At 35.2% G+C, this 72089-nt stretch overlaps 6 protein-coding genes and 1 long non-coding RNA gene across 8 annotated transcripts; all 7 read right to left on the bottom strand.

Moving 5' to 3' along the window:
* Positions 1-33340: 33340 nt before the first annotated feature.
* On the bottom strand, positions 33341-34397 carry LOC104889701 (hypothetical protein). Its single transcript, XM_010674987.4, has one exon. The coding sequence runs from the start codon at positions 34264-34266 to the stop codon at positions 33580-33582; it is 687 nt and encodes a 228-aa protein (XP_010673289.2). The 5' UTR covers positions 34267-34397; the 3' UTR covers positions 33341-33579.
* Positions 34398-38766: 4369 nt separating this feature from the next.
* On the bottom strand, positions 38767-46877 carry LOC104889699 (probable aldo-keto reductase 2). 2 transcript variants are annotated; one of them, XM_057393210.1, is made up of 8 exons: positions 46647-46877; positions 45149-45355; positions 44706-44878; positions 44322-44427; positions 43526-43855; positions 40179-40324; positions 39925-40027; positions 38767-39308 (listed from the first exon to the last, which is right to left on the bottom strand). In XM_057393210.1, exons 1-8 carry the CDS (start codon positions 46860-46862, stop codon positions 38970-38972), a joined length of 1620 nt encoding a protein of 539 aa, XP_057249193.1. In that variant the 5' UTR covers positions 46863-46877; the 3' UTR covers positions 38767-38969. The 2 variants fall into 2 exon arrangements, with proteins under 2 accessions (XP_057249193.1, XP_010673286.2); XM_010674984.4 differs by lacking the exons at positions 43526-43855; positions 44322-44427; positions 44706-44878; positions 45149-45355; positions 46647-46877 and adding exons at positions 41053-41253; positions 41890-42183 and having other exon boundaries at positions 40179-40351.
* A 3242-nt stretch (positions 46878-50119) lies between these two features.
* LOC104889700 (auxin-induced protein PCNT115) lies at positions 50120-54210 on the bottom strand. Its single transcript, XM_010674986.4, has 5 exons — positions 53901-54210; positions 53111-53311; positions 52316-52488; positions 51805-51907; positions 50120-50599 (listed from the first exon to the last, which is right to left on the bottom strand). The coding sequence occupies exons 1-5, from the start codon at positions 54114-54116 to the stop codon at positions 50258-50260; spliced, it is 1035 nt and encodes a 344-aa protein (XP_010673288.2). The 5' UTR covers positions 54117-54210; the 3' UTR covers positions 50120-50257.
* LOC130590671 (uncharacterized) lies at positions 50922-51798 on the bottom strand. The gene is made up of 2 exons (XR_008968528.1): positions 51459-51798; positions 50922-51264 (listed from the first exon to the last, which is right to left on the bottom strand). It is a non-coding gene; the product is annotated as an uncharacterized LOC130590671 (long non-coding RNA).
* A 1706-nt stretch (positions 54211-55916) lies between the features above and the next one.
* LOC104889698 (probable aldo-keto reductase 2) lies at positions 55917-61263 on the bottom strand. Its single transcript, XM_010674983.4, has 5 exons — positions 60825-61263; positions 59546-59746; positions 57304-57476; positions 57047-57149; positions 55917-56441 (listed from the first exon to the last, which is right to left on the bottom strand). Exons 1-5 carry the CDS (start codon positions 61026-61028, stop codon positions 56103-56105), a joined length of 1020 nt encoding a protein of 339 aa, XP_010673285.1. The 5' UTR covers positions 61029-61263; the 3' UTR covers positions 55917-56102.
* A 2319-nt stretch (positions 61264-63582) lies between these two features.
* Positions 63583-67592, bottom strand: LOC104889697 (probable aldo-keto reductase 2). Its single transcript, XM_010674982.4, has 5 exons — positions 67302-67592; positions 65462-65677; positions 65021-65193; positions 64794-64896; positions 63583-64166 (listed from the first exon to the last, which is right to left on the bottom strand). Exons 1-5 carry the CDS (start codon positions 67524-67526, stop codon positions 63831-63833), a joined length of 1053 nt encoding a protein of 350 aa, XP_010673284.2. The 5' UTR covers positions 67527-67592; the 3' UTR covers positions 63583-63830.
* Positions 67593-69748: 2156 nt separating this feature from the next.
* On the bottom strand, positions 69749-70939 carry LOC125495936 (uncharacterized). Its single transcript, XM_048640702.2, has one exon. It carries the CDS (start codon positions 70764-70766, stop codon positions 70257-70259), a length of 510 nt encoding a protein of 169 aa, XP_048496659.1. The 5' UTR covers positions 70767-70939; the 3' UTR covers positions 69749-70256.
* Between the last annotated feature and the right edge of the window lie 1150 nt (positions 70940-72089).

Genomic DNA, 72089 nt, shown 5'->3' with positions numbered 1-72089 from the left:
TTGACAATTTGAACATATTCATGAAGCACCAAAACAAAAAAACAAAAATACAAACTCTATTCAAAAATAGTAACTAGAAAGAGAAAAGATGATGAATGCAAAGAAACATAATAATGTTGAGGTTGTGTTGCTGCTTACTCTTGCTATCATTCTGATGGTGGCCACAGGTGCGGCTGCCCAGAGTTGCATTAAGAAAGGCCATGGGTGTAGCCCAAATCAGTGTTGTAAAGGACTAAATTGCTATATTATGCGCGACGATCAATTTGTTATTGGCACTTGCCAAGACTGCCCAGCTCAAGGGGAAACTTGTGGTTGGTTACATCGTGCTTGTTGTGGCGGATATAAATGTGACGGCTTTTTCAGTGGTGAATGCCAAAGAGTAAGACGTATTGGAGCCTAATTTTAAAATACCCGCATATTGCATTTGCCTGCCTGCTCACTTGCTACGCCCGCCTACCTAAATTCATCATCACGTACTACTACTTGTTTTGCTTTATGTATTTTGCTTGTGCTTTTATTCTTATGATGCATCGTTTTGTATCTGTTGTTTGATGTATTTTTTTTTAATGGAGTGTGTATGTGTGTTTGTTATTTCCCTTTCTTTTAATTTTCAATAAGTTACATATTTGTTTCTCTCTCTCTATATATATAATATATATATATATATATTATAATTTATTGTTGAAACAAAAAATTCATGTATATGATAGAATGAAGGATGTTAATATTAATAATGGTTGAATGAACTACACTAATTAATATATTAATAAAAGACTCTATAATTAAGTATCCCAACTACCTTGAAGTGATACAAAATAATTCGTACCCCAAACTAATCAATTAAATGTACACAAGGAAAAGTACACCCTATAAATACCATAAACCTTTGCCAAGTATCTATGACTTCCTTGAACTCAAACCTACTCTCGTGGAATCGTGCAAATTAAAAAAAATTAAATGCGACACTCTAACTTCCCATCAATTCATTCTACCTACTCTCATGGAGAGTTTCATGCCCTTAATTGAAATACCCAATTTTCATCAAAATCCAACTCCCGTTGTGTTCAAGACAAAGAAATCAGAACAATACTAGCTAGTTATCCCTAATAATCTAGTATTGGAATATGCACAATCAATCAAGCAAGAATAGTTAAACAATTAATTGGGAATTTAAAGAACTAATCATGAGTTGAATCATACTAAGGTTCAACTTAACCATAGATAAAAAAAAACTACTCAAGCATAATTGAAATAAATAAATAAGCTAAACAACAATGGTTAAACATCATAATAGAAAACAAAGATAAAAGAAGAAGAAAATTAATACTTGAATTAATAGAAAAAAGGTAGAGTCTTGAAAAACAATGAAGATCTACAAGTTTCTCTTTCTAACTTCTCTCTAAAAACGCTAAAAAAATGTATACAATAAACTACTCTCCGTCATTAAACTAATATAAGCGTATTTATAACTTCCTAAAATAATAAAACTGGCAAAATAAAACGCGACATGAAGCAGACCAACACAGACGTTTCAATAATGACATGGACGTGTTGACCTGTAAGGATATATAAACTAGTATATGAAAATAAGCTCATGCCTTATCAAACTCTCCCAAGCTAATCATTTGCTTTTACTCCAGCATACCAAAACAATTCACAAGGGAAAAGTAAATCAACAGTGAATAATTTGGCTAACAATAATGTGGCAAAATAATTATTCTCCACACTTATTTAATACTACATTACTTAATACTTAATATTTAATAGTAGTATAATAATTTTTAAATATAAGCAGCAAGATCTGATCTGATCTGATCTGAACTTATTTTTTCTGATCTGATCTGATCTGATTAGATCTGAAATAAGCAAAATAAAGGTGAACTGAACATAGCCTAAGTATATGTTTTTAGCTTATAAACGTTGTACATGTAAAGCCTAAAACAAAAATTGTATTTTATTTTTGGGGGTGCCTGGGTCACCCAAGACCCTTATTGGATCTGCCTCTGGTTAACAAGTCTTTTTTTTTTTTTTACTAATTCAATCAAAGTTAAGAGCATTCACTAACATATGTATGATGAATTGGTGACGACGTTGTTGGATCGGAGTGGTATATTATTGGGTTTGTTTGACAATATTAGCTGAAAATAAATTAAAACTGATAAGTTATAAGTGAACTGAAATTAATAAGATAAAGCTAAAGCTGATTCGGATATCTGATCCAATATTTGAGCTTTCAGATTTTTTGGATCGGATACAAATAGTAAAAATATTATTTTTGCTATCTGAAATATCCTAATTTTGGAAAGAATTTATAACAGGACTTTTTGCTCTTGAAATGGAAATATTGATCGCCTCTCACGTTGCCATGCGTAGCATACTAACAGTCCTCGTCGGATTTTTTTATGATAGCCTTCTTGAAAAAAGGCCACCGTAAGAAATTAATATTAGCCACAAGTTTGTCCACGTTAGCAGATGACATTTACGGCTAATAATAATAGATATAATCACATACTCTATATTCCTAATATGCACATATGTATTTAAAGAAAATTATCACTTTTCAAAATTAGTTATATATGGGATATTTTCTAAATTAAAATTTATGAATTCTGAAATGGATATTTATAAATTGATATTTCGTTAAAAAAACGGACATTAAGTTTTCTTTTTTTGATATTACAAAGCACTGTAGAAAGAGGATAAAGAAGAAGGGGTGGAGACGTGAAGTGGGGGTTGGGCGAAGGGGGAGAGACGGTAGAGGCGAAGACAAACGTAGGGGCTGAAAGTTGTTCAAACCCAAAATAAGATTAGAACCCACATAACATTTTTGACATGATTTGCTAACAAAGAGACAGTGGTAGGGATCAAAAAAGCATAGGGATATTCTGGATGTTGATGGTGTAACTTAGATTTTGAACAATTACAGTCGCCGATTCACCACATAGACAAATCCATCCTTATGTAGAGTTAAACTACTAACTTAGATCTAACTTTACTTCCCGTTAATATCAAAGAGCCATCATTATATTTTTGTTATGGTTTACTTTTACATATCCAATACAGCATAATGACTGCGGGGGGTAGGGTGGGGGTGAGAAGGTTGGCTGCCTGCGAAGGTGGAGTGGGGTTGGGACAGGGGGATGCCTGCGGAGTGGGGGTGCAGGGGATGAGTGGATGTTTGCTGTGGGGCTGGGATGTGGGATCGAGTGAGGGGTTGCAGGGGTGGGGGTCGAGTAGTGGTGGCTAGGTGGTGGTGGCGATCGTGGAGGAAAATATTATTGTAGTAAATTGTAAATTGTTTATAAAGTTTTATTTCATCAAAAATAGTAATTCTCATAAAAAAAACTATATATTTTAGAAATTGTAATTGATATTTGTGTATATCATATTAAATTTAATATAAAAGACATTAATTTCAGAATTTATATATACAGTATATCTATAACTAATTTTGAAAAGTCAAAACTATTTTATTTGACTTTATATATAGTATTTAGCCATAAATAACATGATGCTGACGTGTACAAATTCTTAACGGCTCAAATTAAAGTATTATGATAGCCTATTTCTTAAAAAGGCCATTGTAAAATTTTCAATCCTCATCGCCCACCCCCACTCCCAAATGCTTGCTTCAACTTATGAGGCTTGTCCCTCTTTTTCTTTCTCTCTACACTAGTAGAATAAATGCTATTTGCTGCGGTGATATTGCTGCGGTTTTACCTATACGCAGCAATATAACACGCAAAAAAAATAAAAAAGTAAAAATTGACAATATTGCTGCGGTTCCCGCCCAAAACCGCAGCAATATTGTCTAACGGTTACCTTTTTAAAAACATGTGGGGCCCTGTACAGCTAATATTGCTGCTGTTTCCACGTAGGACCGCAGCAATATATTAAAAAAATATTTTTTTTAAATATTGCTGCGGTCCTATTAGGAAACCGCAGCAATATTAGCTTTTACTTACCCATAAAAGAAGACGGGTTCTCAGCGCGCCTCACACTTAGGGTTTTTTCTCTCAGCGCCCCCTCATCTTCTCTCTCAGCGCCCCTCACCTTCTCTCTCAGCGCTCACCCCTCTTATCTCTCTCATCTCTCTCAACCCTCTCTTCTCTCTCAACCTCTCTATTCTCTCAGCGCTCCTCACTTACCCATAAAAGAAGACGTGTTCCTTCGCCTTCTGTCAACTTTGTGCGACCCGACGAAGCCGACGAAGCCGACGAAGCGAGTGAGGTGTTCGATTTTTGAGATGCGTGTCTTGGTTTGCGTCCTTACTAGTGGCTCGTCGTTCCTCGCGAAGCTTCGGTCGTCGTTCCTGTCGAAGCTCGCGCTCGTCGTTCCTGTCGAAGCGTTCGTCGTTCCTCGCGCTTGAAACCTTCGTCGTTCAGATCTTGTTTTCATCAGGTATACAATTTTGATATTCAATTTCTCTTTTTTTTCTCGTCGTTCCTCTTGAAGCCTTCTGTCAACTCTGATTTTTGATATTCAGTTTCTCGTTTTTTTTTCAATATTGCGTCCTTTTCAGATCGAAGATCTTTTTATGATTTCAGATCGAAGATTTTTTCAGATCGAAGAGTCCAAGAGTCGTTCATCAATTCTCGAAGATCGAAGATTTTCATTTCGATTTTTTCAGATTTAATTTGTGTATTTTGTCGTTTTTGTTATTATTTCAGATCTGGTTTTTTTATTATTATTTTAGATAGTTTTTTTGCGTTTGTTGATTATTTCGTCCACCGCAATTTTTGTAATTGTTTTTATAATATTTTAGTAATTATTTGTGTATCAGAATACTACTTTTAATGAGTTGTATGATTTTGGTTTTTTATAATTTGCCTTAAATATTTTTGCTGTTTTTTTGGTTACTATAATTTTGGTTTTCTATATTCTGCCTTAAATATATTTCAATTTGAATTTTTTATGTCTTGGAATTTTGTATAATAATTTTTTGTTATTAGTTTCAATAAGTGTTGTTTTATTTGCTTTTAACCTTTTTGTCTTTCAAATTTGATGGCAAATGCAAAAAAAAAAAAAAATTTTTTTTACCTGTTCAGACCCTATTGCTGCGGTTTTACTTAAAAAACCGCAGCAATATGTCTATTTTTTATTATTAAATATAGCATATTGCTGCGGTTTTACCTAAAAACCGCAGCAATATGCTTTTAAATCTGATTTAAAATAAATATATTGCTGCGGTTTGGCATAAAAACCGCAGCAATATTTGTTAATATTGCTGCGGTTTAAAACCGCAGCAATATAATTAATACCTATTGCTGCGCCCTCAATTGCTGCGCGCCCTATTCCGCAGCAATAGGGCACTTTTTAACCGCAGCAAGTAGGCTTTTTTCTACTAGTGCTACTTATCTCCTCAAATAAATCCCCATGCCAAAGTCCTAAGTTTCATTCAAAACAGAACGGATGAAGTATATATGTTTTCGCATGAATACTTCTCATCAGTGGCGGAGCCAGGATTTCAAAATTGAGGGGTCACAGCAAAAAAAGACAAAGGATATTCAATATTGAAAATTTTACAACGCAAAGGCATATTGGTCTAATATTCATTGTCATACATTCCAAACTAAGAAAAAATTACATAAACAAAAATAATAAAAAAATTACAAGTGCATTCGACGGGTCTTCATTTTTTGGAAACGATCAATAATATCATCATCGGAAACTTGAAGAAACACTTCTTTTTCAAGAAAAGTAACCAAACAATCATTAAGAAACTAAATCATCATAGAAAATTATACCGTAAATTAATTAACAGTAACACTACCTAATTTATACAAATTTACATCTCACAATTTCAACATTCACAAAAAAATAAACAACAAACTAACTAAATGCATCAATCACTTATCACACCTTACAAATTCAAAAATTCACACTTATATGCAAATATTACAATTAATATCAACCAAATAAGATTTTAAATATAAAATTTAGGAATTAGAAAATAAATAATGTAAAAGAATTAAAATTTGAATTCTGTAAATAGTTTTACATTAAATTAATAATACCTGACGCGGTGACTGCCTGACCGGTGACGAGCAGGCTGCGGGGCGCGGGCTTGTCGGAGGTCGGAGGAGGCTGTGGTGCCGGTGTGGTGAATATTGACTGGGCACTGTGGCAGTGGGCACAAAATGAGAGTGTGAGGTAAAAAAAAAAATTAAGCGTGAGAATTGCAAAGGAAGGGGAGAGAAATTGATAGTTTTTAAAATTAAATGATTTGTTGTGCATGTACATGTTATGATTTATGCACATGTTATGTTTTGATGATGAAAATTAATATAATATGTTGTAGCATGAAAGTATGTAACAGTTGCAACAGATACATGAAGAAAGAAATTGATAAACGAAGACTTTGAAGAAAAGAAGAATCAAGAATGAAGTTCGAGTTTATAATTTCTTAGAATAGTAACTTTAGATTCAAATGTAATATGCTTAGTAATATGCAATGTGCTCAATATAGAAATATAAAGTTAATATAATTATTATCTTCTTTGAGTTAAGAAAGTAAATAATTATATTAAAATTATATTTCTATATAAAAAGGAAATAAGTTTTCAAATCAGAAATCAAAAGGGATTAGGAAAACGAGTTTTTAAAGAAAAGATTTTCTAAAAAATTGCGTGTATAAAAGATTTTAATAAAACAAGTTTTAATAAAAGATTTTGATAAAAGTGTATTGAAAGATTTTGATAAAAACAGTTTTGATAAAAGATTTTATAACCGTGTTTTTATATAAAACGATTTTTTGAAAAAGATTTTGATAAAAAATCGTTTTGAATAAAAACCGTGTTTTTAATAAAAAGATTTTTATAAAACAGAGTTTTATTAAAACATGTTTTCTGATTTTCTAAAAAGGATTTGGAAAAATATTTTTAGATATAAACAGACTTTGAGTTGAAAAAGAAAATCTAGATGGAAAACTTATCTTTGTTTGTTTAAAAGATAAAGATAGAAAAAGATAAAGTTTATCCCTTAAATCAAGGATTAAAAGATAAAGATATTTTTAAGTGATTTTCGTCCTAACCAAGCCTATAAAAGGGAATCAGAATTCACTTTTAAATCTCAAGTTTTCAGAGAGAAAATCGAGTCTAAGTAAAAAGCTAAAAACTATTTCCTTGGCACTGAGCGTAGCACTGAGCGTAGCACTGAGCTGTTAGGTTTAAGTTACTATTTCACAATTGTAATTGTCCTCTATTTGCTTGACTAAGAAGCACATCTTTGAGGATCGTTCTTTTTTAACTTTTACATTATGAGAGTGTCAACACTTAGAGTTAAGTGTTGGGAGTCATTACTAGGGTTAGTAGTGAGGGGAATCGTATTGTATCAAGAGTTTGATATTATAGGATTCAAAGAAATAAAAGAGTTTTTGTTTCTTGTGGACGTAGATCTCAGAGGTGAGATTGAACCACGTTATATATTGTGTCAAATCTAATACCTTTAAGTTTATTATTCGCAAAAACACAAATTAGTAATTTTCGAGTGTTCAGCTCAGAGCCTGGCACTGAGCTGTGAAAGGATTTTTGCGAAAATCGATTAGATTTCACCACTCAATTCAACCCCCCCCCCTTCTTGAGTGTTCCCTTAGGTTACAACAAGTGGTATCAGAGCAGGCTATTCTCGTAAGACTCACATCTAGAGAATAGAAACCATGAACACACAAGACGACTTTCGCGACAAGTATTCCAAGTGTCCAATTTTCAACGGGAAAGATTATGGATGGTGGAAGACCAGGATGAGGATATACATTCAAGGTTCTGACTTTCAATGCTGGAGAATCATAAAGACTGGACCTCTTCCTATTCAAAACAAAGACGATGAAGGTAACCTGTTCGACAAAGAGGAAGACGAGTACAATTCTGTGGACTACGGAAAGGCAGAAAAGAATTTCAAAGCTATGAGTATTCTCCAATCTGGAATTGGACCTGATGAATATTCAAGAATCTCTGCATGCACCACTACAAAGGAAATCTGGGACACACTGGAATTGGCACATGAAGGTACAAACGAGGTAAAACAGTCTAGGATAGATTTACTAGTCCAACAATATGAACTGTTCACAATGACTAAGGATGAACTATTAAAGATATGTTTACCAGATTTACACTAATAACTAATGAACTAAGATCTTTAGGAAAAATCTATTCTTCTGAAGATTTAGTTAGAAAAGTGTTAAGAAGTTTGACTAATAAATGGCTTCCAAAATAACTGCTATTCAAGAGGCTAAGGATTTATCAAAACTCTCACTAGAACAACTCATTGGTTCCTTAATGACTCACGAACTTGTTTTAGACTCTAAATCAAGTGAACCAAAGAATAAAGGGTTGGCCTTAAAAACTGAAGTAGAAACGATGATAGTGATAGTGATGAAGAACTAGCCTTTCTAACTAGGAAATTTCAAAACTTTCTGAAAAAGAATAGGAATAACAACTTCAGGAGAGGTGGAAACTCCAAAGGTAAAGGCACTACTTTTAACCCTAAGAAAAGTGCTACTAACTCTGGTTGTTTCAAGTGTGGTGAGTATGATCACAGGATTAAAGAATGCCCTCTGTGGGATGAAGAAAAGCCTAGAGAAAAACGAGAGCAGTCTAAGAAGGAGTACAAGAAAGCCATGATCGCAGCAGTCTGGGGAGACTCGGATTCTGACGAAGATCAGTGCCACGCTCAGAGCCACGAAGCAAAATTATGTCTGAATGCTGTACAGACCACTCTGAAGACGGCACTGAGCCCTGACGACTCACATCTATGCTTGATGGCTAAAAGTTCGAACCCTCTTGAAGAGGAAGAAGACAGTGAGGTAAGTCTAACTTCTTTAAAACCTTCAATTCATCTTCTTTCAAAAGTAAGCTTGTCATATTGCTTGAAAACGTAATTGATGATTGTCAAAACATGAATGATAATTTTGATAACATGAAAAAGGAAATAAAAAATTTGACCAGGCTAAAAATTGGATTAGAAACAGAATATAAGGAATTGCTGAAAGAAAACAAAACTCTAATAAAAAGGATTGACGAGAAAGACTTAGAGATAAACACACTAAAACAAGAAAAGACTCTAGTTGATAATCTCGTAAACAACTCAGTGCCAGTCACTGAGTTCCAAGCTGAAAAGTCTAGTCTTGAGGAACAAATTGAAAATTTAAATCACGAGTTGAATGAACTTAAAAATCAAGACAACAATCTGAAATTGTCCCACTTACGCTACCTAGTGATGAGAAAATAAAAGAAGAACTGGATAAGGTTAAAAAGGACTTAGAGATTTCCCGAAAAAGAAGTAGTGATTTGAACACCTCAGTTGAATATTTGGAATCACAACTTTCTATTGCTCGAAAGATGCACGAAAAATGGACCAATGGGAAGAATGCTCTAAATTACCTAACTTGCACCACAAACAACACGAACAAAACAGGATTAGGATATTCTGACCAGCGACTCAGTGCCAGGCTCAGTGCCAGACCCTTCGAAAGAGACTTTCGAAAAAGAAAATATGTTGGCCTTCCTGAATATCTTATTTGCAACTTTTGTGGAAATAATGGACACCTAATTGAGGACTGTAACAAAAAGAAAAATCGAATTGCAAAGAACATTAAACATGTCACTCAAATCTGGGTTAGAAAAGACATTCTAGATGCTCAACGTAAGAAAAAGGGACCCAAACAAGTATGGGTTCCTAAAACTAACAAGTGATTCTTGTGCAGGTAAACGTGAGAGGAAGCAACCTATGGTATCTCGACAGTGGTTGCTCAAGACATATGACTGGTGACAAAACACAATTCCTCTCACTAGTAGCCCACAATGGAGGGTGTGTTACATTTGGCGACAACAAAAAGGGAGAGATCATTGGAATAGGCAATGTCGGCAAGTCTCTAACACACTCCATCGAGAATGTTATGTTGGTAAATGGACTGAAACACAACTTGTTAAGTATATCACAACTGTGTGATAAAGGTAATGTTGTTGAATTTCAGGCAAATTTGTGCCAAATCTTGAATATGAAAACTAGGGAAGTAATTTTGGAAGGTAAAAGATTAAACAATGTCTATATAATCTGTCTAGATACCTTACCTAATGAGAAAATTTCATGCATGAGTGCCCTACAAGATAATCCACTACTTTGGCATAAAAGACTTGGACATGTTAGCTCTAGACTGCTTAACAAATTGAGAAAAATGGATTTAGTAGATGGTTTACCATCCATAAACTTTGATTGGGAAACAATTTGTAATGCATGTGCTAGATGCAAACATGTTCGATCATCTTTTAAGTCAAAGACATTTGTTAGCACCTCTAAACCCTTGGAACTAATTCACATGGATCTTTGTGGCCCAATGCGTGTAAGGAGTAGAGGTGGTAGCAAATATGTGTTGGTACTTGTTGATGATTTCTCTAGATTTGTTTGGACATTATTCATTGGTGGGAAAGATGAAACATTTGATGTTTTTCTTGTTCATATTCGAAAAGTTCAAAATCAAACAAATTGTAAATTGCTGTCTGTCCGTACTGATCATGGCACTGAGTTTGAAAATACAGATTTCGAAAAATTCTGCAATGACAATGGAATTGATCATAATTTCTCTGCACCAAGAACACCACAACAGAATGGAGTTGTAGAAAGGATGAATCGTACTTTAGAAGACATGTCTCGAACCATGCTTCTACAAAGTGGCTTACCTAGAAATTTTTGGGCCGAGGCAGTAAGTACTGCATGCTATATATATAACAGAACTAAAGTACGATCCATCTTGAATAAAACTCCATATGAACTGATCAAAGGTAGGAAACCAAATATCTCTCACTTAAGATGTTTTGGATGTACTTGTTATGTTCACAACAATGGCAAGGATAATTTGGGTAAGTTTGATCCAAGAAGTGATGAAGCAGTGTTCATTGGTTACTCTCCTCATAGCAAAGCATATAAAGTATACAACAAAAGAACAATGCGTATGGAGGAGAGTGTCCATGTCATATTTGATGAATCTGATAAAAGCTTACAAGATGTGCAGGTAGATGATGACGAAGACTTCTCTATTGGACTGATTAGAGAGTCACGAGACAAACAGCATGATGAGAATCAACCTGAAACAAGTTCTGAGGCTCAGAGCATGGCACAGTCTGAAGAACAAATCAACAACTGGACGAGAATGAAAAAGATGCAGAAGAGATAACTGAAACTGTCGAAGAAGAAGTGTCGGCAGAACCAACAGAAGCTGAAGAAAACGAAAACAACAGTGAACGCTCAGAGCATGGCACTGAGCCACAGAACGAAATTTTCACTCCGAAGAAGTGGAAACACCAAGGATCACATCCTACTGACCTAATACTCACAGACATATCAAAGGGAGTCCAAACTCGTTCATCTCTTCATAACTTTTGTGCTTTCAATGCTTTTATATCTGAAATTGAACCATCTAATTATAAAATTGCATTGACTGACCCTGATTGGATTTTGGCTATGCAGGATGAGTTAAATCAATTCAAAAGAAATGAAGTTTGGCATCTAGAACCTCGTCCCACTCATCAATCAGTAATTGGAACAAAATGGGTTTTTAGAAACAAACTGGATGATAGTGGGATGATTGTTCGAAATAAAGCCAGACTAGTGTGCCAAGGCTTTAACCAACAAGAGGGAATTGATTGATGAGACCTTTGCCCCTGTAGCCCGTTTAGAAGCTATTCGAATTTTGATATCCTTTGCAGCTTTTAAAAATATTAAACTTTTTCAAATGGATGTCAAAACTGCATTCTTAAACGGGTACTTAAAAGAAACAGTGTATGTTGAACAACCTCCTGGCTTTATTGATCAAAATTTTCCTAAACATGTTTATAAACTAGATAAGGCACTTTATGGTTTAAAGCAAGCTCCTAGAGCTTGGTATGAACGCCTATCTATCTTTTTAATGGAAAATGGCTTTAAAAGAGGTTCAGTAGATAGGACATTGTTTCTGAAAAGTAAGGGGGAAGAATTGCTAGTTGTTCAAATTTATGTTGACGATATTATTTTTGGAGCAACTACAGAATTATTATGTCATTATTTTGCTGAACTAATGAAGAGTGAATTTGAAATGTCTATGATGGGAGAATTAAGTTTCTTCCTAGGTTTACAACAAAGCAACTGGATAATGGCATCATGATACATCAACAGGAATATGTGAAGGAACTATTGAAGAAGTATGGTATGGAAGACTCAAAGACTTATCCTACACCTGTACCTACTGCACTTAAGTTAGATTTGGACGAAAATGGTAAGAAAGTAGATGAAACAATCTACCGAGGTATGATAGGTTCTCTTCTTTATTTAACTTCCAGTCGACCAGATATTCTTCACAGTGTATGTCTCTGCGCCAGATTTCAATCATGTCCAAAGGAGTCTCACTTCAAAGCTGTCAAACGAATCCTTAGATACTTAAGAGGCACTACTAACTTATATCTATGGTATCCTAAAGGAGGCAACTTTGACTTGATTGGTTTTTCTGACGCAGATTATGCAGGATTTTTAGTAGATAGAAAAAGTACCTCTGGAACAGCCACCTTCTTAGGTCCTTGCTTAATCTCATGGGCTTCCAAAAAGCAAAATTCCGTGGCTCTTTCCACTGCAGAAGCTGAATATGTTGCAGCGCATCTTGTTGTGCACAGGTATTATGGGTAAGACAACAACTTAGAGATTTTGGTGTGTTGATTGATAATGTGCCCATTATGTGTGATAATACAAGTGCCATAAAATCTCTAAAAATCCTGTTCAGCATTCACGTACAAAGCATATAGAAATCAGATATCATTTTTTACGTGATCATGTAGAAAAAGGTAACATAGCCCTTAATTTATTTGTACTGAAGACCAAATAGCTGATATTTTCACTAAACCTCTTGCTCGTGAAAGATTTGAAAAGCTTAGATTAGCCTTGGGATTGATTTCTAGTGCCTAGTTGTTTTATGTGTTTATTTGATCCCTTTGCAAACTTAAGAGTTCAAAAGATTATACCTACACTAAGTCAGATGTTTGATTTAATTCAAGACTCCTAAAAAGGCTATTGATGCTGTCCTGATAACTGACACCTAAGTTGCTTCAGAAAAATTCCATGAAAAATTCCAACAAAAGTATCACAATTTTCGAAAATCTCTATTGATGTTGCTTTGATAAAACTAAAATGATTTCCAAAATTTGTTTTTCAAAATTTTTTAAGAAAATAATGCAAGGCATTTGAAGTAAAAGTGGTTAGTAGACTCAAACCTAAACACATAACCCTAAACACCTACCCCACCTTTTCAAAATACCCAAACCCCCAACCCATCCTCATAACCGGTTCTTTACACCCTCCTAAACCCTAAACTCTCCACATTCTCTCTTCTTTCTTCCCACCACATAGCCATGGGCCGGAAAACAACCCGGCGGTTCCCCCCTAAACGGTCAGTTCCTCCTACTCCGACCCCAACTCCCACACCGTCGCCTCCGCCGTCTCCACCGCCCTCACCTTCCCGAAATCCTACCCCTTCTCCACCACCACAACATGACCCTCCACCTCCTACTTACACCAAACGCCGTGTCAAAACCCTCGCCTCAAAACGACCACCCACAAAACCGCCACAAAACAACGACCACCCACAAAACCGCCACAAAACAACCCTCCGGTCTCGGAAACTTCTGTACCACAACCGACAACTCGAAGATCCACTCGAAAATCTCCAACACCTTCCGCTGCCACTACATCAGACACACCGCCGCCTCGAAAACGGCGCGGTTCACCTGCTGCGACAACCGAAACTCCCTCCTCCTCTAAAAGAACCCGGGTTTCGGCGTCTGAAAAATCTCCAAGAGTCTTATCTGGTCGGATCTTCCCCAAAAAGTGGTTAGGTAATTCTGCTTTTAAGTTTCTCTTGGAATCTCTTCAATCTCAGGGGTGGGTTTCGTTAGTTGCTTTCAATGATGCTGTGTATGAGGATGAAGTTTGTCAATTTTATAAAAATCTTTCCATCTCCGACGATTTGATTTTGTTCACCACAGTCAATGAAATTTCTATTACTTTCTCTGTGGATAATCTAGCCGAAATTCTTGGCATTCCTGCTGCTGGTTTTTCGGATTTGCCTCATCAAAATTGGCCTTTTGTCTCTGGGGTAGATAATGCGACAATCAGTCGCACAATTTCTGATCAACCTTTGCCCCATGCTCAGATCTTTCCCACAACAATGCTTTCTGCCAAAAACAAATTGTTACGAAACTTCATCACCAAAAATGTTTTACCTAGGATCGAAAATAGGGGAGAATGCCTCATTATGGATCAGGTCTTGATGTGGTTGTTAACTCAAGGCACTCCTATTAGCCTTCCTCATCTGATGTTTCGCCATATGAAAAATCTGTCCATCACTCCACTTTATTATCCGTATGGCCTATGGCTCACCAAGATTTTTCATGCTTTTGATGTGTTGACACCGGATTCTAAGGGTATAACGTGTCGTGATGTAATGAATGATGGGATTCTGAGTCGTATGGATTTGTGTGTGTTAAAGGGTGAATTGTTCAAGAAAGACTTTTTAGGGTTTCAACCTAGAGAGGCATGTGAAGGATGTTTGAAGATGATGGAGTATATGAGAGACATGCAGCGTCAGATGCAGCAGCTATTAGCCAGACAACGAGCTAGTGATACTCTTGCTGCTCAACGTCATCGCCAGATTATGTCCAAACCTTGATAACCTTCTGTTTTACCCAATCCTACTTTCCACTTATGCTCATGCTTTGTAGTTTTTGTTAACTTGTTGTTTTTATAACTCTTTTGGTACTTTTGGATACTTTTTGGATGTTTCTGATGATTGTGAATTGGTATTGGTTGTAGCACCAGCATCCCTAGCCCACTTGGTTGAGCTATTGGATTATTTTGGATCTATTCTGAGTATCTGTGTGTTTTTTGTCTTTTTGATGCTTTTTGAGAATGACAAAAGGGGGAAAAGAAAGCATATAATATTGACTAGAATCTTGATGATATCCTAGGTTGAGATAATGTGAATAAAATATAAATGAGCATGTGGGACAAAAGTGAATAATTGAATGCTATTAATCTGATGTACGGATAGATTCTATAAAGGGTGAATAATCCATGCATTCTTTGAGGGGGAACAAAAGAATATATGCATACTTTAAGGGGGAACAAATGTTTATTTAACAATATTATATTCATGGTTTGTCATCATCAAAAAGGGGGAATTTGTTGTGCATGTACATGTTATGATTTATGCACATGTTATGTTTTGATGATGAAAATTAATATAATATGTTGTAGCATGAAAGTATGTAACAGTTGCAACAGATGCATGAAGAAAGAAATTGATAAACGAAGACTTTGAAGAAAAGAAAAATCAAGAATGAAGTTCGAGTTTATAATTTCTTAGAATAGTAACTTTAGATTCAAATGTAATATGCTTAGTAATATGCAATGTGCTCAATATAGAAATATAAAGTTAATATAATTATTATCTTCTTTGAGTTAAGAAAGTAAATAATTATATTAAAATTATATTTCTATATAAAAAGGAAATAAGTTTTCAAAGTCAGAAATCAAAAGGGATTAGGAAAACGAGTTTTTAAAGAAAACGATTTTCTAAAAAATTGCGTGTATAAAAGATTTTAATAAAAACAAGTTTTATAAAAGATTTTGATAAAAACGTGTATTGAAAAGATTTTGATAAAAACAAGTTTTGATAAAAGATTTTATAAACCGTGTTTTTATATATAAAACGATTTTTTGAAAAAGATTTTGATAAAAAATCGTTTTGAATAAAAACCGTGTTTTTAATAAAAAGATTTTTTAAAACAGAGTTTTATTAAAACATGTTTTCTGATTTTCTAAAAAGGATTTGGAAAAATAATTTTTAGATATAAACAGACTTTGAGTTGAAAAAGAAAATCTAGATGGAAAACTTATCTTTGTTTGTTTAAAAGATAAAGATAGAAAAAGATAAAGTTTATCCCTTAAATCAAGGATTAAAAGATAAAGATATTTTTAAGTGATTTTCGTCCTAACCAAGCCTATAAAAGGGAATCAGAATTCACTTTTAAATCTCAAGTTTTCAGAGAGAAAATCGAGTCTAAGTAAAAAGCTAAAAACTATTTCCTTGGCACTGAGCGTAGCACTGAGCGTAGCACTGAGCGTAGCACTGAGCGTAGCACTGAGCTGTTAGGTTTAAGTTACTATTTCACAATTGTAATTGTCCTCTATTTGCTTGACTAAGAAGCACATCTTTGAGGATCGTTCTTTTTGTAACTTTTACATTATTGAGAGTGTCAACACTTAGAGTTAAGTGTTGGGAGTCATTACTAGGGTTAGTAGTGAGGGGAATCGTATTGTATCAAGAGTTTGATATTATAGGATTCAAAGAAATAAAAGAGTTTTTGTTTCTTGTGGACGTAGATCTCAGAGGTGAGATTGAACCACGTTATATATTGTGTCAAATCTAATACCTTTAAGTTTATTATTCGCAAAAACACAAATTAGTAATTTTCGAGTGTTCAGCTCAGAGCCTGGCACTGAGCTGTGAAAGGATTTTTGCGAAAATCGATTAGATTTCACCACTCAATTCAACCCCCCCCCCTTCTTGAGTGTTCCCTTAGGTTACAACATGATTGTTAATAATTTTAATTTAATTTAAAATTTGATAAGAATTGGAAGTTGGGAAATTGGGGACCACTATCATTAATTATTAATATATGTAAGTGGCCAAGTGGGCCAAAAAGAAACATCAGAAAAATCTTAATGTAGCCGTTTGACTACTGCTGTACTGCACTGCACGCCTGACGCCTGTGACCTACTGCAGTTTCTTTTTGTTTATTTTTTTTTTACGAAAACTCTTTAATTTTTTTTTGATTTGCGGGGTCACGTGACCCCACGTGACCCATGCTAGCTCCGCCTCTGCTTCTCATTCATATGAGGCTAGTACTCCAGATTCCAAGAGCTATGACCCTATGGCTTTAATTAGTAATTCTAATCTTGAATGATGATAATAATTACTATGCGATTCACTAATTTTAAAGGAAACACCACTCCGATCCAATAACGTCGGTACCTGCGAAGTATACTTAGTGATTGCTCTTGAGTCATGACCTCGATGGAATTGGTAAAGCAGGACTTGCTGACCACGTTACTCCACGTTCTTTAATATGAACTGGCTTTCAGGGACACTGAAAGGCATAATTAGAAATTAATGAGTAGATTATTATACTCTTCATCTGGCATCTATACCAATACTCCATTTGAAAAAAAAATAAGTGTTAGAACAAACTCTTAAATGGTGGATAGCTGCTGTCATCTGACTTGAATAGTATATATATCCGGAAATTAGCATATACCTAAAGAATTAGTTTATATATACCCGCGTGAGTGGTGACCCTGATTAAGAAATAAACAAAAATCAGAGAAGATCATGGAATATATATACAAATGAACAAAAATCGGAAATGAATGGAAGATGAGCCCCCACGTTGATTATTGAGAATTTGGAGCGCGCGCTGTAATAAAAGGAGAGGAATTGAATCGGATATATCAAGCACCAAACCAAAACTACAAACTACAAATTAGAGCAAAAAAACAGAAGATGAATACAAAGAAACATAATGTTGAGGTTGTGTTGCTGCTTACCCTTGCAATCATTCTGATGGTGGCCACTGGTGCGGCTGCACAGGAATGCAAAAAAAAAGGCGAACGTTGCAGCATTACGAGTTCATTAGCAGTTCCCTGTTGCAAAGGACTCAATTGCGATATTAATCGCGACGATCAATTTGTTTTTGGCTCTTGCCAAGATTGCCCAGCTGAAGGGGAAACGTGTGGTTGGTTACATCGTCCTTGTTGTGGCGGATATAAATGTGACGGCGTTTTCAGTGGTCATTGCGAAAGAAGAATTGGAGCCTAATCTTAAAAAGCCGCATATTGCATTTCACTTGCTACGCCCGCCCACCTAAATTCATCATCTACTATTACTATTTATTACTACACTCTTGTCGTATATGCATAATATATGATAGGAGATCAAATGATCAATCGCTTACGTACTACTACTTGTTTTGCTTTATGTATTTTGTTGTGCTTTTATTCTTATTATGCATAGTTTTGTACCTGTTGTTTGATTTATTTTTTTAATGGAGTGTGTGTGTTTTTGTTATTTCATTCCCTTTCTTTTACTCTTCAAGAAGTTATTTGTTTCTCTATTTCAATTCTATATCACCATTTCAATTTGAATATTCTCAATATATATTATAATTTATTGTTGAAATATAAAACTCTTGTATATGATAGAAAACGCGATGAAATGAATGCTCTAGTAAAATGAGTAAGTACATCAAAGTCTTTAAATAGCCTAAGAGTGTAATAATAAAGCTGGAATATTGCTAACTAATTCTTAACTTTAAGGATCCACTAACAAACATGACCCATAATAACAAAAACTAAGCATACTTTGACTGCATAACAATAAACCTACTTAACTACTATAAACTAAAAAATAGCAACTAAACTAGATAAATTAGGAACTCATATTCCCACAACTTTGAAGTACTACTACCCAACACACCCCTTTGCTTCAAAGTTACCTCCTGCTAAACAATTAATATTCTATTGCGACAGAATTGAAATCGTACTTAAACTCGACACATTTCTAAATAACACAAACACATGACTTTTAGAGGAGCCTGCTTTCTTCTTTTTCAACCTTTTGAGCAAAGTCAGCTTGTGCCGCTACCCTTCAAATTGAACAACATATTTTCAAAATTCAAAAGGTCATGTTGTGCCGCTACCCTTATCTGCACCAAAAACCTTCTTTGATACTGATCATGAACTACGCCGCCTAGACCCATACCTAGACATAATACACCTACACCTAAATGGCGACTCCCAATTCCTTTAACATCAATTCCTCGCTTATGTTTTTTTGGTGAACAAACGGTAGCATAAAATTAAATAGTCACGGGAAAAAGCCTCTTACAATCCATAGTAAATATGTCCTTACAATAATCCAGGAGGGTGGGTAAATCAGCTATCACATTAAGATTAGCTTCTTCATTCCTACAACCATGAGATAGAGCATCCACAACTTGATTGTCCTTTCTTCTAGCGAATACGACCCTCGTCTCTTGGAAATAGTGTCGCAGATTCCTGCAATCAATAATAAGATCACTATAAAACTCAACATAATCCTTTGTGTCCGCATTGATCGTATCCATGGCCCTCTTGTAGTCCGATCCGAGTGTAGAACAATATGTGTGAAGTTGGCTTCACTTGCTATATGTAATCTCTGTCGAATAGCTAAGAGCTTTGCATGAAGGGGGTTAGTGGCATAAGACACAATAAAAAGCTTTACACCAATACCCTTGACTATCACAAATAACACCCACAATGCTTATCTTAGTTTCAATGTCCACATACGAGGCATCGACATTTACATGGACCCAATTCCTAAGAAAACTTGAGGTGGAGGGAATATAGCAAGTGATCAAGATAAATCGATTTCGAGCCTTCCATATTTCAAAGCAAACAAACGGGATCAAGATCGACCACCTTACCCATGCTCCTGATCTATCCTAACACTTTCTCTAACCCAGTCCCCTCCCTTATTAAATTCCCAAAGGGTAGGCGATGGATTAATTATTATCCAAATTGTTAATTACTTTGCTAGAAAGAAAAAATATTAATCCAAAGATCATATGTTGGTGATCAAAGTCTAGGGTTCAATTCACACCCCAAGCATTGGCTTAAGGTGGGAGGGGGTTAGGGTAATATATGGCTTGTAATGGGGCTCTACGTGGGGGTCATGTGCGAGTGCAGTTCAGACGATTTCTTCTAGCATATTAAAAAATATTTATAACTAATAACAAGAAAACCAAATATATATTAAGGAACTACCCAAAATTCATCACTATTGACCCGAAAATCTATACTAATATATTAAAATGACGTTCCTAAACAAGAAACGGTAGCACGTGGTGCTCCCCCTAAAGCATTTTACTCCATGTAATCCAAATATAGGATTTCATCCCATTACCTCAAGGTTATATATTTAAATCTTAATCACTGGACCAAGTATTATTTAGTGTTATGATTTTAAAGTATAATATTAATAAATGAATATTTTCTTTATCCATGGCATAGCCCGGATCTAATAACTAGTTATATCTAATAACTTTTTTTAGGGGAACTTATATCTAATAACCTCAAAACTAGAAGTCTATATGCATTATTACTCAAAACCATAATAGCTAATTATCCAAATATCATAACTAATTATCTTGGGCTGCTTTTTGACGATTAAGTAATTGTAATACAATCTCTTATAAGACTTTGCATTGCATCCATGTTGCAATGGTTTGTTTTTGTGTAAACAAAATATAAAAGGAACAAGACTGGAGTACTATATTTTAGATGAGAGTGAGTTAAAATTTTCTCTAATAAGATAAATTGATCACGCTATATGTTGAATTAATTTGTTAATAATCGGGTCGAAAGGTAACGGTTGTTCGTTATAGATTTCTGTTTTCAGTTTTCTATTTTGTAAAAACAAAAAAACAAAAATAGGAAACCAGTGGTTTTTAGTTTCTGATTGATAATGTTCAAAATCAACATGATTCTAATATCTTTGACTAATTTTTTATTCTCTGTGTAACATATATCATATACTTTGAAAAACAAAAACAAAAATCCAAAAAACTTAAAACTACATTGATACTGAACAAGAGCCCAAGGATAAACATGACCCTCATTACAAAGTCATTAATAATACTAATCATCCAACAATGTTCACATTGGATGCATCAGGAGGCATTGACTTAGATTGCATAATTATATTATTAAAGAAGATACGTCATTATTAATTGACAGGACATCCATTTTGATTGTTATAAATTGGTTATGATGGAGCATTGCAATTTGCAAAGAAAATATTTTTTCTATAGCACCAAATCAGATGATGAAGATAAACAAATATGTTGATGTTCTTCTCGTCATCGTTGCCATTTTCGTGTTGTTCGGCACTAATGCGGCTGCTCAGAATACCGAAGGAAGACGTTTGATTCTCTCGGGGTTCGATGTAACGTGCCAAGGAGTTGATGATCCTTGTCATGTATTCTTATCGTGTTGCACTTCGTTATCTTGTGATGGCTGGTTTAGTGGTACATGCCATTAACGCCGCCTAATTCTTCTGCTAGACTACATGCTCAGTTGCTTGTTTTTTGGATTAAATGAGCGACTAAGTGCAATATTGTAGACGAGATTCATCCCATCTGGTTTAATTTCTTGTGGTTTACTATTGTCTTGCACTTGTAATCTTGTATTAAGTATTGTTTGTTTTATTAATGAAGTGTGCGTGCCAAATTTTTCTTATTTACTTTGTCTCTATTTGTTTATGAATTATTGATAAATTAGAGAGAAGAGATGTGTTGTATTATTGCTTGTTTCATATCATAAAGATTACAACCCTTTATATATAGAAACATAACATAAATCTAACCTAACACAACTTAACCTAATGGGCTATGGCCCAATACGCCTAACACCCTCCCGCAATCGTAACGGCAGTAACACGAACGTTACGATTGGACAATCACAATTATTAGGAAAAAAAAAACTCAAATTCTTCAATTATTACTCAAATCTTCAATTCTTGAAATCTTCAAATCTGCAATTCTTCAATTCTTCAATGAACAAACCTCGTCTCAAGGTACAAGGAGAACCCATAAACCGTGTCTCACGACACACGGAGAGCCAAAACATGTCTCACAATCTGTTTTGAAACAGATCTGAAATTGAGACGAAAGAACCAATGTTTGTGAAAGTTGTGATGGAATGATCATCATCACAGAAACAAAGAACAAATTTTTCGATGGAATGAACATCATCGACAATTTGAAAGAAACTGATCTGTTTTGAAACAGATCTGAACAGAATACCAAACAAAAAAACACTAAATTTTTGAAGAAAAGAAGAATAATTAATTGATCCATTATAAGTCTCACATGAGACAAAAGAATGAAGATGTGAAGAATCCACTATAGCTCTGATACCATGATAAACTTCACTGGGCCACACACAAGCCCATGTTGGAGGAGAGAGTGACCACATACAAGGTTGGTAAGGTTCCATCCTAAAACCAATTGGTGATAGGTGGAGTAACCCACCAATCTATATGTTAGTCATTCTCTCTCTAATTCTTCAATGTGGGACAATTATTTCTAACTCACATGTGGGCTTTACTCTTAACACTCCCCCTCACATGTGAGCCACCTTTAATCTTGCAATTTGGATAGGTCACAACATCCTCATTGGGCTCTCTCCAGACTTCCAACATGAGGTCAACTGGGCCCCTTCTTGGGGCCATTACAATTCTGTTGGGCTTATTTTGCTCCAAACAGATCTTCAACACCTTCCATCTTGCATTTCATAACGGGCCAAGATCGTCCGCTCTGATACCATGATAAATTAGAGAGAAGAGATGTGTTGTATTATTGCTTGTTTCATATCATAAAGATTACAACCCTTTATATATAGAAACATAACATAAATCTAACCTAACACAACTTAACCTAATGGGCTATGGCCCAATACGCCTAACAATTATATTATCATGTTTTGCGCGATCTTTTCATCGAAGAACAATGAGTTCTCTGGAGATTGGCCAACAATGTAAAACAATTTTACTATCTTAATTATGTTTCTGAAAAATACAAGTAATTTCAATCCATTGTTTACACAAGATACAGAACAAATAGCGTTTAATGCATATAGTCATTCATAGCCAAATTGATACATTTATTAAAAATGACATGATCCCACAAATTTATTACTACATCTGTTTAATATTATTTGCAACTATTAGACATTTTCTACTCACATTTTATGTCAAATCATTGCAAATAATATGAAACGCAAGTAGTATTATTTTACTCTCTTCATAGGAAATCCGACTATAATAAAAATAACAACTCCCTATACCATTAAATCTTAATTCAAAATGTTAAATCCCACAATCCACCGATTATAATAAATAAAAAGCACACTACCAACTACCAACGTTAAAATAAAGAAGTCAAATTAAACTGCTAAAACTCTGTGCCAATAATCAATTAAACTTAGTCTATTGATACCGGATCGAGGTAGTAGTTAATAATTTTCCCAAAAATTTCCCATAATCCCAATTCATTGCAATAAATGTGATGATTTTCAAGTTGGTTGGGTCAAAAAGAGAAACTATTATACCGTAACTAAGGCTATGTTTAGTTCACCTGAAATTTTCTGATCTGAACTTATCTGATCTGATCTGAACTTATTTTTTCTGATCTGATCTGATCTGAACTGATCTGAACTTATTTTTTCTGATTACAAGATCTTATCTTTTAGATTTTTCTCAAGATATAAGAAAAAATATAGTCATGTGGGGTCTTGTTTGATTCGTCTCAATGAGTACTTTATTAATATTCAATTATTATAATTTTTACTAATATGTAATGAAAGATATAGTGATTTTTAAATATAAGCATAATTTGAACTGATCTGATCTGAACTTATTTTTTCTGATCTGATCTGATCTGATCTGATTAGATCTGAAATAAGCAAAAATAAGGTGAACTGAACATAGCCTAATAATATCCAATTAGTCAGTAAACACGCCAAAAAGAGAAGCTATTATATAAAAACCATATTAACTAACTAAGTACCATAACTAATAATGCGAAATCATAGCTAATAACCAAATGACCTTAAATACATTACTATTACTCAAAAGTAATAACATTTTCTACATTATACTCCCATGTTACTCCATTTTCTATATTGTAGCCCAAGCTTTTAAAAGTTCTACATTGTATCCTTAAACATAGCTTTTTTCTTACATTTTTGTGATCTTAGGAGCTGCGCTAAATTGTTCATAGCTTACTATTATTAAATGACACATCTTATAAGCAAGATTAATTCATTAGATTATAAATTATGGACAAAATATTTGCCTTCGAGTTAATAGTAAGGACAAAGTGCAAAAAATCTAATAAGTCCAAGGGTATCATGTGGAATTTAAAAAATATTGGATTACAACGTATAAAACAGAGAAACACAAAGGTATAACGTAGAAAAAAATCCTAACTATTATCTTGATCCGCCTTTTAGTACTTGAGTAACTGTCAAACGGTCTTTTCTAAGAATTTGCATTGCATCCAACATGTCGTAATGGTTTTTGTTTTTTGGGCAATGAAATATCTCGGCTGCAGCCACCCATCAGTTGGAAAGAGAGTCCTTTTACAAGAGTAAAGAAGATTTCACCTTAAAACTATATGGCAATAAGGGGAGTAACCTCTTACCCTTATAAAATGAACTAATTTCTCTTCCTTTATCAATATGTCACTCACATATATTATTTAGATAATTTGCTATACATCATAACTTCAAAAATAAACAATGAAAAGACTGAATTAAGAATATTTCAGATGAAAGTGAAATTTGTATTGTCTCTACATGAGATAACTGATCATGCTATATATTGAATTGATTTCTTAATTATCGGGGACGAAGGCTAATATTAAATAAATTTGACCCACAAAACAAAGTCATTACTAATATTAATCATCCAATGGTAACATTAGATACATGTGGAGGCGTTGACTTCGATTGCAATATTATCAGAGAAGATGCCATTATTCGGTAGGCTAGGAGTTGCGACTGGGGAAGATGATCATCGTCCCCAGGAGCTGGGGGTTCTTGTAGTGCCTTGAGTTCGTGTCGCGTGCGACCACACGTTTAGTCGATATGCGGAATATATTATCTCTGTTTTTTTAGAAGTGACATTTAATTAATTTAACCCACTCACTATAAAAACAAATGTTGCATCTAAAAAACAGAAAAACTATATCAGCAAGCCTACCTACCAGGGGCGTATGCATGTTAGTATTAGTGGGGTCAGCTGACCCTATTTAAATCTAGAAATTTTGAAAATTTTCCTTATATAATTTGATACTTTTTGAAAATTTTCTTGTAAAATTAATTGTTTGAACCCACTAAAACCTAGAAATTTTATTTCGACCCCACTTACATATTCTGAATCCGTCACTGCAGTGCCTACCAATAATAGTGAATTCCTATACCTATTAATGTTGTCAGGAATTGCTCAATATAGTACTCGAACGATTCCCTCTAGGGTTTCTCTTTGGGAGGGTTTTTTCTCTCTAGGGGTTTCTCCTTGGGAGGGTTTTTTCTCTCTAGGGGTTTCTCCTTGGGAGGGTTTATATCCCATCATTAAGATTGTATTTATTTTAGGATGTTCCATTTCTTTTTTTGTTCGTCTAATGAAGAAGGAAGATCTAACAATCACTACTCTCTGTAAGAATCTAGAAGACCACAGAAGTATTTTCACCCAAATGACTATGCATCAGCGAAAGCTAAGCCGAATCAGGATGAACTCACAGATTGTATTGCTTCACATGAAGTTTTTTATTAGGATTTTTTGTTCAAAACCACCTGAACTTTTCACGTTTTTAGAAACTCCCACCTTAATGAATTTTTTTTAGAAATTTCCACCTACCATTTCCAATTTTATTAAAAATTCCCACCACGTAACGATTTTTGTAAAATTTCGTTAACAAAACCGTTAAGTAGACCTCACATATGCATTTTATTATTAATTTACGCTGAAATCGAAGTCAATTTCATTAATTTAAGGGCAAAATCTCAACAATTTTGGAGCAAGTTTGGAATGAATTATAACTATTTGGAAAGACTTGCAACTATTTCAAGTTCGATTTTGTTAACAAAATGTATACGAGGGACCCACTAAACGGTTTTGTTAACGATATTTAACAAAAATCGTTAAGTGGTGGGAGTTTTTAATAAAACTGAAAATGATAGGTGGAAATTTATAAAAAAAAAAATCATTAAGGTGGGAGTTTCTAAAAACATGAAAAGTCTATTTAGGTGGTAAGATGCAATTTATCCTTTTTATTAAGGCTATTTTTCATCAAACCTGCGATGTATCTAGTTCTAAGGTGTTATATACCTATGTTGGAATTTTTGATTTTTCAGGAATTATTTTTCTTCTTGTCAAAAAAAAAAAAAAACTGGGACGTATTAGAACAATAATATTGTTAGGAACTATTGTCAGGAACTGGGACGTCATACATTATTGTTAACTAGGGCATTGACATTGAAAGTTATAAAATGGTAGGAAATATTTCTATTCTCTATAATCGATGTGACACATAAAAATATAATCCTCTCACAACCCCACAAAATAGAAGGATTTTGAAAATTTAAAAAAAAAAACAAAATAACTTTTAATATATTTTAATTGGTTGAAAAGGATATAATTGTTGTCCTTTCCGGCCATTGTAAATCCTACGTATTACACAACTGTAATCATTTGCATTTTATATGCTTGACCTTTATATCAAAGGTTATAAAATCGTAGGAAATATTTCTATTTTTTATAATCGATGTGACACGAAAAAATATAATCTCCTCACAACCCCAGAAAAATAGAAGAAGTTTGGGAATAAAAAAAACCAAAATAACTTTTTAAATATTTTAATTGGTTGAAAAGGATTTAATTGTTACTCTTTCCAGCCATTGTAAATCCCACGTATTATACAAATGCTTGACCTTTATATCAAAGTCATTTATAACAATTATCCAATAAGAAACTAACCTAGTCCAGGTCATATCCACATTGGACACAAATAGATATACATAACATACATTGACAATGATTTGAATAATAATTTGGGACGTCATATGTTACATAGGGGATTCAGGAGCCAGTTCATAGAAGCTAATGTTATAATAAGGGAACCCAAAACTAGAGGAAAGAGCAACATTTATGGCAACAAAGATGATGAACACAAAGAAGTATTATGGAGTTCTGCTGCTGCTTAGCATTGTAATGGCGGCGACGACGACTGCGGCTGCTCAGAGTTGCAAAGGAATAGATGAGAGTTGCGGTTCAGATGAAGAATGTTGCCCAGGAACTGCTTGCTGGAACTGGGGCAGATGCATAGGGTGCCCAGGAGCTGGAGCATCTTGTGGTATCTTGCAATCGTGTTGCCCCGGCTACACCTGCGATAACTGGTTTAGTGGTACATGCCATTAAACTGTCTAAACTTGATTGCATACTGAATTTCTCTGCCCGAATAATAAAATAATAACTCCTACGTACTACGGTACTAGATCTGTAAGTATTGAAGATTGCGTGGTTTTGTAATAAGATCATTCATGGTCATTCTACATAATACTGCTACTATAGCATACTTCCTCTGTTTCTTTTTACTTGCAACAATTTGACTTTCACGCTTGTCAATGCATAATTTCAACCATCAATAAGTTTAATTACCGATAAATAAATATTATAAAAAGTATATATTCGAAAAACATACATTCATACGAATCCAACAACATCCCACACGAATATATTTTTCCTTAACTATAAATCACCAAACATAAATTAAGTAGAGTTGGTGAATAGTGTAAAAGTCAAACCGTTGCAAGTAAAAAGAAACGGAGGAAGTATATCAATGCGTGCAATCGTGCATACCATTTATCTTTGTGATATTTCCCTGCACCAATACTGTTATTGTGTTTTTTCTGTATCATGTCTTGATGTTTATTGCTTTTATTTCACTCGTCTTTGGTTAGGGTGTTAATGAGCTTGCCTGGCAATAGTTTGGCTTGCAAATTATTCGAGCTCGGCTCGAAATTTTCTAGAGCAGAATATAGCAAAGTTAAATTCGGAAAGTTCGTGAGCAGGCTCGAAATATATTTTAGCTATGTTATTTTTCATATTATACAAAATAAATGAAAAGTTATACTTAAATTGTGTACAATACTTGTAAACAACTCAAAGTAGTCTAGACCTATTTATAAAATATTTAATATAATAATATAATCTTTTTAACTCAAATTGAGTTTTAAGGTAAATTGAACTAGAAAATTTAAGCTCTAGAAAGCTCGAGACTCAGCTCAAGTTCGAGTAAAAGTGTAACAAGGCGAGCCGAACAAACCGAGCTCGCTCTCGGCTCAGCTCGTTAACACCCCTACGGTATAAAAACATGCATATTTTCATTTTCTTGAGACACCTAAAAAAAGCAGGAACTTAAGGGACGAATGAAGTATCACCTATCAAATTAATAGAACGATGTCATTGAGAAGAAGGTCGGTACTGGACGAGCCAATATGCTTAAAAGTCCAACCGGGTTAGCAATACCGGACCAAAAAAAGAGTTTTGAACGTTGATATAGTCAGTGAAGGTCCAAGACCAACAACGTAAAGAGATAAATTGGTGGATCAATAGGTTGGCGAGATAAGTCTAGACGAAAGATATATCGGGAAAATTTTACGCAATTTAAGGTCCATTTTGTTTGAAAGAAGATATTTTGATGGAAAATATATTCTAATGAAGAACGCAAATGAATATTAGTTTTCCTTTATTAGGTTGATGAGAAACTATTAAGCAAAGAAGGGGAGAATTGAGATATCGAGAATAAAAGGGTGGAGGAAAATAATTTTCCTTCAAATCTCAAATCCCTTGTTTAATAAAAAAACGGAAAATGTGAAAAATCGTTTAACTAGAAAACATTTCCTCCAAAACAAACAGAACCTTTTCGCGCAAATGTGTATGATATTCATGATGTGCTTACTAATCGATTAAGAGCCAATTATGCCCAATACACAACAGTTTGGTACTTCGATCTCCCAAGGTGAATCTCGATTACATAAAAGCCAATAGTTAACAGCTCACTCAAAATCAGCATCACTCTCCATTACATTTACAACACAGCAGAAATTCAATTTATTTTTATAGATACAGCTAGACTCACACTAAATATAAGCAGATAACACCGTATCCGGACATACACTGAGTTGGGACGGAAGTAATAAACCTTTTGACATCAGACTCGTACAAAATATGCACTTCTCTACCCTTCATTATGGGTGCGATCTCGTTTACCTTATAAAAATATAGGTTACATAGCTGATGAAAAGTCCAATAGAGACTCGTCAAGGTCAATTAGGTCAAATAAGTTCACTTCAGATAAATTAAGGTAACTAAGTATACATGATACATGCAATATCGAAACCCGATACATCGAGACCCTCAGTTATTTTCTCTACATGGTAAAATGAGATATATCCATCGAATTGATTGGTTTATTTACTGAAAGCTTGGGTTTAAAGCAAAATAAAAGCTTGTGTTTAAAGCGAAGGTTTCAGATGTGAAAGTTGACCCTCATAACAAAGTCACTATTTGTAAATTGCAACTACGCAGTTCGTTGCTAACTACTGTCCGCGTTGGAAACGTGTGGTGATGTGGATGAGTTGACTTTTTCAAGGTTATAAAAATAAAGAGGTCTAACATGAAAGAGAAGAAAATTTCCTCCAACTAAAAAAAAGAAAAAGATTGTCATTCATGCCAGAGATTATGAAGACAAACATATATGTTATGGTTCTCGTCCTTATCCTTGCCATCATTGTGGTGGTGGTCACTGGTGCACCGGCAGCAGGTGCAGATTGGTGCTCTGTAGCCGGGGATCCATGTGGATTCTGGGAATTGAGTTGGTGTTGCTCTGGTTCCTGTGACGGCCTGATTAGTGGTACATGCCATTAGACCCGCGTCCGCCTAATGTATCTGCCTGCCTGCTGATATCAAACTTCAACCAGGGACTCTTGGCTGGTTTCTTGGTCTTTTACAGTTTATTTCATATTGTTGTAGTATTGTATTATCAACTGCCATCAATATTACACAAGGAATGAAAGAATGTTCCCTAAATCATCCATATCCTATTTACTATGCTGCAAATATTTTCCTTCTGAATCTAAAATCCTTCAAACTACTTTTGAACTTTTGATACATTTAACCAAATATTCAGAGGGCTACGTCAGTCTTATGCAGTAACTGATGCACGCTTCTACTGTTCTACATAGCCCATCAGCAGCTGCAAAAGGCATAATATGCAAGGACTGAGGCTACATACCTATTTTCCATATATCTTGTTTGTTTGGGATATTTTGAATTCCCTTTCCCTTATATTCATAATAGATTACCCCCAAATTCCTCTAAACTGATTCCCCAACCCCCTCTCAAGAGCTCTGAATTCCCTCTGCACTGTGACCACAATCACAAACCACCACAACACCTTATATTGCAACGCCGTCACTGAAACCACCAATCCAAATCCCCCACAGATAGACACCTAGCGCAACCTTTGAAGACTCCACAAGCGTCACCCAACCACTGAATAAACCAACAAATAGCACGAAACCTCCATTACAGCACCATTCACCCACACCAAACATCCGTTGGAACCCCAGTGTAACTAAAATTCACATCAACTTACCATTTTCCGTATTAGTCGCCATAAAAGAGAGGAATGAGAAAGGTAATTAAAATTGCCAGAAAACAGAGTGAGGACTTAAATCTACAAGATGATATTGTACTAGCAGCAGTTGGTTGTGCTCATGTGGTCACAATGATTGGAATAGTCCTTAGCTAGGTGGTTGTGGTGTGTTGCCATGTCTGGTGGTGAGTTCAAGGTGGGTCTGCAGCTCACTTTTAGAAGGCGCGAGGCGAAGTCGCACGCATCTCATATGCCAAAATCCTAATAATTAAAATATTATACAAGCTGCTGTAACTTAAACTATAAGCTGCTGCCTACTTGTGGTAAAATTAGCTACTGTGGTTTTAACATTAGCAGACTCTGCGGTGTTTGAGCAATAGTTGAAAGGAGAATAGTGAGAAGTCAAATTGAGGAAGAGAGAGAAACTGATAGAGGCAGAGGAAGGGGTTTGTATGGGACCAACCAAAACCCATCAAGGAATCAAGGGCTTTTTTTTACTTTAATTTCATATTCTTTCCTTGGTGTCGAACAAAACAGCCCCTAAGGGAATGCATATAGTTAGATAGGATTAGATAGTGATCATGTATGGAAGAGGGAAGGGGAACAATCAGTGGGGGTCATAGTTACCCAATACCCACCTTGTTCATAGGATAGATATTACCCCTAAAATGAGGATAATTATTCCCTCCCTCCTCCCCCTCCCAAACCCAAAAAAAACCTCCCTTTCTTTGTTGCACACAAGCAATATTTATTCTCATCTACCACCGCCTCCTTCTACCAGCATTTTGTTCCTTTTATCTCCTATCATCCTCTTGTACATTACTCCCAATCGAAACATAATCTAATAGTTCATTCTCTATGGAGGGAGAGGAACGATATTTTGGTAGTTGCCTCGTGTAGGCCCCACTCCCCTTCCTCTCTCTTGTTGACCATACTATAGAGGGAACTAAAGCTCATTCTCAATCTGTACAACCAGTTGCATCAATAAATATCACTCTCACTGATACCAAATCAATAAACAGATCTGGACCAATTAGCTTCAAGCCCCATGGTTCTTGTAAACAGCTTACAAGCCTTCAACTTACATAAAGCTGAGACCACTCTCCTTTGCCATATATGAGCAAGTAACCAGCAAAACACAAGTGGTCCAGCCAAAGACTTGCACATCTAGGGTGATAACTAAAACCCTCTGCCTTCAAGCTCGCTAACATATAACCCAAGAAAAATATTAGAGTAACTAGATGTAAGTTTTCTGCTTAAAAGTCCAGCTACCTGCACAGATTCTACCTCATAAGAAAAAAAATAGTGTTCACAACTCCGAATTTCATGTTTCAGGAACTGCATGCCTTCAAATCTATAACTGGATAAAACAGAGAATCTGGTAAAAGGATACTTTTCTCAACTAACTCATCCTGCAAGACCTCCATTGACACTGATTTCCTACATTTCACATCACAAGCAGACTCCCTCACCAACCATAAATTTTGAAGCTAAATTCTAAAATAACACTTATGAAAAGGGTAGTCATAACATATCTTAATTGGGACCTATTTCCTCCGTCTTTTTTTACATGCAATGTTTCTCATTTTAGGAAGTTGCATAGTACTTGCCACGTTGATAGTTTTGGCAATATGTTCTCTCTTTTTCTCTCCTAGCACACAGGGTCCTTTTTTATTTCTCTCTCTATTTCTCTCCTGAATTCTTGTCATTTTTCAATATTGCAAGCAAAAAAACAGAGGAAATACATACTACTTAAGTATGTTGGACCAATTATGGGATCTATTTCCTCGGCTTTTTAGGGATCTTCTCCTCTTCTCTTCACACTATCTACTGCTTCTTGCTAGCTATTGCTCGCTGGCCACTGCTCATCGGAAAGTTCTCTTTCTTTCTTCTCTGCCAATTTTAATTAAAGTAACTTTCTTTAAGTATATTTTTAGAAATACTTAAGTACATATTTCTTTTCTCCTTGTCGCTTTTCTTCTCATTTTTTTATCTAAAAAGCTTTCTTGTCCAGATTTTTTTTCTTTACCTTAAGTCAGTAACTATACTCTGTTTTTCCTCTGTTTCATTTTATTTTTAATTTTTTTCATTAGCTTGATCGGTGTGCTATAAGTCTCTACTTAGTAATTTAACTTCATGGGTATTCACGATACGGATTATGCTTCCTTATGTCCTTTTTATGCATCTTTAATACAATTATTACCTTGGTTTAAGTATAAATAAATTCTATAATTGATTTGTAAGATATTGGGCACCTAAGATGCACCTTGCCTAAGGGGTGCGTGAGCCTTCACCTTGCCTTTTATAACTAAGTTTACCCCTACATTAGCCCTTCTAAAAAGCTACTAGAAAAACTAAACCCCCCAAGATTTCCATTTTAAAACCAAAAGAACTAAAACCTCTTCTTAAAGCTAAGAACATAACTTTTACAATCTCTTTGTACCTTTTTCAAGAATAACAATTAAAGAGTATCTACCTTCACCAGCATAACCAACAAACTTCAGAATGAAACTAACACCTCCATAAACTCCAGTATACATAAAGTAAATTATTAGGCTTTAGGCCACCTGTATGACAAAATTCAATGTAATATAGGTAGGCTCTAATTTTCTCAACAATTTACAGGCTTTCTTCCTTCACCTAAAATAAAACTAACAACTTGCTAGATCACCATATCTTAGGGCAATCGAAAAATTCCACCAACCAAAGATCCATCTTCACTTAATTATACCTTTAAACAGAAGAACCACACCATAATAAACTCACTCGAGTTCGATATCAACAAAAGGCAGAGTAACAGGAAACTTGCTATATCATCACAATCATAACAAAACTCAAAAGTATAGCATATGTAGGCTCACATTTCCTCAACAATTTGATCGTTTTCTTAACCAAGAAAGCTAACATCTTACTAAATCACTATATTCCAATGTACTCAAAAATATCACCAAGTATAACATTCAATCATATAACAAAATTTCGATAAAAACTGAACAAAAAAATACAGCAAAATTCTTCTATATCATCAGAGTATAGATAAACAGGATATTATCCCACCAGAACAATAATACTAAAGATGGCATTTATATAAGCTCATATTTCCTCAATAATTCGACGATTTTCGTTCTAATTTAAAACTAACTACTCACTACAGAAAAAGCAAAAGTTCAATCTTATAACAAAAATTTAACAATACCATACAATTACGAGTTGCTGAAACATTCCACCTTCTTCACCACGATCAAAAACTGCTGCTCAAAATAGAACCAAGAACTCCCAAAACCGCAAACGCCAAGAGCGGGCTAACATCCAACGTATCGAAAACCGGAGGGATAATATTCCGAAACAAATTCAAATAAGGATCACACAAATCCCTAATTGCCGACAATGGTTGTCTATCCCATGGAATATTAGGGAACCAACTGAGTAAAACCCTAACCATTAAAACACCACTGTAAATATCAAGCCATTTCGCCATTCCAGCAGCAACAACTGTTAATGGAGTATTCAAAGAACCCCTTGGACGGTCTGTTAAGGCGGCGAAAAAGAGGGGGCCCACTGAACATAGTAAGTTTGATTTTAATAAGTTGAGTTTCTGCAATTCTTCGAGTGTAGGAGAAGTTGAAGTTGAAATTGAAGTAGCAATTGAGTGGAATTTGGTGGTGAGAAGTTTCGAAACCGCGATTAGGGTTGCGAAGATGGAGGAAATTGTGCGAGTGGAAGTTGAAATTGGGGAATTGTTGAAGGGTAGAGTTGGGGATGAAGATGTAGTTGATGAAATTGAAGAAGATGAAACCCTAATTTTGAGAGGAGAGAGAGTAGCGGGGAATGAAACGGTGCGTTTAGGGGTTATAGAGAAAGGGGAGAAAAAAGGGGTTTTAGGGTTGAGGAGGAAGAGAGATTGAGAAGAAGCTGTAAAAGTCGCCATTGATGATCAGAGCTTCTTCTTCGTTATTGTTGTTAATGGTGATAAGAAGAATCGAGAAAGAAAGAGAGAGTTCGAAGAATGGAGAGAGGAGAGAGAAAATGGAGGTGTGGATGATGTTGTGATAAGAGGGTGGGTGTGTTTGGGGGCCTTTTGAGTGGGCTTCTCTTTAGCCATGTTTGAGTATTTGGGTCTACTAGTCTTACATGCACGCAATGCGTGCGAACGCGTGATGACGAATAAAGTAGAAAAAATAAAATTAATTGGATAGAAAAACTATCTTTACATTTTATTTTCTCAAAAAACTTATCTTGAGTTTAAATGTCCTACTTTCCCCCCTTTTTTCGTTCAAATGAAACAGTTAGTTATCCTCTTTCTTTCTTTTTTCCTTTTTTTTCCTTTTTCTATTTTTTGGTGTCCCCCATATGTTGCCTTATATAATAGAGATTGAGTACGGGCATATTCCCTTCTAAACAAAAAAAAATAATTAAATTGAATCGAATTGAACGGATTTTAATTGAATTAAACTGAACTGAAGCGAATTGAATTTATTACAATTAAATTGAACTTAACTGAAAATGAATTAAATTATAACTAATAAAATTGATAGTTGGAGATGAACTCAATTGAACTGAACTTAACTTATTGTAGCTGAAATGAACTGAACTGAACTAACTAAATTGAACCGAACTTATTGCAATTGAACTGAACTGAATTAAACTGAATTGAACTGAAAATAAGGTGAGGGAGAACATACTCTATTTCCTATTTGCCATCGAATGCCTTTCCTAAAGATAGGTTGGAGAGACATAAGCTTCCTCCATTGCCACGCACGAGGCAGAGGAAGAGGGGATGTGATTTCCAAATATGTCACTCTTTTAAATATTTGTGCCAAAGAAAAATATAGTATTACCTTGTTTTTAAATAACGATAACTTTAATTTTCATACTATTTACAAATTTCAATTCGGCTACTCCCTCCATCTCATTATATAATGCTTTAAACTTTTTGGGTTTGAAGCACCCTCAAGCATCTTTCAATTTTTTTCTTATAAGAAGAGAATAACTAGGCTAGTCCTTATAATAGGACTAACCCAACGCATCTTTACGCATGATAGAAATAAACTCAGAATTATTAAGTTCAAACCAACAGTGAGGGGAGTGAACCGAGTGACCCTTGTGAGCCATGAAGTCCGCTGCTTGATTAGCTTTATGGAAACAATGGTTGATGGAAACCGAAGAGAACGCCTTTAAATCCGACCCCTGCATCCAAAATCAAATTATTAATTTTCCAAGGGATCTTCCAAATATTCTTAAGGGAATTAATAACCACCAGATTATCACCCTCTATAATAAGATGAGAAATTCCTAAAGAAATGGTTGCTCTAATTCCTTCTCTCATTCCCCAGGCTTCCACTGTCAAGATAGACGTAGAATGGCGTAGACTCCCTGCACCCAGAACTGAAATACTACCTTGAGAATCCAGAATTACATAACCAAAAGAGCTATCGCCATTCTCCACTTTAGAGTCATCAAAATAAAGCTTAAACACATTTAAACACATGTCCCAAAATATTGTGTCTGTTTCTTTTGGGTCTTGAGCCTTAGACCTTGGCGGATAAACTTAAATTAATTATTTTTTTGGGTCAAATATTTGTCAGCATTTAAGGATCGTTTTTATAATTCTTAAGTTACCATTATTTCCCCTAATCTCTCTCTTAATATTTTAGTTTTTCCCTAATTTCTCTCCTGAAGTATTGCCATTATCCTTCCGATTCATTGACCGTTTTCCCCACGATTGCAGCCATATTCTGATCTCGTTTGTTTTTCTTCTCCCTATAAATACTAGTGTTCTGGTATTCGTTGGAACGGATATACACGCACAAGATCGTTCTAAACCTACTTTTCCGTCAACACCTTAAGTTAAGTTTATTCCATAAAGCCCAAGGCCCAGTCCCGGACTGGGCGACGCGCGTGTGGTAACCACATATCACCACAAACCCACTAAAAGCCTCATTGCTACTCAATTCAAAGGATATAGAAAGAGTAATGGTTATAAACCTTACTATTCCCTCGATTCTTTCAATATGGAACAAAAGATTAATTCGATCCAAAAGAACAAAATTTACCCAGAAAAATCAATTTTTTTTTTCAATTTATTGTTTAGGTGTTTTATATATTATTCACCCTCATTACAAAGTCATTAATGATAATTATCCAATCCTTGCCAGCTCAGGTGCATGGACACGTGGACATCATTAACGAGTTTACACACTTGTTCTCATTGACTTTGAAAGTTATAAGAAGGGAAGCAATGAAGCAACAAAGATGTAACAAAAGCAACATATTCTTTACATATGATGATGAAGACAAACAGATATGTAAGTATTCTTCTTCTAATCGCAGCCATTATTGTTATGGTGGCCACCAACACAGCTTCCCAGTGCCTAGAAAGTGGCGAATATTGCTCTAATGACGGCGAGTGTTGCGCCGGAACTTCTTGTTCTTCACCAACCCCAGTTCTTCCCGGAGAAGTATCCTGGAGCACTTGCCGCTGGTGCCCAACACCCGGGTACTCTTGTGGTCTTGCGGATCCTTGTTGCCCTGGCTACACCTGTGATGGCTGGTTTTTTGGTACATGCCATTGAAAGCCTCTTATGCCCTAGCTATTGCATCCTCATGCATGCTGTCCAACTGATTGAGTTTAATTTCTCTACAAAACATGATCAGTTTTGTGAAATATAAGAATAAGATAGTGCATGATTACTTTATTGTACCTTGTTGTTTTAATAGTGGAGGTGATCAACATTGACGCGACCAGTTTGAAAAATATATAGTAGGTCGAGCATAAAATTTCTCACTTTGGCTTAAATGGGCAAAGCCAACTAACCCAGGTCATGATCACATCTAATTTATTGCTTTGCTTTAATTAGTGTTGCCTATGTGACAAATTTCTCTGTTTTTTTTATAAGTGACACGTTTTCTTTTTAGGAAAATGTTATAATGAGTGACACATCTCAAATTAGTAACAAACAGTTTTCATTTATTACATATTTGCCATCGTTTAATTATTCGACTACTTACTTTAAAATCCGGTACTCAAATTTAATTACTCAGCACAAGTGATCCCAACTTTATCATTATAGGCTCCTTGGTATACCCCTACTAAAAAACAGACGAAGTACTTTATATAATCCTCTTGAGCTAAGTTGTCGAACTAATGAGATATATGATCTTAAGTTGTCGAATTTTTGAGCTATGAAATGCAAATTCTTTCTCCTATAGCAAACTTGATTTTTATCCCAATATTCTGATTTTCTATTATGAGTTTGCCATTTATGTCTCATTAATTCTTTCTTTCATATGTCCCACCACCTTATCTTCATTTCCCTATTATTATCCTTCTTTTCCTCACACGTTGATCCAAAGTTCAACAAGTGCTTTAAATCTTGATTCATGATATATGGAGTAAAAGACATATTGATAAGATAGTGAAAGAAGAAGACGCATCAGTTAGGGGGAACATGAAAAGGTTGGAAGAAACTAATGCGTGAAAGAATTAAAGCACTGCTTCACACTGTACAAGGCACAGTGTCAAGAGATGTATCTAAAAGAAAATAAGGTTCGAATTAACTTATTTCGCCTTTAATCTCTTATTGATTAATTATAGTAATATTATATGGTCTAACTCTCTTTTCTAAAACAACAGCCACCATACGAAGGAAGTTTTCAATTTACCCGAGTGTTGATAACTTGAAGTTATCAAGTATGAGCACAGATTCACTGGATAACATAAATTTGCTAAGAAATAGCTACCTACGAAATGCCAAGACCCAAAAATTACATGTCAAAAACTAATTCAACAAGGATTGAGCTCACTCTCATCAAAACCAAGACCAAAGCTTGATCAGAACATTCACATAAAGCTTATAAAATACTCCCTCCATCCTCTATTAGTTTACCCCTTTCTTTTGCACAGAGTTTTAAGAGAAATGATGTTGTGGGTCATAGAAAAAAGAAAAACTATTATTTTATATTAAAGTTGAAAGTATGTGTGATTAAAAGTTTGTGATCCCATTACAATAATAGTAAAAAAAGAAAGGGGTAAACTAATAAGGGACACCCTTAAAAAGAATACGAGTAAACTAATAGAGGACGGCGGGAGTATATATATATATGAAGCTAAAAATTCGCAGAAACTTAACTGGCAATGGAATTGCTTAAGATACCTTGGCAAGGAGAATCTCCTTGGTATGAGCGAGGTCCATAGAAATCAGAGGTGTCAAGGAAACTGATGCCAGAGCTCATAGCATGATGGATAAGGTGAGAGATCATGTCTTCCTTGGGATTTGAAGGGCTAAAAAATTGCAAACATCCCCATACATCCAAGACACTATTACTTTTGGCTGTTCTTGTAGGCCACTTATCCATTGATTTTACCATGTGCCAGATACATACATTATGTGAGAATAGCTGAATGAATGAATGAAATCAACCATAGAACTTTCATGAAGATTTACTCATCTTTATTGAGGTAAAATATATTGATACAACTTTAAGTAGAAACCAAAAGGCTCACATAACTGGTAGAAAAAAGAAAAGAAAAAAAAAAGGAAACGTATTGATGTTTATGACAGAAACAACTCTTATACAGTAGTCAGTGAGAAAAACATGACACGAACAAGAAGAAAATAGGATTCACCATCTTCATTCAGGTTTCCATGAGGATAAAGGTGGGGTTTCTGAATTCTTCCATGTAGATGAAAGACCTCCATAGCGATCACCCTTGACACTGTCTTCAGACGCAAGAGATTCTAACTCGGCCATTTCTTCTGGAGTTAGCTTTACAGACAAGGCTCCGATGTTCTGGTTGAGGTTCTCGATCTTAGTGGTTCCAGGGATGGGGCACACATCATCTCCTTGGTGATGGACCCAAGCAAGCGCTAATTGGGCTGGGGTGCATCCTTTCCGGGTAGCTATTGCACTGACCTGCTCGAATATGAGCTTGTTATGCTCAAGATTTTCCGGCTTGAACCTTGGCAAGTGCTGGATCACAAAGAAATAAGTTGGTCAACACAGAGCTAGAGATCAATTCTAAACATGGTGCTCATTACATAGTTATTCATTATGTGCAAGTTGACACTTCAATAGGCCCAAAAAGAGCAACCATATTTACTTCCAATCATTAATGTACATGTTTGCTAATCATAAAACATAAGTGAAGTGCAATGCTTGCATTTTCTACAACTTGACCTAGAAGTACACTTTGGATTGCCCTGTTTCCAACCAGAATTAAGGGGTCAAACAAATAACTAATTAACAATGGCGTATAGGATGTTGTTTTCAGGTTTGGCAAATAACAAATTTGGTCGTATATATTTGCTGGAAGTACAAAAGAGTGATACAGGGTATCCCAAGAAAGGCTTCAAGTGAATTCAAAATTTTTTTGCCTCAATAACGAAAGAGGCAAAAATTCCACTCTGCATGCATATGTCAAATGACTTCAATCTGTTCCAAAGAACCCAGACTAGAATTCTCATTTTTTTTATTAGCTCAGTCTGAAGAAAAGCTTTGCAGAGGATAAGTGAAAAAAAAAAGATGACTAATCTGGCATATATCGAGTTTATAATAAACCAATTCAATTTGAGCACTTTCAACGAACCTGCCGGAAGTCCTCCTTCACAAAGTTCTCAGTCATCTTGGGCCCTGAAGAGAGAAAACCCCTTCCCAGAGGACTGTATGCCACAATTCCAATACCGAGTTCCCTGATTGAAGAAACAACCAAGTCAGGACTCTGACATATTCTAAAAATTAGAAAGAAAAAAAAGAACTCTAACGTACAATCCCAAGTTTCCAAAATTTTCACATTCGATCATCATGTATGAGAGATTATTAGAAATATCTCACGATTCTCACCTGCAGGTAGGAATGATGTCTTCCTCCACATCTCTTGTCCACAAAGACCATTCTAGTTGGACTGCTGTTATGGGGTGGACTGCATGTGCTCTTCTGATGGTTGACGCTGATGCTTCAGATAGACCAATGTACTTGATTTTCCCCTCCTCAACCAATTTCTTCAATTCTCCCACCTAATGTAGTATGTCAATGAATCAGAGGATAGAAACTAGTTTTTAAACAAGTTCTATCTTGGGTAATCTTAATGTATGTTTATTTGGTTGACAAAAAAAAACATGAGAAGAGCAAAGTAAAAAGTTGTTTGGTATACGGAAACCTAGTCCCCCAAGGTAAGTGGAACTTCCTATGAGAAGCTTAACTTCACATTATCAATGAAACAACTTTATTTCTGAGAAATGAGACTACATAGGAAAAAGCACATCCTAGGAAGTATTCCTTCCTATATTCAACCAAAGGACCGCTAATTATTGCAGCAATTCTGATGTATATATGAATCAAGCATAACAACATCAAAAGGCCCTATGTAGGGAAAAACACGAAAGCATGCTGCAAAGTATTCTATCAACTAGCTAGTTGCATCTGTATAACTTTCAGGTGCAAAGCCCTGCCAAACTGTAGGGAAGAGTTGTGATTGGTAGCTCACAAGCAGCATTAGGACCTGTTCCCTAAACTTAGCAATAAATGTAGCGACTTGTTTTCCAAGTATTGGCTAAAGTTTTATGGACATTTACCGACCAAACATTAATTGTGCTGATAACAGGTTATTAAACTGATTGAAGTCAGTGCGTTTGCGAAAATTAGTGGCAGTTACATTTCAGAATTATTAGCAAGGATGAACTCTAATAAAGTATCAGAATGGAGCAAATGAACACACCGTTACTTCAATGGGGACTTTGGTATCGATACGGTGTTGATAATAGAGGTCGATGCAGTCAATATCAAGCCGCTTCAAGCTTCCTTCACAGGAGGCCCTTACATATGCAGGATCACCAAGTATCTCTCCTTTTCCATCCGTATATCTAATGCCAAATTTTGTAGCCAATTCCACTTTCTCTCTCCATTCACCTTTCAATGCCTGCCCAATTCACAATACCATAACCCAAAAGGAAAAAGAACCACAAACTCATCAGTACCCAATCAATCACAATTTCACAACATACCAAACACTAAAGTTGCATCATCAATAAAGTCCAAATTACAATCAAATTTGTTTATAAAGTTCACAAAATTCTTAACAGAACATAAATCCAAATCATAACACCAATGTCACTAAGTTCAGATGGCCATCAAATTGTATCAAAATTCACCAATTTCCCAAAATCATAACACCAATGTTACTAACGGCCCGTTCTTTTGGATTGAGAGAAACTGAACTGAACTGGGACAAAGCTGAACACGAGAGAGTGTCTGAACTGAACTGAACTAAACTGCGAGAAACTTAATTGCGACAAACTGAATTGAACTGAACTGAAAATAATAAGTATAAAATAACAGTGCCTAAGTTGAGATGGCCACCAAATTATACCAATTTCCCAACAACAGCCACCAAAACCCCAGATCAAATTTGCGCACAAAATAACCAAAAAAACTAAAACTTGGCTAAATCTAAATTACCCACAAAAAATTGACCTCACCCATCAAATCAAGACCAATTTTTTTCACAATAATTAAGCAAAGAACCAAAAATTGAATTGGGTAGTTGTTAAATTACCTTGCCAATGAGAATCTCATTAGTATGAGGTCCATATATATCAGAAGTATCAAGAAAAGTGATGCCAGAGTTGATAGCATGGTGTATAAGTTGAATCATATCTTCATCAGGTTTTGGTGGGCCATAAAAAGCAGACATTCCCATACATCCTAGACCTTGAGCTGATACTTCAAATCCTTGAGAACCCAGTTTTATTCTTCTAATTGCTTCTGCCATTTTTCTGCAATTTTTATCTGGGTTTTTCTGGGTTTTCTGGGTGTAGGTGAGAGTAAATGAGTATGAGAGATGTTAAAGTGAGAATGAAGGGAGTACTTATAAAGTGGTGGTTTTAGTTCTTAGTGAAGATAGAGGATTGCGTAAGTAGTGAAGTCATGAAGAATGAAGATAACTAGCAAAATGGAAATTCAAGATGTGTCCATTTTATACTTTAGTAGTACTCCATCGTTGACTGCAAGAACTACAAACAAAGTGGGCTGTTCTTGATTAAAACAAGTCGTATATACTACTTCAATAATTTATTAAATTGTTTTTAGGTCGAGATAGCCAATCGTGCGGGTCAATCCAGTCCAACCCGTCTCTTGGACCGTGTGGGCTGAGCTTGCGAAAAGCCCGGTCTGCCCAGCTCGAACCTTGAAATTAGTGGGTGGATCATGGGCCAGATTTTTTGAGCCTAAATCATGAAAGCCCGCTACTAAAACCGCCCAGCCCAATCCACGAAGCAGTCCAGCACAGTCCATGAACCGAACCAGCCAACCCAAGCAATTATTCACAAAATTGTGTATATTATATATTTTTTAATCAAATTGCACATATTATAATTCAAAAATAATGAAATTCTTCATTACTATTAGTAATTGTATATATTTTAATTAATATTAAAGGTTTTATGTAACAACAATAAATGATTATATAACTTTGGAAAAAAATTTCTCATGCCGACCCGCTAGGCCCACGAACCGTCAGAACCAACTCCAGGACCGCGAAAATCAGTAACAGAACGGTGTGGGCTAAGATTTTTCAACTCTTGGATCAACCCACCCAAATTGTGAATTGCACGGTCCACTCCTAGGCCGTGAAATCTCAGCCCCAGCTCACTAGCGTCCACGGACCAGCCTGCGCCAGTGGCCATCTCTATTTTTAGGTGGTTAGTAGAAGTTTGCTATTGGATTGGAATTACAAATGAGACAATCGTATCTACTTTTGGTATTCATGGTAAACCAGTAATAAATTAATTAATTACATTAAATGGACAATGATAAATTTTTTTAATATTTTCAATGAATTTTTTTTCAAAATGTGAAAATGAAGATATTTCATATAAAATAAGCAAAGTTAAAAGAAATCAGTAAAATAGTATATAAATGTGTCTAAAAATATTGTAAAATAAATCTCTATTTCTAGAGCTCGGAAAAATAGAGATTTTGATCAAATGTTCTACATCTATGTAGCTATTAGACATTTTGCATACTAGTAAAAAATAACATGAACCACTTTGAGCATTATTTTATAGGATCACCTAATGTGAATATGTGATGATACTAATTAACGAGAAGAACACAACACAAGTACACAACACAACGTTGCAACTTACAACAACAAATAAAACATAAACCCAAAACTAGTACTTTCATTCAGCTTTCCATGAGGACAAAGGTGGAGTATCTAAGGTCTTCCAAGTAGCGACTTCAGCTACATACCGATCACCTTTAACACTGTCTTCAGATGCAAGTGATTCAAGCTCTGTCATATCCTCAGGCGTCAGCTCCACAGACAACGCGCCGATGTTCTGATCGAGGTTCTCGATCTTGGTGGTTCCGGGGATGGGACACACATCATCTCCTTGGTGATGAACCCAAGCAAGTGCTAATTGTGCTGGTGTACATCCTTTTTTGGTTGCAATATCAGCCACACGCTCGAAGATGTGTGCGTTATGCTCAATATTCTCTGCCTTGAATCTTGGAAAGAACTGAAAAAAAAATGATTATAGATAAGCCAATCAAGTACAAATTAAACATTTTTTTTGCTGGAACAAGTTTTTGTTGTTCAGTTCAGACAGTAGAATGGTGAATATGGGACAGAAATATAACAATTGATACAACTTACTTCAAGACAGAAGTGTATTGGAATTTGGCAACTTTTACTCGTACGTACTACTAACTCATATCATAAATTTCATGTTATTAGGCAAGCTACTATAAAAACCTTTCTACTTTTGTGTGTACATGGGCAACCATACACGAAACAAGGAGTTTAATGTTACGTTATACTTTGAGACGGAGAGAGTATGTATATATGTTATAACTTGTAATTTTGCAAGTAAAGTATGTGTGTTTGTACATGTATCATAGGTAATCTGCTTGGAAACTGATAGAATCATCGATTTTAGAAATTTACGTCCTCATAATACAATGTAGATGAGGTAGATATTGTACCACTCGTCGAGAGTCTTCCTTAGTAAGATTTTCCACCAATTTTGGCCCTGAAGAAAGAAATCCCCTTCCTAGAGGACTGTATGTTACAATTCCAATCCCGAGTTCCCTGAGTTGATATAATGAATAAGTTAGAACTCATATATTTTTAAGGATGTTAAATTTGATTAAGTTGTAAGGAAGTAATTATACCCAGTGTTACTCCGACACTTTCATTTACCTTAAAAACGGGGTGTCATGTCGTGTCGTGTCCGACACGATAATTTACTTGGATACTTCATTTTAAACTAAAAACTTGATTTTTTTAAACAAAATAGCCGAGTCGGACACTTGAACACTCGTATTCGAGTAGACACTCAATCTGTGTCTGAGTAACATAGGCCATACCTGCAAGTAGGGACTATAATTTCCTCTACATCTCTAGTCCACAAGGACCATTCCAACTGAATAGCTGTTATTGGATGAACTGCATGCGCTCGTCTGATAGTCGATGCAGATGCTTCAGAGAGACCAATGTACTTAATTTTACCCTCTTCAACCAGCTTCTTGAGTTCTCCCATCTGTAAAATAATGTGTCAAATAAAAGAAAATGTCTTTCTCCATGATGGCTATGAACGAGTTTGTGTCAATTATCAACTATAAATAACACAAGCATATGAGAATTCATCTGGTTCAAAATAAATGAAACACTTCTCTCAAAAAGCTCTTACATAAAAGAGAAAAGCGTTTCATTTATTTCATAACAGCGGAAGCATATTGCAACTAGCTATTGTAACACTCGGACAAAGTCTAGTACAAACAAGAAGGGTGAAGAAGTAAATTGGACAAACCGTGACTTCAATGGGAACATTGGTATCAACACGATGCTGATAATAAAGGTCGATACAATGGACATCAAGGCGCTTCAAGCTTTCTTCACAGGCTGCCCTAACATATGCAGGATCACCCCGAACTACCAAATTTGTATCTACAATATGGTTGTTGATGCCAAATTTGGTAGCCAATTCCACTTTTTCTCTCCATCCCCCTTTAAGTGCCTATACAATTTGCATTATTAGAGGGATAAAATTAATTGCTTACAGAAATAAGTTTTACATCGATAAATGTGAAAAGTCCAAACGGGTAAACTAATAAAGAACAGAGGGAGTAACTTGTAAGATGACCTTGACAATACCACATGCGCAGCAAAAACTAATTATTCGAACAAAATTCACCCAACAAAATTATGCATTTAAGCACTAGAACTCCCCCCAAAGTCTAAACATCCAAACAATAAGATCACCCAACAAAATTATGAATTTGAGCACAAGAACTCCCTCCAAACATCCAAACAATAAGATTCTCCCAGCAAAATTATGCATTTAAGCACAAGAACAACCTTCAAAGTCCAAATATCCAAATAATAAGATTCACCCAGAACTAATCATGCCCCTATAAGATAGGGATGAGTATTGGTCAGGTCTGGGTCGGGTCGGGTCTGGTCATACCCTAAACTCGACCCTAGATCCAAATTGAATCCTTAGGGTCTGCAAGGTCTAAGGCCTAGCCTATTTCCTTTATTTTTTTTCAATTTTTGAATATTATTTATATTTCTTGATGTTCGATAGTGCTTATGATCTGTAGGGTCTGGGATCTAGAATCCAAATAACAAAAGTTGAAATTTTAAGATAAATACGAATGTTTTTCTCTAAAATACAAAAGACAAAAACAATATTAAATAAATTCAGATTCCATGTTTAAGATCCAAGTTTAAATTATTACGACCCACACCTGTACCCTAAGAAGTTTTACTTGGATCTGAATCCAAACCTGGATCCTAAGGATCCAGAAAAAGTTGGACCCAGACCCTAAATTAGGGTCGAGTAGTCCAATAAAATCCTGGATCCATACCCATTTCTACATAAACTCCCAAAACTTTTCTTCAATACCCAAACATGAAACATAGATAATCAAACTAGCGATCAACCTATAAACTGAAGTGGTACATGCTTATCGTTAAAAAATGTACTCCCTCCGTCCCATAATATAGTGCCTATTTCATTTTTGGTGGGTCAAACTTTAAAATCTTTGACCGAATATTCTCATTTATATATATATAAAAACATATGCATGTGAGATCTTGTTAGATTCGTCTCAATGTGTAGTTTCATAATATCAACTTTTTATATTTTTTATTAATATGGAATTGAAGATATTAAAGGTCAAAGTTACGTCTTGGAGACCGCGTAAAAAAGAAACAAGCACTATATTATGGGACGGAGGGAGTATTTAATACTTATGATTAATCCTTAGGGTTGCATATACTACAAAAATTGAACTTAAAATTACCTTGCCAAGAAGAATCTCGTTGGTATGAGGTCCATACGCATCAGAGGTATCGAAGAAGGTGATTCCGGAACTGATAGCATGGCGGATAACTTTAATCATGTCTTCCTCTGGTTTAGGAGGTCCATAAAATGCAGACATTCCCATGCATCCTAGACCTTGAGCAGAAACTTCAAGACCTTGAGAACCCAGTTTAATCCTCCTAACACCACCTGCCATTTTTTTCTGTTTTCTAAGGAGTAAATCACATGTAACTAAGCAATTTATAGTGGTAGTTTCGTTGAAATGTCATAAAGGGCAAAAGAAATTTCAAAGTAAGATGTGCGTGATTTGTTCAAGTCATGAAAATATGGAATCCAAAAGAATGATTTAGGACAATAGCTTTTAACTGTTCTTTTTTTACTAGTGTATGACGTCTATTGGATAACGTGGTTATCAAGTTTGATTGAAAGATTCACTACTCCTGTATAATTTTGACTTCAGACTCTTCTGAAACCACTTTATAATTTTATATACATAACCAGGAATTCGTAATGCAGTCAAGTTGTCAAGTTAGAATATATACCAAGTTCTCTTCACCTGATCTATGAACTATGATGAATCAAAGGTGATGTACTTTTATTTATTTATTTATAAGGTGAGAAAAAGGCGTCCTAATTGGAACTAATCTCGCACAGGTTAATCGGGCCCGGGTTTACAGGCAAGGCCCCTTGGGAGTAGGGGGAATGATAAGGAGAAATCCCCACCTTTAAAGTGCCTCTAGTAGAGTTTGATCTCACAACCTTGAGGAAGTGAGATACAAACCAAACCACTAGACCATGTACTACTTGGTAATTTTACATTGTACTTGATCTTTTTGACTTTCCACATTGTACCCCTAAACTTTCTAAACGTTACACAAAATACTCTTACACAAAATATCAAACAGTCGTAGAGCTTGGGCTATCTTAACCTATGGGAGTAGAATAGGATTTTTTAGCCTTATTAGTTGATTAAGGTTCGGGGATATGTATGATTTGAGAAATTAAAGGCTAAGTGAGATTTAGGGTAGGATTTTCTATTAGTAAGGGTATTTTGTGTGACGTTTAGAAAATTTAGAGGTACAATGTAAAAAGTTGAAAAAGGTTAGGTTCAAAGTAGAATTTCGTAAAACACAACAACACTCCATCTATAAGAACTAGTTGTCACTTCAATTATGTGAGGAGAAGAGAAAAAATTGGAGATTGGGTGGGGGGATGTGCACCCTCTCTTATCTCCTTCCCATCCCTCCATAATTTTCGTTCTTAATTCGAGCACCACCACTGGATTTCTCCTCTTTTGTTCTGAAAACTTCCAAATTTTCTGGTTCCACCAACGAAGATATGGTATAACTAGAAAAAATTGGATTGTTATGGTGGAAACGAAATATTTAGACGGTTCCGATGATAAAGTGAAAAAATGAGTGGGGGAGGGGCTAGCTGCTTGCCCGCGGGGGTGGATTGGGGTGGTGGGATCGGGTGGGGGGTGCGGGGGTAGGGGTGCAGTAGTAGTGGCTAGGTGGTGGTGGCTATAGAGGAAAATATTGTTAAAGTGAATAATCATATTTTTTCATGGATCGTAATTCGTAAACTAATTCTTATATTATAATGTTTTATTTCAGATTTATAATTGGTATTTTTGTATGTCATAGCAAACTTTATATAAAAACAAAATTTCAGAAGTTATAAAGCATAATTGAGGAAATTATCTATAAATATCTTGAAAAAGTCAAAAATATTTTATTTAACTTTATTTATAGTATCTAGTCAATACTGCTGACGTGTACAGATATTTGACTCACTTTAAAGTTTTATAGTACTCCCTCCGTCCGAAAATATAGTTCCCATTTCCGTTTTGGATGTCCCAAAATATAGTTCCCATTCCCATATTTAGTTCTACATTTTTCGGTAATTTGTCTAAAAAAATCGTGTCCCATCATTTATTTGCTTCTTGAATTTTGTTTTTTACTTTGTTTATTCAACCAAAATGTTACAATCAATGGTCTTTTTTCACCAATTATCTCCATTCTCTCTCCTAAAATCATCTTTTCCCATACAACATTTACTTAAATAAACAAAAAATCTTTACTATCCCAACTTGTATAAATTACCGTGAAAAAAGGGAAATGGTAACTATATTTTGAAATGGAGGGAGTAGCTTTTTTCTTAAGAAGGCTATTCACATCCCCATGCGGCATGCATCCAAGACCTTGACTTGATACTTGCTTCTAATCCTTGAGAACCCAACTATACAATTTTTCAGGGGATTTCAGTGTATTATTATGGATTTATGGGAGTAATTCTTAAATGAAACGTTAATAGAATAATGATTATGCAGCTGAAGATGATATTCGAGATGTGCAGCGGCCCGAAAGAAATATGCTCTACTTAATCACTAATCAGGCGCATTATAATACTACTATAGTACTATATAGATCATGCAAGAAAATATTTTAGGTGTGCAGCCCAAAAGAAATATGCTCTTTTAATCAGGCTCTCATATAATAATACTACTGTAGTACTATAAAATAGATTCCAAACTATGCAACTGTGGCTACCCAAACTGGTTGTTTTAGCTATTAGCTTCTAACCGGTTGTATTAGCTAGTTTGACGAACAATTTGTGTAGAAGTACGTATTTGGTAAATAGCTATTAAATAAAGCTGTTCCGGTATGGAATAAGTATTAGGGTGTGAATCGGTATGTCCTTGGTAAGTAAGCCGGTTCGATTTCCTGCAAGAGAGAACACGTAAACTAGCTCGGGGGTTGATTCGAGGAACGCCCCTCCGATGCCTAAGTCAGTAATGGATAAACCGGAAGCTCTCAAGTGGAGTATGATTGTGTTTGTGAACTACCTTATGACTCAGATCAACGTGGTATTTATAGGAGCCGGCAAGAGTCCTTGTTCAAGTAGGACTCTGCTCCTATTGGTTGGACGCAGGTATATTCCTTTAGGATATACTTATATCCTCTATTGAAGTTCTATCCTTAGTCCCGTAGGCGCATGTAGATAGGAACTGGATCAAACCCAGGCCCATGGGTAATGTCCCGGTGAGAGATACCGTCTGGGTATCTTAACAAAACCGATATGACGAAGTCAATGGTTCTATAGTAAGCATGTTGACCATGACGATACTTATCGGTCTAGGCAGACTGGTATGAAACTTAGTCAGCCCCCATGCAAAAGCTATATTACTTAGACACGAATGGAGTATCTACTCGGATATAGGTGTTCAAGTGTCCGACTCGGCTATTTTGTAAAAAAAGTCAAGTTTATAGTTTAAATTGAAATATTCAAGTAATGTGTCGTGTCGGACACGACATGACACCCCGTTTTTGAGGTATATGAAGGTGTCGGAGTAACACTGAAATGAAGTACTTGGTAAAGGATAGTAATTTGACATATTGGACTAGTCAAACTTCATTTTTTGCCTCAAAACTCAATTTTAAAGAGTAAAAATACACACAAAACCAACTCAAATGATCTTATTCAACTTTATTCTCACTTCCTAGACTAGAATAACTTAAAAGACTTATAGAACAACATCGTATTTTGCATCACTGAAACATAAACACAATCATCAAAGCTGTGGAAAGATTATTCTACTGTCTTCCAAGAAGATAGCAGTGGAGTATCTGAATTTTCCCAAGAGTAAACTTTGTTCCAAGATCTTTCACCCTTCACATTTTCTGCTGAGGCAAAAGACTCGAGTTCAGCCATTTCATCTGGTGTAAGTTTCACTGATAAAGCCGCGATATTTTGGTTCAGATTGTTGATCTTGCTGGTTCCTGGGATGGGACAGACATCACCTCCTTGATGATGAACCCATGCTAGAGCAAGCTGCGATGTGGTGCACCCTTTCCTTGCTGCCATTTCGCTCACACGTTCGAAAATGTATTTGTTATGCTCAAGGTTTTCAGGCTGGAACCTCGGTAGATCCTACAAGAGTTTGTATCAGCAAAATTAACGAGAGCGTAAAGGAAAGTATTAGGAGTACATAAGGAAACGAGTATAATACTAATAATATACTTACGGAACTTACCTAATATCATAAGGAAACTATACTCGTTTAGTCGTTTTCTTATGTACTCTAATAGAAAGTGTGAGAAATGTAGTAAAGAATAAATAGTCCAAAAGAGGTGCAAAACAGATTGTGATGATTAAAATTTGGTTTATTTTGCATGTTATTAATGATTCAATGATGTTATATGGTAAGATCGCTGTCTGCCTGGGCGTCACGCAGCGCGTAAAAAATAAAAAGAAAAAAAAGGATGAGGAGCTAGCTCATGTGGTAGAGCACTCCCCTCTGATCCTTGAGGTCAGGGGTTCGATCCTTACCCCCAGCATTTAATGCTGGGGTATTTCCTTAGCATGATGTGTATGCTTTACCAGCCAATGTGCTGGTAGTTCCTACAAGGCTAGTAGCCTTGGTAGGGGTTAGCCCTTGGGCTGACTTAATTTCCCAATCAAAAAAAAAAAAAAAAATATGGTAAGATCGCTTAAGATATCACAATGCACCCACAGTTCACATTCATGTTACTTGGGCATATGTAGAAATAAGTAAGAATTTTCCGAGTATGCATAAGAATATACATGTACCATCTCTATTCTATATGGGAAGAGGGATAGGACACCAAAATATTAGAAACCCCATTTTACCCTCACTATATCTTTATTCTAACTACTTACTTTAATTAAAAAAAATAAAAAATGTAAAAATAAAAAAAGAATTTCTACATCCCCTAAAAAAAAAATTCTACGTATTTTCGCACGCATCGCGTGCATATAAAACTAGTACTACCATATGATATCATTATACGCAGAAATATCTCTAGCAACATTTTTGCCTAATGTAGCAAATGGGCAGTTAGATGTACATAACCTTAATTATCCATACATTGTGAAGGTACTACCCTGTCCTTGATAATTGCAAAGAGGTTATTTTGAATGAAATTGTGATCCAATATGCCTAGGCAACATAATTGACATACAATTTCACATCAAATTGAAGTATTAGACCATTTCTTGTGACGTTTGGTTCCTTTTATCGAAATACTAAGTTGAAATTGACAAATTGTGTGTTAGCTTTAGAAGCTCCTTCAAGTTTGATGAAATATATGAATACGAAAAAACTTATAAGTTACCTTGCGATAGTCATGTTCATAATAAGTTTCAACCACCTTCGGCCCCAAAGAAAAGAATCCACGTCCTAAAGGACTATACGGAACAATGCCAATGCCAAGTTCTCTGTTCAACAACAATATTAGAACAAGATAATGTTCAATAGTCTCACATTAGTCAAAAATATTCGATCAATGTTGGTGAAGTGAATAATATGATACTTGATTTCTCGGTAAAGAGAAATATGACCAACAATAGTTCGAATGTATATAAAAGTAATTTCTTTTTTTACACTTCTTATTATTAGATGCTGCACCATAAATCTCACGATAGGTGCCTAAAGACTCATAGTGAACTTCAATGGGAGCTTCTCTTGAAGCAATAATGCGTTGATCTAGCTGCCACCAGAGCCACAAAAGACTATCTAAATGGATTATTTTCTGACGATAAGCTCCAAATATTATGGTATGACCTTTCTTATTAATCGGATTTCTCGTCTTGAAAGGCAATAGTGATGAATTATAGTAGATTTACCTGCAAGTAGGTACTATGTCTTCCTCTATATCTCGTGACCATAGAGACCACTCCATCTGTATGGCTGTTATTGGATGGACTGCGTGTGCTCGTCTGATTGTTGCTGAAGATGCTTCCGATAGACCAATGTACTTGATCTTTCCTTCTTCAACCAGTTTTTTAAGTTCCCCCATCTAACCATTTAAAAAACAGATGAACATATTAGTACAAACATCATAGTAGAAGCAATTGTAATGATTATGAGTATACGATCCAAAGCTCGAATAATAATCGATCTATAGGCTAAAATTTTCCTATACTTTCTCGAAACCTATACTGTTTACTTGAGTGTACCATACACCAAGACTAAAATTTTGCTCATAGATTGCTCATTTGTTAATCATTTGGAATAAGAAATACCCTTGCGTGTATGGTACACTAGCGCCCTGTTTGGTTAGTGGTCATAAATACTACGTGGTAATGGTAATGAAATTTAGTGTAAATTTGTAGAGAAATTCTCGTGTCAATGATCTTAGAATAAAACTTTATCACAAACCATGGGTTTCCTTTTATAAATTATCATTACCACCCAATACCATCTTCCCAAGTGGTAACGGATGGTAATGAGATTTTAGGAAGAAAATGGATAACTTGGGATGAAATAGCATTTAGTGTAATGGTAATGACATTGGATTTTTAGTACAAATTTACGCTATAATGCATTACCATTCCCACCATTTATGACCTCTTACAAAACGGGCCGTAGACAGGAACACAAACATCTAGTAACAGATTTAAGGCAAGTAAGGCGCTCACCGTGACTTCAATGGGAACACTCGTATCGATGCGATGCTGATAATAAAGGTCTATGCATTCAACGTCAAGCCTCTTCAAGCTAGCCTCACAACAAGCTCTCACATAGGCAGGATCACCACGCACCTCGATCTTACCATCAACCCTTTTAATCCCAAATTTGGTTGCCAATTGTACCTTTTCTCTCATTCCTCCTTTCAGAGCCTGATTCATCAAATAAAATCAGTTAAAGTTTGCAGGTAACTTCAAAAAATAACTGAACTGAATTAAACCAAACTGAACTAAGCTCAACTGATGTGAGCTAAACTGAGCTAAAGTGAAATGAACTGAAATAGGGGTCAAAAGAACAACGCCTAATTGTAATAAACTTACATATACGTTTTCTTTAGGATGTCACTTATCAATGTTCATAATAATGGAACTTCGTCTATGATCTAGCACGCAACACGTTGTGCGTGGACGGGTATTAACATTAGGGAAAAGCTATATGCAACCCTAAGGGCTGTATATAAGAAGTTAAAAATAGAAATAAGTTGCATTAATTGATCATTTATTACATAGATTAATGCAAAAAATTTCCATAAATTCACAACTTATTTTCATTTTAAGTAGTATATTTATGTCTTATATACAACCTTAAAAGCTGCATATAGCATAACCCTTAACATTATCACCATTTATTACCATTAACCAAACACATAATAGTACCTACTAACCCACAAAAACTCAAAACTTCATCAAAATCAATGCCAAAAAAAATCAAACAAAGAGACCAAAAATAAAATCAACTTACCTTGCCAAGGAGAATCTCATTGGTATGAGGTCCATAAAAGTCAGAAGTATCAAGAAAAGTAATGCCAATATTGATAGCATGGTGTATAAGTGTGATCATGTCTTCCTCAGATTTTGGAGGGCCATAAAAAGCAGACATTCCCATACAACCAAGACCTTGAGCTGATACATCTAAACCTTGAGAACCCAACTTCATTCTCTTTACTATACTTGCCATTTTTTCTTTGTTTCTTTCTTTCTTACTCAGTGTTTTTGCTCTGTTTTTTTTGGCTATTTAGGAGAAAGTGTGGGAGTATGAGTAAACTACTTTGTGAACAAGGGTGTATTTATAATGGTAAGTTTGTTGAAATGTAAAAAAGTAGAGAATTTTCTTGATTACATACGTAACTGGTGAGCTCATGGAAATAAAGATGTGAGCTATGCACTTATGCAATTGTAAATGAAAGATTGAGCAGCCTAATCTGTCTCTCAATACAGTATACAGAGTAATCATTATTATACTTCCTCCGTTCTGTTTTAAATGAAACATTGGATGAAATGACACTATTCATTGATCAATTTTGACTCCAATTTATCGCTATTATATAAAGAAAAACATAGTCAAGTGGGATCTTGTTAGATTCATCTCGATGCATACTATCAAATTATAACTTTTTTATATTTTTTACGCGTACACAACTGTAGATATTAATCACTAAAGAAGCGCGTTGGGTTACGTGAAAAAGCAAACGTTTCATTTAAAACGAAACGGAGGAAGTATTATACTTCCCTCCGTCCTATAATACTCCCTTCGTTTCAAAATATAAGGCATGTACGATATTCGAGGTCGAATGTTGACCGTTTATTACTCTCAATTTATGTTGATAGAAAATTTTAAAAAATAATGTTATTATAATATTTTTCAAGACGAATCCAACGGTATAATTTTTATAATTTTTATTTATCATATTTGAGAGATATATGTGGTCAAAGTAAATTTTTGTAGAGCATAAATGCCTTATATTTTGAAACAGATGGAGTATAAGTCATGTTTCTTTATAAGGTGTCCCAAAATATAAGTCATATTTCTATTTTCAATAAATAATTATGCCCAAAAATCAAAATACCCTCATAAAAATAATTTAATTTTCAAAATGTCCTCATAATTTCAGCTTCCAATGCACCATTACTAATGACAAATTGAAATCTTTTATCGTATTAAGCTCCTCTACACATTAAACCATGCAACATTAATATTCAGTTTTTTATTTTTGTTAAAAAGAAATAACAATATAAGTTTTTCCTAATAAAAATTAATATTTGTATTGAAATAAAACAAGATTCTACTTTATATTAATTTCCGTGTAAAAACATAATCAGAACTTGTATTATGGGACGATGGGAGTATAAAGCTAGAAAAATTTGTTTCGATGTCATTGTTCTGCCATGTGGCAAAGCAAATTGTTTCTGCCAACTGCCGACTGCCAAGTGTCACTACTTCCAATTTGCTGAATTGTCATGAGCAGCAGACCTTTGTTGAAAAAAAAAAAGAACCATATCCTGTTACCACTGCCATCAAAAGTAGTACACTCTTATAGAGAAAGTATAGTCCCGTACTCGCTATGGACAACTTTTCCCATATCAGTTACTTGATATGATTAGATGTAACTCAGATATGATTTAATAGCGAACTGATATGATTTGATGTAGCCCAGATATGATTTAAGATTTCAACTAATAAGCTCCCCAAAAAAAAAATGAAAAACTTTTTTTATATAATTTTTTAATACTACTTTTGTCATAAAAATTACATAAATGCCATGGTATTAGCACATACCCGGTATGGGAATATCATTGCTTCACTCTTATATACTTGAATACATCCATTCATCAAAAAATTAATTTTAGTGTAATTTTTGTATGGAAAGCATTCCACTTATGTTAACACTATTGAAATTTATCTCTGAATATGTGTTTATTGCTTGTGAACTAGTTATTGGCTAGAGCAATGTCCCAAATTGTAGAATGTAATTTGAGATTAAACAAGTGAAATATGAATTATTATATAGTTTGAAACACTATACTTCACTAGCAAATTATATAAAACAGGGGTAGTGTTACAAATTATAAAAGTAAGATATACTGATACAACTGAAAAACTCTCTCTATATATTGCCATCAAGGTCAGAGTACTTGAAAACATCCATTCCTACAATGGTCTGGTTCATGATGTTTGCCAAGAAGATAAAGGTGGAGTATCAGAGTCCAGCCAAGAAAAGGTTTTGGTCCATATTCTATCACCCTTCACATTATCACCTGACGCGAAAGACTCGAGTTTAGCTAAATCATCAGGTGTAAGTTTCACTGACAAGGCTGCAATGTTTAGGTCCAGATTGTTGAGCTTGCTTGTGCCTGGGATAGGACAAACGTCGCCCCCACGATGATGAACCCAAGCAAGAGCGAGCTGTGATGCAGTGCACCCTTTCCTTGCTGCCATTTCGCTCACCCGTTCAAAAACATGTTTGTTATGCTCAAGGTTTTCAGGCAGGAACCTCGGTATATTCTACAGAGAACATATCAGCAAAATTATTAAGAAAATACAAGAGGGTGGGTATGTAATGAAGGCAAGTATAGTAGAAATTAAAATGTTAGGAAATCTAACATGTTTAGGAATGACTGGAACCATTAACTATTGACTTGAGTGCAAGTTCATGAACGATTCTTCGATTTTGATTTCAAATTTTGTTTACCTACTTGACAAGTATAAATGTTTCAATCTGCTAAGTGCTAACAGTAGAGATCATAATAGAGGAAAAAAATTAGATGGATCACACTCTTTTCCCAGCTTTATTACGCTTAAAACTTTCCTTTTAAAACTTTTGCTGCAATCGAAGGCAACTTATAGGGCTTCATTGTTCTGTACAGAACAATGTGACCTACCACTTCATAGCAAATAGATGTACATAACAGTTTCCAGATGCGTGCATTCAATTGTCCATTGTAATCTGAAGTTGGAATTTTTCCTATTAGAGGCTTTTAAAACTTGGTTGAGAAATGAATTAACATTATATGATTGGAACTTTTCAAAGTCTTGCAAGCTTTTAAAATAATCTGAGATACTGAGAAGACCAGCATTGTTGAATGCAATATCAGGAGAATTGAACAGACCTTTCTGTAATCCCCTTCGTTGAAGCTTTCGACCACCTTAGGCCCTACAGAAAAGAATCCACGTCCTAGCGGGCTATATGCAACAATCCCAATGCCAAGTTCTCTGTTTAACATTAAACAAGATTTTTAACTACTTAGTGATTACAACTCACAACGACTAGTGAAATCACCGATCTTAGTGAAATTAGTAGAGTTTGTGTTTGAAAAAGTTTACAGGAAAATTTCTGTAAAAAGGAAGAAGTGAAAGGTGGACTAACCTGCAGGTAGGCACTATTTCTTCCTCTAAATCTCGTGTCCACAATGACCACTCCATCTGCACAGCTGTTATAGGGTGGACGGCATGAGCCCTCCTGATTGTCACAGCACATGCTTCTGATAGACCAACATACTTAATCTTTCCCTCTTCAACCAGCTTTTTAAGTTCTCCCATCTGGAACATTGGACAGCAGCAGCAGCAATGGACGAAAAAAACAAAATATTATAATTTCGGAACATACTGAACATTGAAAACCAAACATTCTGGTTCAGTTTTGGGATGCAGCCAAAGCATGAACCAGCCATCAATTGTAACATCTAACAGATTTTTGACCGGTTAAACTATTTAACAGCTGAAATGATGCATACATCTCATCAATTTACAACGAAAAAAAGCAGATACGACAGCGAGAAGACGAACTTCAGCCATATGGTATGTGCATCTTAATCTACTTCATACCATACCTCATTTACAGTTATGAAATTGGTATGCAGCAGAAGGGCTTTCCCCTTTCTTATGTGTTAACTTTGGTATACGTTTTCAACCCTTGTTTCTCTCTACAAGTCTGCCTCATTTACCTACTATATCAGTCAAACTCGGCAATGAAATGATCCCTATATGCTACTCCCTCCGTCTTTTTTTAGTTGCTACATTTAATTTAGCACACAGACCAAGGAAACATGTGGGGACCATTGAAAAGTAGAACGATAAAGCATAAAGTAGTTGTCTTTTTGTGTGATGAAGACAAAAGTAAGGGTATAACGGTAAATAATATGTGGGTATCACATACTAAAAGTAAAAATATTTGGGAAATGTAGCAACTAAAAAGAGACATGTCTAAATAGTAAAATATAACAACTAAAAAAAGACACGGAATATATTTTTCGGCGATTGGAAGCACTTTTATCAGTCAACAAGATCTATCACCGTGAAAAAACTTAATTCATTAACATATACAGATTTTCCTCCATTCTTGATCCAACCACATTTTTCTACCAATATATAAATAACTTAATTCATTAACATATACAGATTTTCCTCCATTCCTAATCCAACCACACTTTTCTATCAATATATATAAAAAAATGTTAAGTTATAGACTGTTGTATATTTTTGAAATGTAGACTCTCAAAGTTGCGGGATGACAAACGTAAAAGTCAAAGTGTTAGATTTATTTAGTAAACGCAGAAGTATGATGTTTGACCACTCATTACAAAGTAGATCCTTAACCATCTCATGTTTTATATTGTCTCAGTTCATATTATTATATATTTCTGGAAACACCCACCCCTAAGGAAAAAGTTAGTACTCCCTCCGGTCTTTATTAGTTTACTCGTATTCCTTTTTGGAATGTCCCTTATTAGTTTACTCCTTTCTTTTGTTTCTATTTTTGGAATGGGACCACTAACTTTTCATCACACATTCATTCCACATTAATATAAAATAATAGTTTCTCTTTCTTTCTATGACCCAGAACATTATTTCTCCTAAAAGCCAATGCAAAAGAAAGGGGTAAACTAATAAAGACCGGAGGGAGTATTCAACTATTCTGCTAAATTAGTGTGTGATGTACACCAACTCTTCTCGGATCCACGGTTGCATTTGTTGCACTGCGTTTCTGCCTGCAACCTCCATTGCAGATTTATTTTTTTTTAAACAAAAAACGAAAACATAAATTCAGCAGTTAATTTCCATGAATTGCCTGCTGTGATACCATTTGCTAAGAATTAACACAGCTTAAGCATCATCAATGGCAGATAATAAGGAAGAAGAAGAAGATTTGGTTGATCAACTGAAAATACAGCAAAATGTAAAGATAATTACAAGCTTTTGAGGCTTGTTCTCTCCCATTGAACTCTGCTCACCCAAATACTAATCAATTTTCAACATGCAATTTCTTTCCTAATCATCTCTTATTTATAGTAGTATGCCGCTAACTAACTCTCTTATCTTCCTTCTCAAGACACTTCTGCCTGAATTATATTGCACTACCTTAAATGCGCCTCCCCCTGATGGATTTATAGCATATTCATGGTATGTGTTGTATAAATAGCCGCAAAGATCAAGTGAAAGTGCATAGTGAAAGTGACTTCATGCACTTATTGTAACCTTAAATAGTAGTAGCTAAACAGGTTCCAAACATAAAAACCAAAGAGTAAAGTTCACTAGCACATCAAAGTAAACAGACGAGTTCGGAAACAACAAAAAACAAGGGGGTAAACTATGTTTATTAGAGCACTTACTGTGACTTCAATTGGAACACGAGTATCAACACGATGCTGATAATAAAGGTCTATGCAATCAACATCAAGTCTCTTCAAGCTAGCCTCACAAGCTTCCCTCACATAGGCAGGATCACCCTGTACCTCCATCTCACCATTAACACGTTTAAACCCAAATTTGGTCGCCAATTGCACCTTCTCCCTCATCCCTCCTTTTAGAGCCTGATTCATCAATAGAAAAAGTTCAATGTTTTTACAGATCTAGAAAAAATCATCTTAAACAACATAATGTGAAAGTTGAATGCCAAAATGCTTTGATTTTTAGATGCAGATTCAAAAGCCTAATGTAAAACAACACTGAGAAGTTTGCAGTTCCTCATAATGTTGTATACAATTAGTTACAGTTTAATCCTAATTGAAAGTTGGGAACTTTTGCACCCGAACCACCATACTGTCCATCAATTTATACATACCATCACAAAAAAAGGCATTTATTAACTCGATACGAAAGGCCCTCGTATTATGAGTGCGTTCTCTTCACCTGAATCTTAGTGAACTTATTGAAGCTTATTGGAGCTCATATGAGTATATTGGGACATACTTATTTAACTGTTTTAAATATAAACATAGATTATCTGAACTATCTGAATTTACTGGAACTTATCTAAATCTATACTTTCCTAAAACTTACTATTAACTTATTAAGCTAAAGAAAATGCACCCTAAAAGCCTAAACTAGGTCAATTTTATTGCATACAAGCATAGAATTACCAATAAATCAAAAGTGGGTAACTTTGTACCCAGTTTATATAACAGACAAGACCCATCAAACAAATAAAAACATTTGATTTGAGCCTCACCTCCAAAATAATCTCCGCACAAAATGGGAAATTAAGTGAACAATTGTAGTAGTATACACTACAAAAAGAAAGGGTAATAACTTAAGCACAAGATTCACCATACAAATTCCATTAATTTACCACATACTAATACAATCATAAACCAAAAAAATCAAAAAGATGAAAAATTTGAACCTTTCCTACAAAACCCACAGATCAAAACCCATCATTTAATCACACAATCAATCCCATCAATTAGGGTATGTTCTCTTCGGCATAAAACAGCTAAACTGAATTGAATTGAACTAAATTTAATTGAACTGAAATGAATAGTGATAGGTGAGAGTAAAAGTATTGTCACCAAACTGAACTGAAAATAAGCTGGGGGAGAACAGGTCCTTAGTACATGCATAAAGTTACAACTAATCTCCAAAATTAACCAAAATAAGAGAAAATTGTACCTTGCCCACAAGAATTTCACTAGTAAATGGGCCATAAATATCAGCAGTATCAAGAAAAGTGATGCCAGAATTAATGGCATGGTGAATTAGTGCAATCATCTCATTTTCTGGTTTTGGGGGTCGAACTAATCCTGCACATCCAAACCCTTGAATTGAAACCTCCAAACCTTGTGAACCCAACTTCATCTTCCTCACTTCCGCCATTTTTAGTATCAATCTCTTTGATTTTCTCTCTCCTCTGTACTGAGAAAGCTGATGATAATCCTAACCCACTTCAAATGCAAACTTTACTGGGAAAAAAGAACCTTTATATGAATAATGAATGACAGAATGAGATTGGAATAAATGTAGCCACTTTATTATTATGACTTCATCCATGACTTCACTCAATTGACTTCATTCATGATTTGGACTCGTAACAACAAAAAGTATGCAACTTCTACATTAAGGTTGTTGGAGATTTGATTCTTTTGAAAGGGAAACTTGTTTTAGGATGTATAAGTGGAGATAAAAGGATGTTTGGATCGGATCGGATCGGGTCGGGTCATTAATAGAGGATGAATTATAACTTAGGAAAATTTGATTTAAACACTCCCAACCAATTATGGGCATCCTCACAAAAACAGTCTCAACTATCGTTTTTTATTGTTCAGCCCCAACTTTAACCCCACCTTTACACTAGTGGTCCAAGTGGATTGGTGACTTGCTAAACCAGTAAAAAAATGAATTATCCCTTATTTTTATTTTTCTTTCACCAGTTTTTTTTACCACTCTTTCAGTCTTTCTCCTTCCTCCCCTTCCCCTGCCACCCCACCACCATACAACCACCAATGCCACCACCCTCACCCCTCCACCCCGCACATCCTTCTCCCAGCTCCCACCCCGCAGTCCTAGAACGCCCCTACTATGTCCGCCACCCATCCTCTAACCCCCAATCCCAATCCCCTGCATCCTCCCTATTTCTCTCTCGCCTTCATCTTTAAGGGTTTTCGAGAGGTGGCTTGAAAGGTGGCGGAGGTGTTTCGGGGATAGGGGAGGTGTTCCGTGGGTGAGGGAGATGTTTTGGGGGTGATTTCGAGGGTGTGGGAGGTATTTCGAAGTGATTTCGAGGGTGGTGGTAGCGGGACAAGGGAGTGAGTTTTAGGGCGGAGGAGGGGTGGCTGGAGCAAGGGAGGGGTTTGGGGACATAATGGGTGGCTAGGGAAGGGGAGCTGAAGGAATGAGAGATTTCGGGGGAGGGGTGGCTGGAGCAGGGGTTTCGGGTGCAGGGAGTTTTACAGGCGAGAGGAGGATTATTGGCAGGGGCAGGGGATGGGTGGTGGGGGGAGGATTGGCTAGGGAAGGGTGGGTAGCGGGGAAGGAGGAGGGTTGGCAGGTGAGGAGTTAGGGGAGGTGGGGAATGGCTTAGTGGGTAGTGGGTAATGGGGTGGAAGGTGAGAGGGATGGGTGGCAGTTGAGAAGAGGAGGGAGCAGTGAAGGAAGGATGGAGGGAGAGAGGAAGAAGATAGCAAAAAAAAAAAAAGGCAAATTACCTGCTCGAACTACTATTGTAAAACACCCTTCAAAGTTGGGAATGAACAATAAAAAACGATAGTTGAGACTGTTTTTGTCAGGATGCCCATAGTTGGGACTGATTAAATCAATTATTCCTATAACTTATAAACATAACGATATAAACGAACATAAAATAATGTTTGGATTGGTTCGGGCCGTCAGATCATTATTCTCATTTGTTGAGGATGATTCATTCGATTTGATTTTCGACTTGTATGTAATTTTAATTTTTAAGTAAAGTTTGGGTTCGAGTAAATTATTTTAATTAGATAACTAAGTATTGGTCACATTTTCTAAATCTGTATGTATATAGGATACTCCTGATAAACTTTTTTTAAACTCTTGATATTCTCAATTTGTGCAAAAAAATTCCTAATTTTTTTTTTTACAAAAATTCCTTATTTTTTGTCCAATAGAGACATATGAGAATTCCTCAATTTATAAGAGTGACATTTTTGTCTTTAAGATAAGGTGGACAACCTTTAATGTGGTGTATACAAACTTTCATAATCCTATATATTTGATTTGTCTTATTTGAAAGAAATATATGTTCAAATGAGTTTAATTTGGGACTAATGAGTTTAATCATATCAAATTCAGAGTTTAAACTTGAATAAGTTATTTAAGTTTAGGACCAATGGGCTCATATATGTTGAGTTTGCAATTAACAAACGCTCCCCAAGTGAATTCACAACTGCTTAAAGCACATTTTCCAAAAACAAAAAATTGAACTATAAGTTGTATATTTTAGATAGAGATATTTATGAGGAAAAAAATCTAAACAGAGGTATTTTAACTTTAAGAAAGCCTATTCATGTTACTTAAACTTTTCCAAAACACAGAATTGGAAAAGCATACTTATGCAAAAGAAACAACCCGTATTTCTACTAAAATAGATAAAGGGTATCAAGTAGTACTTAGTTTAGTGATAAGATTTGTATCTCATAATTTAAAGGTTATGGAATCAAACGCCACTAAAGACACTTTAGGGCGGGATTCCCCTTATCAATCTATAAAAGATAGATGAAAAATTAATGCAACATTTTGCAAAAGTTTATTAATAAAAATTGACAATATTTGATGAATAATTTCATAGTATTACATGTTTGCACATTAATATCTTTATTTATACTTTTTATAAAGATTTCTAGAAAAATTGTATCTTAAAAATACACCTCAAAAGAAACTTAACAAGATTCTCACATGTTAACCTTTTTTTGTCTATATATCTCAACTCTCAAGAAGAAAGAAACTTACTACATACAAAGCCAAGCAAATTACAACAATTTATTTCATCTTTGCTGCCAGTTTTCCAACATCTGATGTTTTATGTTTAGGTATGATTATTAGAGATATATTGTCTGTAAAAGAATAATAGGGACTTTTACTAGTCTTAAGCCTGTATTGTAACACTTGTACAATGATCAATTAGAGAAGATCACTCATTAGTCATTAAGCTTTCCAAGAAGACAAAGGTGGAGTCTGAGAGTTCTTCCATGTATTAGAGGATTGCATAGGACCATATCTATCACCCTTTACTTGATCAGCAAGTGATTCAAGCTCTGCCATTTCCTCTGTTGTAAGACTGATTGCCAAAGCTCCCATGTTTTGTTTCAGATTTTCGATTTTCGTGGTGCCGGGAATTGGACACACATCTTCACCTTGATGATGAACCCAAGCAAGTGCTAGTTGGGAGGTGGTACAACCTTTCTTTGAAGCTATTTTGCTCATCTTCTCGAATAGAAGCTTGTTATGCTCCATGTTCTCAGGTTGCAACCTTGGTAAAGTCTACAATGATGAGAAAATCCATAATTGTCATAATCAAGTAACTAGACATGAGTCATATGACTCATGACACTAGAGGTCAGGTTGCACTGATACGAATACATATATCGGCACAAGGGTACAATATATATAACACTACTACGAATAACCAGCAATAGTGAAGACCTTTTTTCGACTTATAAAATATAGAATTCATCTTTTCTAATCCGAACTTATTTGTTTTGCTTCATTTGGTTGAACATATTTTATACATAGCATAATCAGGGAATTTTTTAAAATGCATATTCTTTTAATGAAAAGATGTATATGTTATTTAATATATCGGGTCTATTTCAGTTTCAGGTTTAGGCTTATCGGTTTAGGTTAATTAGTAGGGTACTATATAAACCTTATTAGTAACCTCTGCCTCATTATTTTGTATTTTGTACTCTCTCCTAAACCTAATAAAATCATTTCTCCTCTGGTTGTGGACGTAGCTAACATATTGTTAGTGAACCACGTTAATTCTTGTGTCGATTGTTCATTATTTTTGCTATTGTTAATCGCATCTGTAACAACATGAATATTAGTGATCTTTTGTCTAACAATAATCATATAGCAAAATTATCATTACATTGTTGCATTACAAACCTTTCGGAAGTCACTATCGATCAAGTTGTCCATAACCTTTGCTCCCAAAGAGAGGAATCCCCGTCCTAGAGGACTATAAGCAACAATTCCAATTCCGAGTTCCCTAAACCAAAAAACGAATCACACAATATTAATGTTCGAGATTATTTTTGAGACGGAGGGAGTAGAACGTTTTTGCTACGAGTTTAGTAGTTAATAGTATATGCTTATTGAAGTGGATCACTCACCTGCAAGTGGGTATAATCTCTTCCTCAACCTCCCTACACCAAACAGACCATTCAAGTTGCACAGCTGTTAAAGGATGAACTGCATGTGCTCTTCTAATTGTTGAAGGAGATACCTCAGATAACCCTATGTACTTGATTTTTCCCTCTTCAACTAGTTTCTTCAACTCACTCATCTGCCCATGATCAATTATCAGAAACAAAAGTGAACAAAATATAGCAGCTGCCAGCTGAGCCACGAAGACAGTTCAAAGTACAAAGAAGGGGATGGGGAGATTCAAACCTGTGACCTATCATTCACAGCACCTCAATCTTAACCACTAAGCCAAGACATCCTTGGTACATTAGAAACAATGTAGTGCAATGTAAATGTAATATCATTTCTTCCGTCTCATGACGAAAACGATCCGAAACCATAGAGAATGAAGAGATGAGAAAACTAACCGTGACTTCGATGGGGATAGAAGTATCAACACGGTGTTGATAGTAGAGGTCAATGCAATCAACACCAAGGCGTTTCAAGCTAGCTTCACAAGCAGCCCTCACATAAGCTGGATCTCCATATTTCTCCAACTTATAGCTTTCATTACCATCATCAACAAACTTAAATCCAAATTTTGTAGCCACCTCAACTTTCTTTCTCCATTCCCCTTCCAATGCCTAGTTTAACAACATAATTCACATAAACAAAATCAAAAATAAGTTCAACCCACCAAGCACCAAATACTTTATAATTATGCAAGAGCGAGAGCGAAGCAGGAATCAAAAATTAACGAGACCAAGAATATAAAAAGCAAAATTATATACTTCCTCCGTTCCCTTTTAAATGAAACGTTTGCTTTTTCACGCAACCCAACGTGCTTCTTTAGTCATTAATATCTTTAGTTATGTAAACGTAAAAAATATAAAAAAGTTATAATTTGATAGTATACATCGAGACGAATCTAACAAGATCCCACTTGACTATGTTTTTCTTTATATAATAGCGATAAATTGGAGTTAAAATTGATTAGTGAATAGTGTCATTTCATCCAATGTTTCATTTAAAACAGAACGGAGGAAGTATAAAAAAATTATCTTTTATCTATCCCATTTTACCGCTCAAGTAAGAGCATTTATATGATATGACACCCAGTTTAATAGAATATATCTTAAAAACCTACCATGACCACTTTAAAAAATATATGGACTGCAAGGGTGGGCCGCAGGGGACTAGGCCCTTGCTAGCCCCCCTTGTAGCTTGGCCCCTATAATATAACTATGTCATTTTGGGTTGGTATAAGATAACGAGCTAAACGAAGCTTGAAGTCAAGGTTGCTTGGCTTGATTCGTTACACTTGCATTTGAATTCAAGCCAAGTCTCGAGCTTTCAGTTTAGATACTTGAGCTTAGAGAAATCATACTTGTTACGAGTTCATTATAGGGAACAATACAAAATTAACATAAATCCAAACATAAGCTCATAGGCAAAACATTCTAATCGGGAATCCTTTCTAAAAGTGAAAAAGGTATTATCCATGTGAACACAAATTAAAGTTATCAAAAGAAATGTTTATTAACACATTATGTTTGATTTATTTCGAGAAGGAGATGCACATAAGAAGTACCCCTTCCGTCTCAACTAGTTCTCATTTTTTTTAGGACGGTCTACGCGATCATTAATATTTGAAGTTATATATTTTTTTAAAAAAAAAATAAGATAAGAAGAAATCTTAACAAGTTGGGGGAATAAAGGAAATTCCAACTTGTCAAGGGTGAAAATCGATGTCAAGACCTCTTGGAATTGGAAGGGAAGCTCTAACCCCTAGGCTATCCCTCGCTTTCAATATCTAGAGTTACCTATTAATAAAAAATTATAATAAGTTGATACAATAAACAATATAGACGAATCTAATAAAATGTCACATGAGTATTTTTTTTACTAGAGATGATCCCGGGCTGGGTCGCGCTTAAAAAAAATTACCCATTGGCCGGACCGGACCAAAATTCGGGCCAAAATTTTGAGCCCAAAGCCCGCTATTTCAGGGCAAATGAGCGGGCTTTTCGGGCCAAAATCGGATCGGGTAAAAAGATAGACTAAAAATTCATTTTTGGCTCCTCCAAAGCGAAAAAATCTGGTCGGACCCGGATGCAGGCCAAAAAATTCTGCCCAAAATCAGGCCAGGCCAAAATGATCAGTTCTATTTTGTACATATCGATAAAATATTTGGTCAAAGGTTTAAAATTTAACTATCAAAAATAAAGTGAAAACTATATTTTAAGATGGAATAAGTTAGGAATTTACCTTGCCAATAAGGAGTTCATTGGTGAAAGGGCCATAAATATCAGAGGTATCAAGTAAAGTAATGCCAGAGTTGATAGCAAAGTGGATGAGCTCAATCATTTCATCGTCGGGCTTGGGCGGGCCGTAAGCCATTGACATGCCCATACATCCTAGTCCTTGGGCTGATACTTCAAGGCCATGTGACCCAAGCTTTATTCTCCTTACATTCATTGTTGATGATGCCATTTTTATTTCTCTTCCTTTTTTTTATGTGTTTCTGATTTCTCTCTTTCTTTGTCCTCAATTGATTGCAATTTATATACACATTTGAACTTGTACCCTAGTAGTACTAGTAACTGTTGATGTTGGTGGGTGAGATGAAATAAATTGGCAATTTGGCAGTGCATGATGTGATACATGACGTGTGTGCCTTTCTCTATTCATTCCTTAAATAGTAATGTTGAAAATATTATAATTCGAGGTTAATTGTTTAATACAATATATAGGAAAAACTTTAGTTACTTACAACACATTCATCCTCCATGACTCTACATGCCTTTGCCATGGTATCAGCTACTTGATTATGCTTTCGGTGCTTAAACAGAATATCCGATCTCTTATTGAGCCATAACATGCACGTATTTAACACGTTGGAATCTTTCTCTAATTTATGTACAAGCAAATAAATCATAAGTGTTTAAATTCTTATAATAGACAGTCTGATCATAAGATTCGCATGCAAACTATCTATCTATACTAATATATTATAAAATTAGTGTGTGCATTGTATAAGATTTAATCTTGTGACTTCAAGTTTATACATTTAAATATTGAATATTAGAATAAGTGATATTTAGTATTACCATTTTAAAGTAAAATATTAATAAACGAAAAATATAAGTACCTAAGAGCTAGGGCATAATCCAAACCTAAAAACTAGTTATTATTTAATCTAAGTAAAGTTTGCTAAGTTGGTCTATGAAAAAGCTATATAATAACATTTGAAAGCTATACAAAGTAAAAGCTAAGAAAAAATTTTAGTGGTTTGATTAGATCGTATTGTGTGATAAAATACTAACTTCAAAAGATATTAGGATTATTTAAGAGAGTGTGCAAGATAATTTACAAGACAACAAATCCTCTATAATACTTCCGCGAATACCTACACCTAGGTGCTCTCTACTATGGGATAATCTAAGAATTTGCAATTAAACAAGGTCTCTCATTTTTAGAGTTTAAATACTTCATGCGTTTCATTTTAAATGTAATAAAGGATATTTTTCATGAGATAGAAAATATTTCATTATTGCATTTAAAACGAAATGGAGGAAATATTTGAATTTCATTACTTCATATTTGTTTTAATCACATTATTGTCTAATTTGCATAGTTGAAGTGCATTTTTTTTTATGATATATACATTTTTATATTTTAAAAATTGTGCGTGATGAGTCAATTTGTTTAAAGTGGTAATACTAATACCAACTACAAAACATGAGACGTGAGTTATTTCAATTGCATGCTTTTTTTTCCTTTGAATCAAAATAAAGTCGAGGATTAAGGTCCATATTAAGTATTTGTGTCTATTTGCTATTGCCTATGAGTACTAACTGTACCAAGATAAGTCAAAATGCAATTCGTCATGAACAGGGCCGTCTTCAAGATTTTGGGACCCCGGTTCTAACATAAAAATTGGGCCCCTAAATTTATTGAAAATAAAGATAAAATGTTAAAGTTCTAAAGATGGAAAGTTGAAAATCTAAAGATAAATCATTGACAAATTTATTAAGGGTGGAAAACAAGGGTGATTTCTTCAAATATAAAGTAAAATTTTCAAAATAATATATTTTGGGGGCTTTATAATTTTGGGGGCCCTGTGCTGTTGGGTTCCTTATACACCCTCATCTACCCCTCTGGTCATGGACATTCCTCATCATTCATCAAATGACATTACAAGAGACACTTTGTTTGAATGTAAGTATTTTAGCTATAAACTGTCCTTTGAATTTTCTAACGTAAGCCGTCATATTGGAGTATGTGGGCTGTTGATCTGGAATGAAATGAACTCACAAATTTATGTTAAAGGTTTAATGTCCAAGTGATCCATTACCCTGTTTGAGAGTTGTTTATTATATGATACCATGGAAAAATAGTACAACAAATGTTTCTTTTTAATTTACTATATAGTTTGACGCATATTTGCCAATATAAAAATTTGACAATATATATACTTAGTTATTAACAAATAAAAAATTTAAAAGTTGATTGTTCGAAACGAATTCAACAAAAATATTCACTTTTTTTCTATGCATAAATCATAAACAATCATTCAAGTGAAGTATTAAATGTATAGGTTATAATATACTATAATGGAACGAGTACCAAAATCAAAAGGATGATTGTGGGAAATCTAAAAACTTATAAAAAGAAAATTATTTCTAAATGAAGGACACAAAGTAATATATTTCTTGATAAATATCGAGCATAAGCATATAGTTTTACTCAACAAAATAATGTGAAACAACTCCAAAGCTTTTTAATAGACTAAAAATTGGAGCATATTAATGGTTAGTCTAGGGATGAGTTTGAATGCAAATTATAGGAGTAACATCTAGCAACATATCTATTCATGATTGAATACATTCAGGACCGTCCCTTAGCATATCCAAAGTGGAACACGGAACAGGATCTCACTTTCAAATGGGCCCCAAATTGAAAAAAAAAAGTCTTTAACCATGAAAGACTTGAAGTTGATAGTCCAAATGTCTATAAGTTAATTTCTTGAATTCAACTCTTCTTAGAATGTATCAAAAGATTTTGAAGAGAAAGTTTATGTTTGGTGCATATTTGTTATTTCATTTGCTTGCATATTTTAGTGGATCTTGGTCTATTCAGTATTAGCATAGGGCCTCTATATTGTTCGGGCCGACACTGAATACATTATGAATCTCAAATTGGGCATCCATCAAGCTGTTCTTAGCTTGGAGCTTCACAATTACAATCACTTTCCTCAACAATCATCTCCAAGAGCCTCTTATTTTCCTCTCTTAACACACCAAATTCACACACCACCTCCTCAATCTTAGCTTGAATAGCCTCATCACTCAACTCAAACACACTCTCCACAGCTCGAACGACGCGCCACAAGCTCACCACCACCAACAAGCCTCCTCCAACCTTTGCTATGACCACTTCTAACACCAATGCCACCCCTACAATCACACCATCAACAACATAACCCGGCTTCTCGAAAAATGACCTTCCTAGTCCTACACACAAAACTATTGTCTTCAAAAACAAGAGGCCTAATATTGAAACTCCTATACAATGATACAATGCTTCTAGTTTATTTCCTTCTATATTTTTACATGAGGTTGGTGTAAAAGAGGATATGAGCTCAATAATAGATATTGCGAGATCTATTACTAGTAGAAAAATTATGATGATATGAGCTTGAGGAGACTCTAGGACATTCACTAGGTACATTCTCCATGGTGCAATAATTTCATTGCTTAGATGGTTTGTAGACTTGAAAGTTTCTTGCTGATAGTTTTGTCTACGTTTCCACAACTTAAGAAGATCTTGAACAGAGGATTCTGTAGTTGTAATAGTAGAACTAGGATTGATGTGAGGTTGGGATTGCTCGATTTGGCTCGCGAAATTAGTCATTACTTTGGGTAGATAATCATGAACTTTTGTGTTCTTGTTACTATATAGTATCAACAATTAGGAAACAGTTGATGAAAATTAATTTGAGGTGCAAGAAAACTTTTAAGTTATGCATGAATTGCTTTTTGTTCATGTTTAGGCCTTACGTTAGTATGGGATGTCTCAACTCTCAAAGTTTACAGATGCGTTAAGGAACGTAGTACATATGAATATACGCCATTGCATGCACATTCACCATCACTATGACTCGTGTAGAGAAGGCCACTGGTGCGGGTTGGGCGGGCTGGTCTGTGGGCCCTGGTGGGCCGGGCTAAGATTTCACGGCCCATGACCGGACCGTAATATTCACGGTTTGGGTGGGCGGGTTCACGGGCTGAAAAATCTTAGCCCACACCGGTCTGTTACCAGTTTTCACGGTTCGGGAAGTGATTCCGGGGCCTTGCAGGCTGGCATGCGATTTTTTTTAAAAAAGTTATATAATCATTTATTATTGTTACATAAAACCTTTAATAGTAATTAGAATATATACAATGATTAATATTAATGAATAATTTCATTATTTTTGAATTTGATTGAATTATAATATATGCAATTTGATTAAAATATACACAATTTGGTTGAATAATTACTTGGGCTAGGTTGGTCCGATTCATGAGCTGGGCTGGACCACTTTCGTGGACCGGGCTGGGCAATTTTATTAGCGGGCTTTTGTGGGCTGGGTTCAAAAAATTTGGCCCACAATCCACCCACCAATTTCACGGTTCGAGCTGGGTTAGATCGGGCTTTTCGCGGGCTCAGCCCACAAGGCCCAAGAGGCGGGATGGGCTAGATTGGCCCGCACTGTTGGCCATATCTAGACTCGTGTGATTAATAGCCTATCTTATCTTACATGTTCTGCTCAATTCTTCATCTATATTTCATGTTGGTAGATCATACATGTCATCACACTTTGTTGAAGTAACAAAGGACGGGTTGGTAAGATATTAAGAGTAGGAATTGGTTTCCTGTTCCTGTGGAGAGCTGGCTAAGCTACCACCAGGGGCACCAGCATATGTTTTTCGAGCGTTTGAACGCATACAATTCGACGATGCTTCACCTTTGTTTCACAGATCTAATAAGAGAGCCTGCCAGGATGTTTGG

The sequence above is a fragment of the Beta vulgaris genome, chromosome 3 (genome assembly GCF_026745355.1).
Source record: "Beta vulgaris subsp. vulgaris cultivar EL10 chromosome 3, EL10.2, whole genome shotgun sequence".
Classification (NCBI taxonomy): domain Eukaryota; kingdom Viridiplantae; phylum Streptophyta; class Magnoliopsida; order Caryophyllales; family Amaranthaceae; genus Beta; species Beta vulgaris.
The sequence above is the reverse complement of the archived record's forward strand: the minus strand, read 5'-3'. Positions and strand labels throughout refer to the sequence as shown.

Coding starts and splice junctions, on each gene's coding strand:
- LOC104889701 (XM_010674987.4), bottom strand. CDS start 34,266: ATGGCGACTTTTACAGCTTCTTCTCAATCTCTCTTCCTCCTCAACCCT.
- LOC104889699 (XM_057393210.1), bottom strand. CDS start 46,862: ATGGCAGGTGGTGTTAGGAGGATTAAACTGGGTTCTCAAGGTCTTGAA. Junction 44,879..45,148: donor ATGTTCCCATTGAAGTCACG/GTTTGTCCAATT, acceptor ATTATTTTACAG/ATGGGAGAACTCAAGAAGCT. Junction 40,028..40,178: donor GACATCATTCCTACCTGCAG/GTGAGAATCGTG, acceptor TTCTTCAATCAG/GGAACTCGGTATTGGAATTG.
- LOC104889698 (XM_010674983.4), bottom strand. CDS start 61,028: ATGGCGGAAGTGAGGAAGATGAAGTTGGGTTCACAAGGTTTGGAGGTT. Junction 59,747..60,824: donor GTGAAATTCTTGTGGGCAAG/GTACAATTTTCT, acceptor TTGATGAATCAG/GCTCTAAAAGGAGGGATGAG. Junction 57,477..59,545: donor GTGTTCCAATTGAAGTCACA/GTAAGTGCTCTA, acceptor CCAATGTTCCAG/ATGGGAGAACTTAAAAAGCT.
- LOC104889700 (XM_010674986.4), bottom strand. CDS start 54,116: ATGGCAAGTATAGTAAAGAGAATGAAGTTGGGTTCTCAAGGTTTAGAT. Junction 53,312..53,900: donor ATGAGATTCTCCTTGGCAAG/GTAAGTTGATTT, acceptor TTGATGAATCAG/GCTCTGAAAGGAGGAATGAG. Junction 50,600..51,804: donor ATGAACATGACTATCGCAAG/GTAACTTATAAG, acceptor AAACTCTTGTAG/GATCTACCGAGGTTCCAGCC.
- LOC104889697 (XM_010674982.4), bottom strand. CDS start 67,526: ATGGCATCATCAACAATGAATGTAAGGAGAATAAAGCTTGGGTCACAT. Junction 65,678..67,301: donor ATGAACTCCTTATTGGCAAG/GTAAATTCCTAA, acceptor TTGTTAAACTAG/GCATTGGAAGGGGAATGGAG. Junction 64,167..64,793: donor TCGATAGTGACTTCCGAAAG/GTTTGTAATGCA, acceptor TCATCATTGTAG/ACTTTACCAAGGTTGCAACC.
- LOC125495936 (XM_048640702.2), bottom strand. CDS start 70,766: ATGTACCTAGTGAATGTCCTAGAGTCTCCTCAAGCTCATATCATCATA.